This window comes from Bubalus bubalis, chromosome 10 (assembly GCF_019923935.1).
Source record: "Bubalus bubalis isolate 160015118507 breed Murrah chromosome 10, NDDB_SH_1, whole genome shotgun sequence".
Lineage (NCBI taxonomy): Eukaryota > Metazoa > Chordata > Mammalia > Artiodactyla > Bovidae > Bubalus > Bubalus bubalis.
In genome coordinates this window covers 8,775,846-8,836,793 of record NC_059166.1, presented here as the reverse complement: position 1 = coordinate 8,836,793, position 60,948 = coordinate 8,775,846, and the positions used below count along the sequence as shown (strand labels likewise).

General features: G+C 42.7%; 1 protein-coding gene and 1 long non-coding RNA gene across 4 annotated transcripts; one reads left to right on the top strand and one right to left on the bottom strand.

Moving 5' to 3' along the window:
* The first annotated feature begins 517 nt into the window (after positions 1-517).
* LOC123327632 lies at positions 518-1,397 on the top strand. Its single transcript, XR_006542258.2, has 2 exons — positions 518-782; positions 1,178-1,397. It is a non-coding gene; the product is annotated as an uncharacterized LOC123327632 (long non-coding RNA).
* Positions 1,398-1,537: 140 nt separating this feature from the next.
* On the bottom strand, positions 1,538-54,783 carry RSPH3 (radial spoke head 3). Of its 3 annotated transcripts, none has more exons than XR_006542257.2 (10): positions 54,116-54,783; positions 51,568-51,655; positions 48,756-48,897; positions 44,845-44,990; positions 43,596-43,799; positions 39,023-39,185; positions 38,233-38,319; positions 37,321-37,680; positions 3,829-3,926; positions 1,538-1,802 (listed from the first exon to the last, which is right to left on the bottom strand). XR_006542257.2 is itself a non-coding variant. In XM_025294326.3 (9 exons), the coding sequence occupies exons 1-8, from the start codon at positions 54,781-54,783 to the stop codon at positions 37,367-37,369; spliced, it is 1,812 nt and encodes a 603-aa protein (XP_025150111.3). In that variant the 3' UTR covers positions 12,415-12,595; positions 37,321-37,366. The 3 variants fall into 3 exon arrangements, 1 of the variants encoding a protein (XP_025150111.3); XR_006542256.2 differs by lacking the exons at positions 1,538-1,802; positions 3,829-3,926 and adding exons at positions 12,415-12,595; positions 13,677-13,801; XM_025294326.3 differs by lacking the exons at positions 1,538-1,802; positions 3,829-3,926 and adding an exon at positions 12,415-12,595.
* Between the last annotated feature and the right edge of the window lie 6,165 nt (positions 54,784-60,948).

The window sequence follows — 60,948 nt, the reverse complement described above, 5'->3', positions numbered from 1 at the left end:
GTGCGACCCCATAGACGGCAGTCCAGCAGGCTCCCCCATTCCTGGGGTTCTCCAGGCAAGAACACTGGAGTGGGTTGCCATTTCCTTCTCCAATGCATGTAAGTGAAAAGTGAAAGGGAAGTCACTCAGTCGTGTCCGACTCTTAGTGACCCCCATGCACTGCAGCCCACCAGGCTCCTCAGTCCATGGGATTCTTCAGGCACGGGTACTGGAGTGTGGTGCCATATAGAGAATCTTTCTCCTGTCGCCTTACTTATTTCTTTCAGAGTGTGTGAGTATTCTTGGAGAGGCAGAACACCAAGCCCACCTATGCCAAGGTCTGGTGAAGGCCTCCGGGGCCGAAACCAGATCGAGACACCTCCTCCCCTGTGGGGTTAGTACCTGCTTCCAGCCTCCCAAGACTTCCCTGGTGGCTCAGACAGTAAAGCGTCTGCCTACAATGCGGGAGACCCGGGTTCAATCCCTGGGTGGGGTAGATCCTCCGGAGAAGGAAATGTCAACCCACTCCAGTGTTCTTGCCTGGAAAAATCCCATGGACGGAGGAGCCTGGTAAGCTACAGTCCATGGGGTCGCAAAGAGTCGGACACGACTGAGCTACTTCACTTCACTTCACTTCACTTCCGGCCTCCCAGTGCTCAACTTCCTGGGAGGCCCGCCCTGCTTCTGCGCTCTGCCTTCCGTTTCCTTTTTAAGGCGGCCCTGGTTTTGAGCAGTTTCCTGTGTGAGAAGGTCGGCTGGCGCACGCGGCCTCGTGTGATTATGTAGGGCCAGGTGGAGGGCAGGTGGGTTCCGGAGGACACGGTGCCTGCCCCCCTGGTGTCATGATCTGAGAAGTGGTCACAGAGCAAAAACGGAATTGAGCAAAACGCACAGAACTTTGGTTCCTCCTATAGGGACTGAATTTGTGAATGTATGGGAGCCGTAGCCAAGGGGCAGTGACCCCGGCAGGGGGCCAGGAAACCTTTCCTCATGGAGACTGAACAGTTGATCCAGTTTATCTTTTCAGCGGGGACTTTTTTCAGGGGTTGGGTAGCGGGAGCTTGGGTTCTTGGTCATATTGTAGCTTTAATAAAGACGGTGCCTGGATTATAACTTGATGTATGCACTGGGTTCATCTCCACAGCGCTGGGCTTCTCAGAAAAGGTAATAACTGTCAGCACTTTTCTCCACTTACTAGAGCTGCAATTCTGCTGCCCCTTGGGAACTCGAGGAGGGAAGCCATGTGGACAGTCAACACTGCTAAAAAGAATTCAACATTCTTCTCTCACCTAATGATTGCATACGATTTCAGCAAGTTCAAGGGAACCACATTCATGGTTACTGTATAAACATGGCATATACAGGACTCAGTAGGATGCACCAGGCTCTTTTCTACACGTGTTTTGCCTGATGACTTACTTAATCCGCATTCCCTGGCTCAGACGGTAAGGAATCCACCTGCAGTGCAGAATCTGCCTGGATTGGGAAGATTCCCAGGCGAAGGGAATGGCAACCCACTCCAGGGTTCTTGCCTGGGAAATTCCATGCACAGGGAGCTTGGTGAACTACAGTCCATGGCGTTGTAAAAAGTTAGGCACGACTGAGCAACTAACACTAACGTGAATGCTCATAAAAACTGAGAGGAAGGCGCTGTCATGAAGCCCACACAGCTGCAGGGGACAGAGGCCCCTGGAGGCTCCTAGGGGCAAAGCTGGGCCGGGCGGGCAGCTGGTCCACCGGCTCCATCCATTGCTTTTCTTTGTAGAGCCCGTTTGCAGTCATTCCTTCACCAGAACCTTGTACTTTCAAAATCGGCAACCACCCTGAACCACAAAAAAAAATTGGGTTGGTTAGAGAGTAAAGGCTCTCACTTCAGACTCAGAGTGAACTTTCTCATTCTGAATGTATCCATTCATTCAATAAATATATAAGAAGGATCTATTAAGTGACAGGCACTGTTCTAGACATGTGAAATATATTGTATTCACAGAAAATACATGGACAATATGTAGAAGCTACTGAAAATGACAAAGATTCCTGCTCATGGAGGTTAGCTCTTGGGGGTAATTTACCTGAGAGCTGAAACGTGGAAGCACAGAGGAAATCCCTGAGACCAGCAGGTACTAGGCCTGAGCGGTTGAGGGGCCCCACCCAGGGCAGACCCCTGAGTAACTGCCATGGAGAAGATGCACTTCCCTTCCCCTGCCAAACTCTAATTTTTCACTAGATTCTAATTTTTCACTAGATTCTTTCCTGCTTCCCAAGGAGTCACAGCTGTCTTCCTGAGTTATCCCACCTCCTGGTCCTAGCACTGGATACTGTCCATCCACCCATCCATCCATCCATCCAGTGAACTCCGCCCATCACCCCCCAGTCACTTTTGCTGAGCTCCTATTTGATGCCAGGCGGTGCTCTGATTCTAGAGACGTACTGGTGAATGAGACAGCCCCTGGCCCTCAGTGGGTGGGGAGCAGGAACCCCAGAGGGTAACATGGTACGCATTTGAAGCAGTGAAGAGTGATGACATATTCTGTTTGTGGATTTAAAGATAGAAAAGAAACAAATGTTGAGAAACACTTTTTAAAAGAAATGTCCTTGCGGAATTGTTTCCAGGTCTCCAAGTCTCTTACCATCTGATTGCAGAATGTCAGACCAGGAAGGGAATTTGCAAGGTCATCCAGCTCACCCCTGGTTGTTTCACAGAAACTTGAAGATGGTCTCAGATTGATAACCTTTCCTTAGATGTCTGGAGGTACAATCTACATACCCAGACAGAGGGCTTGTTGTGGCCCAAACTGGCTTTCAGAATCAGTGGGCTGTATGGACCATTATCTCTGACCTGGCTCTTCTCCATCCGACCCCAGTCACTTTAATGTGGGTAAAACAGTAGGAGCCCTGACACATCTGCTTAGTCAGCCTTAAAATTCTTTCCCAATTAAATTCTTGGTCTGAAGAAAGAAACAGGGGCAGACATGATTCTGTGTGCCTTGACAGTCATTTGAAGTTCCTCCTCCTCCCTCTCTTCTCTCCCCCCTCTCTCTCCCCCTCCCCCAGAGCCGAGCGTGGCCAGGAGGGCTGGGCTGTGAGAATGGCCATTACTAAGAAGCTGTATTACTGCCCAGGGAAAGTAGACCTTCTGTGGTCTGTTCACCAGACTTCTGATAAGTAGACTCAGCTTATAGATCAGAGAGGTTAAAACAGATGGGGAGCCTGCCCTCTTGTAACTTTACTTTTCCATTAGGAAACATGTCAGCATGGTTGGCTGTGACTACTAGGGTAAGAATCAGTGCTGGAAATAGCCTTAGAGCTGTGAGGATTGCCCATTTATGGTGGTAGATCATTAAAGAGCTGGGTCAAAAAAAATTTTTTTTGAGTCGCTTAATCGTGTCTGACTCTTTGTGACTCCATGGACTATACAGTCCATGGGATTTTCCAGGCCAGAATACTGGAGAGGGTAGCCGTTCCTTTCTCCAGGGGATCTTCCCAACCCAGGGATCGAACCCAGGTCTCCCGCATTGCAGGCAGATTCTTTACCAGCTGAGCGACCAGGGAAACCCTCCATTAAAGAGCTGGGTCAAATTTCCTGTTTGAATTATGAACTGATCCTGGGTTCATTATGTATGGCTCAGTGATTATTGCATGATAGATCATATGAAACCAAGTAAGGGCATTTTCATGAGAATTGTGCCAGCTATTTCTTGGTAAGAATCTCATAAAGCAAGTTCTCCCATTTTTGTCACACACACACACACACACACACACACACACACATTCTTTTCTCTTCAGGATATCAAGATGTTTTAGAAGAAGCAACAGCTCGAATTCACAGAGGACCAGAAAATTGCACACCTGAGCCTGGGGATCAGTGATGAACACAAAGATGGCTCATCTCTTCTCAGAGAATGTTCTTCACTCGGGCAGCTTCAGGCTGCTTCTTGGGCCTGCTCCTGTGGAAGTAGAGAATCTGTAGGATCATGCTGCACTTGATATCAGTCCTAAGTATTGGCTCGTCTCCCACCCCACATCCCAGATGTGAGCATTCCCCTCACACCTTAGAGAAAATAAGCTAAATTCCAATCCCAACTGACTCGTTTAACAGGAATAATAAGCTCACATCTCAAGTAAGGCCCCGACAATGAGGCCACGTTCCCTTGGTTGGTGATTAGATGAATGAATTTGGATATAATGGAGAGGTACTTACTAATGAAGAGCGAGGACAATAGTATGATAGTCGTACCATTGTACATGCACTAACACGGTGAATCTCCAGATAAGAGTGTTGTGTAAAGGAAAGTCAGACCCCCCAAAGTATATATACTGTATGATTCAATTTTTAGAAAATTTTAGACAATGTAAACACATCTATGGTGATAGCAGGTCAGTGGCTGCCTGAGGATGGAGGTATGTGTGGATTCCCAAGGGCAGGAGAAAACTTTTGGATGATGAATGTGTTCATTACCTCAGCAGTGGTGATGATCACATGGGAATGTACATAGGTCCAGACTCATTCAATTGTATACATTAAATATGTGCTGTGTATCATATGTCAATATACTTCAATCCCTGGAGAAGGAAATGGCAACCCACTCGAGTGTTCTTGCCTGGAGAATTCCATGGACAGAGGAGTCTGGTGGGCTACGGGCCATGGGATCGAAAAGAGTTGGACACGACTAAGCAACTAAACTACCACCACCACCAATACACTTCAATAAAGATATATAAGCAGAAACAATCTATAATTTATAGTGATTTTTAATAATAGGAATTTAATATGAAACTCTTCTGTAACACATGGATGCTTGCTAGTTCTCAGAGAAAAGTCTTTAAAAAGAGTGGAAATTAAAGACGGAAAAGAATGGAAATTAAAGATGAGACATACTGTTTTCTTATGTAAAAAGACTGTTCCAAATTTGCAAATGCTTTCTGACATGGCAAGTTCCTGGTGGCTACTTTTGAAAATGAAAAAAAAAAAAATTGATAAGGATCAATGAATCAAAGCATACCTAAGAATTGTAAATGGGTATATGCCTAGTGAAAAAGTTTCAAAATACATGAAGCAAAAACATACAAAACCAAAGAAACAAATAAAAAATTGAGCTATAATTGGCAATGTCTAATACCCTTCTCTCAGTAATTGATAGAACAAATGGACGATCAGTATATTATAGAAGATTTGACCAACACTGTCAACCAGTTTGGATTCCCAGGTGTCTCAGTGGTAAAGAATCTGCTTGCTAATATAGGAGATACAGGAGACACAGGTTTGGTTCCTGGGTCAAGAAGATCCCCTAGAGAAGGAAATGGCAACCCACTCCAGTATTCTTGCTGGGAAAATCCCATGGACAGAGGAGCCTGGGGGGTTACAATCCACTGGGTCACAAAGACTCGGATACAACTTGGAACTTGTATGCAGCAACATCAACCAGCTCAACCTGATCCCTATGGAAACCTCTACTGCTGCAGAATCAAAGTTGTCAACATCAGTAACTGCAGAGCCAACAGAGAAGGTACACAATGATTGTCAAATCCAGCTTTTCTGATACTAACTACCCAAGCTGAAGTTTGGGCTTCATGCTAGACACATCAATTAGGATCACCATGGGGGTCATGTCATTAACAAGCAACCAGATGATTCTCACTATGGGGAAGCCTGGAAAGTGCTGGATTCCGTTTATTGAGGAGGGGACTACCAGTGGTTGTTTTGGAAAATAACAGAGGCAGTGTTTTCTCAGTGTGACAAATTTTAAAACATTCTCTTAAAACAAATGGCATATGCTTTATTTTTTTAATGTTTCAGAACTTGATGTGTCTGAATTAGGCAGAATACTCGATCTGGCACAAGTCTTATTTAGTAGGTAGAGATACAGTTAAGTGATAATCATTTAGCCATGATTTATAAAAATCCAATATTCTAAAATTAATACATTTTTGACAGAATGTTCTAATTCATGCTTCTTATCCAGTAAAGGTAGCTAGGCATTTTAATAGCGTGTAAACACTTTCTTTTGTTCGGAAATGGAGAGATGCACATGCATTCTGTCAAAAGTGGTGAGAATGTGGCGAAAAGGGAACACTTGCTGCCGGTGAGAATATAAATCCGTGCAGTCACTATGGAAAACAGTATGGACATTCCTCAAAATATTTTTTAAAACTACCAGAATATCCAACACTTTCACTTCTGGTAATTCATCTGAAGAAAACAGAAATACTGACTTGAGAAGGTACGTGTTTATGGCAGCATTATTTACAATAGCCAAAGGCATATGTCCATCAGTATTATTGCTGTTGTTCAGTTGCTAAGTCTTGTTTGACTCTTTGTGATCCCATGGACTGCAGCATGCCAGGCTCCTCTGTCCTTCACTATCTTCCAGAATTTGCTCAAATTCATGTCCATCAAGTCAGTGATGCTATCCAACCATCTCATCCTCTGTCATTCCCTTCTCCTCCTGCCTTCAATCTTTCCCAGCCCCAGGGGCTTTTCCAGTGAGTCAGTTCTTGGCATCAGGTGGCCAAAGTATTGGAGCTTCAGCTTCAGCATCAGTACTTCCAATGAATATTCAGCGTGGATTTCCTTTAGGATTGACCTCCTTGCAGTCCAAAGGACTCTCAAGAGTCTTCTCCAGCATCATAAGATGAATGGATTAAGAAAATTTGATACACACACATGCATATACACCATGGAATATTATCAATATTTAGCCATAAAAAATTTTTGCCATCTGAAACAACATGGATGGACCTAAGAATAATGCTAAGTGAAATAACTCAGATGAAGACAAATACCTTATGAGTTATATGTGGAGTCTAAAAACAAAACAAAAATAAAAACCAAGCTCATACATACAGACAAAAGGTTAGTGGTTTCTAGGTGCAGGTGGGAGGGAGGTGTTGGACAAAATGGATGAAGGGCATCAAAAGTTACAAACTTTCAGTTATGAAATAATTAATGGGGATGTAATAAACAATCTGGCCACTATAGTGAACAATATTATATTGCATAATTGAAGGTTGTAGAGTGTGCTGTGTGCTCAGTCGTGTCCAATTCTTTGCAACCCCATGGACTGTAGCCCGCCAGGTTCCTCTGTCCATGGAATTCTCCAGGCAAGAATACTGGAGTGGCTTGCCATTTCCTCCTCCAGGGGACCTTCCCGACGCAGGGAACAAACCCACATTTCTTGCGTCTCCTGCATTGGCAGGCAGATTCTTTACCACTCCACCATCTGAGAAGCCTGGCTGCCAAGAGAGTAGACCTTCAAAGTTATCAGTACAAGAAAAAAATTCTGTAAGTACGTTCAGTAAGACACTGACTAGATTTATTGTGATGATCAATCCTCAATATATACAATTATCAAGTTATGTTGTGCAGGTGAAACTAATAAAATGTCATGTGTCAATTATACCTCAATAAAAAAAGAAATTTAACACTGATACAGTTTCGTCTAAGGTACAAAAATCTATATTCAAATTTTCCTATTGATGTCCTTTGCTTGAATCTTTTATACTTTTCCCTTATCTCAGATCCATCCAGGGTCACATCTTGCATTTCATTGTTACATCTCTTTTCAGTTCAGTTCAGTTCAGTTCAGTCGCTCAGTCGTGTCCAACTCTTTACATCTCTTTTAGTTTTCATTATTTTGAAATGTTGCCTCCACTTTTGTTTTCATAACATTGACAAATTTTGACTAGCATGAGTCACTTGTACAGGTTTCTCAATTTGAGTTTGACTGTTTGATTAGAATAAGGTTACGTTTATTTGGCAGAAATACTGGAGGACTAACTGATGTTGTGTCCTTCTCAGGGCATCGCTAAGGAGGCACAAAATTTCAAAGTCACACTTTCAGTGATGTTTCTTTTGGTCACGTGGTTAGAGCAGAACTGGCCAGATTTCTCCTATGCTCTGGTTATTTTGGAATGAGTGCCAGACATTATGCATAAAAGTTTTGGTGAAAACTGGAGATACTGTATTGATGTTATTTCCCTACAGAGAAGATTTGCTTTTGCAAATCTTCTTCAAACCACAGAGTACATCACTGGATTCTTGTCAGAGCTTGAGAAGGCTTCCCACTTCTTTCACATCTTAGCTCTACAGGAACCCACTGCCTTGGGAGAGCTCCAATGACTTCAAATCTACTTTTATGTTTTGTTCAGGTTTTTTAATTGTCCTTGGTAGGAGTGCTGGTCCAAAAACAATCCAGTTTTGTTAAAAACGATTATCGATCTCACCTAAATTACACTGGCTGCCTGGGAAATCCAAGGTAAGTTCACGTTATGTAGAGAATGCACTTAAAAAGGTAATGGTGCATCAAACACAATGAAAAACCAGTGGACATATGAAAACTGAGCTTCTGAAACTTAAAATTTAAGTGAAATATTCTTCAGGGGAAGCAAATGCATTTTATTTGACCTTTTATATACCTTTATTAATTTATTTGACTGCCACTACCTAATTAATAAAGATACATAAATCAAGGATTTTGTCTGCACACTGGAATTGCATTTCATAAGTGTGGACTGTTCTTTTACTTTTCTCATGAAGCAGAAAACCCACAATTACTTTTTTTTTTAATCCAATGAGAGTATTTCTTGTTCTAAGCTTTAGCAGCATTAAATTAACTGTGAGTCAGGAGAGAGAAAAAAAAATAGCCCTCGTTTTCTTGTGTGTCCTGTTGAGAGCTCAGTACCTGTACAGTATAAAATTCATAAAAGTTTAGATTTTCCTGTATAGTAAAACCATTGGATTTTCCAGGAAAATCCCCTTTAAAAATACTGTGTCATATTGTCTGACCACCCAGTGGAGAATGCGATCACGGAAGGTACGTAATCTTTTTTTTTTTTTTTTGAGTTTTCCTCCATGTATTATAGCTGATTATAGTCAATAGCATTTTGCATTAACAATTCAGAAGGACAAAATGTGATTTTCCATTAGTATTCAGAGTCCTCCGCTGACATCACTGCCCAAGAATGTGCTCTGCCACTAATGACAGGAGAAGGACAGGCAGTTGGGAGTGTTCAAACCTCAAGTCTAAAGAATGGACTGAAAACCTCATTTATATTTCTGCACTTCACTTTTGGTTTCAGTTACGAATACAAGAGCAGCAACCTTCTTTACCAAAAGTCTATTGACTATTTTTATTCCATACCAGAAACAGCAAGAACTCAAACTTTTTTCTTTAATGGTACATTTATAAAATTCCTGTAAAACAAAGTCAAGGATTAGACTGTCTTATTGGTAGGTCAGTAAAGTTGATTCTATTATTTTTTAAATCTGGAGAGGCTCAAGTATTTATCAGAGCTTTATTGCATCATTTCAGAACCCTTGGTCCCAGGGATTCAATGCTGGCAGCACTAAGGCTCAGTTATCTGTGTTCCTTAAGCTGCACGCCCCGGGACCCTTTGTCTATCATCTTAAGTCCTTAGTCTATAATCTCTGTGACGAAGCGAGTCACTTACGCTAGTTCTTTTGTTAACCTTGCTCTGTACACGAAATTGAATTCAACTGAATAATCCATCTGAGGCTTCCTTCTCAGAATCTTGGAGGCTCTGCTAATGGGTTCAGGGTTGAACAGCTTATGGCGTCAGCCTAGCTGCTCTGCTTCCGGGCACTGTTGGGTCCACCGGAGGCAGTCTCTTGGGTCTGAAAGAGCTAATGTGTCGGTCTTAGCACCCTGTTCCCAGGGAGTGTTTGGTGCAGTCTTAAGTGACCATCAGAACATTTTAGCAGGCAGTTTATAGCATCTCTTAACACGGGTTCTTGAGTCAGTGAACCCACTGACACTGATGAAAGAACATGGGTGAAATATGATGTCTCCTCTCACTAAGCTCCAGGGAGTATCGGGTTGTGGGTAATGCCATCAACACCCACAATATTTCTAAACACCATAAAGAACGCTTTCCTACACCTGCTTATCTCCTAAACAGCACAGTGCCTCAAAGAACTAACCTCCTCTCCCTTTCTAAGTGCCATTAGTTTCAGCGATTTAAAGTGTAGTTTGGATTTTACAGAGTCTTTCCATTTGTTTGACCCCAGATGGACAATACTGCCAAATTAAAACTCTCTCCACTGTTACTTCATTTCTCCAGGCTAGACATTGGCTAAATCCCTGTCTGGACCCTGCTTCTGGTGTTGCTGGGCACGCTGGCATACTCTCTTCTGCAGGAAAACAAAACTGAAGTAGTCCAAGCTCGGGAAAGGAAGGGAGGGACCCTGTCTGTCTTGTTCATCCTTGTACCTCACAAACCCAGGAGGGTGATAAATGTCTGCTGAAGGAATGAATGAATGAGGAAGAGGTATTAGTGTTCTCTGACAAATCCTAACATATTCTAGAGGTTTTTATTGACTCATATTCTCCCCTTTGCTCACCCAGGCAGTAACTTAAACTGTAAACTCAGTTTTGCATCATTTGGAAGCTCTTGGAGTGTAGGGACTCTATTTTTATTAAAAAAAAATTTTCCCCCTGTTCTGTGGTTGCATGAAGCATGTGGGATCCTAGTTCCTCAACCAGAGATCAAACCCTTGCCCCTTGCAGTAGAAGTATGATGTCCCAACCACGTGTCAGCCAGGGAAGTCCCAAGATTCTATTTTTAAAAGTACTGTATGGGCTTCCCTCATTGCTCAGTTGGTAAAGAATGCGCCTGCAATGCAGGAGACCCCAGTTCGATCCCTGGGTCGGGAAGATCCGCTGGAGAAGGGATAGGCTACCCACTCCAGTATTCTTGGGCTTCCCTTGTAGCTCAGCTGGTAAAGAATCTGCCTGCAATGTGGGAGACCTGGATTTGACCCCTGGGTTTGGAAGATCCCCTGGAGAAGGGAAGGGTACCCACTCCAGTACTCTGGCCTGGAGAATTCCATGGACTGTATAGTCCATGGGGTCCCAAAGAGTTGGACTCAACTCTGCGACTTTCGCTTCACTTCACATGCTGCATGGAGTATGTCCCGGGGCTTATGGATCAGCTTTAAGAGAACATTTTAAGAGGTTTTCAGTCAATAAGTTACAAGTCAGGATTTTGAGGCCACACTATGCTTATTGTGAAGATTTCCCATCCTGCGAGGTTTATCACAGTTTATGGTATATCATCAACCTAAACCATAAGCCACTGTTAATTAAATTACATTGTCAACCAAAGCCAGTTACAGGACATGAAAGCACTGTAAGAATTATATGTGTGTGTGTGTGTGTGTGTGTGTGTGTGTGTGTGTGTAATCACACCAAGTAACTGATCAGTTAAAACAGATAACTCTGATTTAAACTTGAAACGTTACTACTTCATTGATTTTTATTATGTAATGCTATTTTAATATTGTAGTATTCACTCTGGCCAATAGTCCCTGAAAATAAATCCCTATGTTCTTTAAACCTAGATACCAGATACCTAGATACTGCCTGAATTTCTGAGTAAAAGGCAATAGATGGTTTTTACATAATTTTATAAGTTGCTTTTGCCACTCACCAAAGTAAGCAGGATACAATTTGGTTATGGTCATTTAATTATAAGACAGACAGATTTTTGGCATTTTCGCCCAGTGGGCCCGGACTCTCACCCACGCTTCTAACCGAACACTCTGTACCAGGTGGCTAAGGAGGGCGGCTGGGGTCAGTAATAACCGTATCCCCTCAGCACTGTGTTTATGGCCCACACCCCTCGCCCCCCTCAGCCTCTGTTCCTTGGGGGCTGAGAGGCTGGCCAGCATGGTGAGGGTCCACCCATGCCGTAATTCACTGATTCCAACTCTACTTTTTCTGGAACACTGGGAAGTATATTCTGGGTCAAACTAGACTAAAGAAACCACCGCTGAGGCAAGAGCCCAGGGAAGAAACAATGGTGAGAGGTTTTCAACTTTTCGGCGGTGCACGTGGCTGTACATCCCACTAACTTTGGGGAGCTTTAAAAAAAAACGATACCCAGGCCTCGCCCAGACCAGCTGAATCACAATGTACGTTCACTGAAGAAAGTGCAGTTTAAAAACGTGCTTTGAGGTGTATCTCAGAATGATCATAGTGGAATAATCATAGCGTTGCTGATAGAGGCGGGGGGCGGGGAGGCGGCGGGGGGACGGAATTTTATTTGTTTCCAGGAGATTCGAGAGTTGGGGTGGCCACTTTCTCTGATTGCTCACCATCGTGTTCCTCATCACAAAGAAAGAGCCTGATACACAGTAGGGACTGGATAAATATTTGCTGAATAAATAAATGACACAGTAGAAAGATTAACTCTGTTTTCTCCCCGTGGTACAGCCGTGCACTCTCAATTCTTCCTTCAAATGTGCAGCTGAATCCTCTCTGATCATTCTACAAATAAGGTGTCATCTGTCTGACAGGCCATACTTATGCCTTTTCTTATTGAATGCTATCTTTTTACGTTGGCTTTTTGTTTACAGGGGAAAGGAGTAGATAGTGGTTTCTGTTTTTTTTTCTGACTCACTAGAGAAAACAACAGTGTCAATAAAAGGGTTTTATGAATAATTTATATTGAAGAGATGAACCAACCACAAAATAGAAATGTTCATATTTTCATTTATCCCTTCTTCCTCGATCCAAAAAATGAAAACAGATGATTCAAAATGTTGTGGCCAAAATCTTCTTGATGCAAAGGATGAAGAGTGATCTTGGATAAAGATCTGTGAAATTACATACACATATTACATACAAACACATAAAAATCACACTTAATATAAGACAGTTCTCTCATTGAAAAAACCCAGAACCCTCATCCAACAATATGATTTTCCATGGGGCCCACTTTTCAGAAGGAAGCATGACCCAACTGACAGAGTCCAGAGGAGACTGTTAGCTGACACGGCCCCTGATAGAAAGCAACGCATGATGCTTTAAGAATTTACATGAACGTTATTAAAGGAATGACCAACACTTTATACGTGAATAATGCTGAAGCATCTGTAACACTGTAATCGCTAGATCTACTGAAATTATCTTATAATTTATGTAGCCATACCACCTAAACATATTTCACTTACTTTGACTTTGTTAGGAATCATTTTAGCATGCATACTACACAAGAAAGAAAAAGTATTAGAAAAGAACAGACTTGTGTATTTATGAGTCCTCTGTATAATCTGTTCTTAAGGTGCCTTAGACAGCTTTTGTTTGCCATTAAACTTTAAAAAATTTTCCTAAATAGAAGAAGTAAGATTTTTAAAAAATTGACTAGAAGTACGATGAGTCATTTCATTTCAGGGATATTTTGTTGTCCGTAGTAACTGAAGAGGGGGAGCCTGAACCTTAAAAAAAAAAAAAAATTAAACAATAACTTTTCATTAGAACTGGGGGCATGTTTGTTTACAAATATCTCTAGGGAAAAAACCCCATGCATAGCAACTTATTGGACACGCCAAAAAAAAAAAAGAAAAAAAGCAGCACATGCACACATTAACCACGCTGTTTCCTCCTGACTTCTCGGAAGACTACGCTATTTCAGCGTCACGTAAACTGTTACTCCATTGTCTTCGTTTACGTGGAACTAGCTCTGTCATTAAGTAAATCCTGTGTGTAATGTGAAGACAGTCACTTTTTTAAAGTGATGCAAACCTTTTGAGCTTCTATATGGCCAGAAAAGTAGCACTGGATGAAAATGCAGCTGCTAATATACCTTTTTTAAAAAGAGCAACAGCAAGTCTCTCTGGAGAGTCAGCACGTAAACTGAGTTTCTGGAGGTAGCTTCCTATTTGCTAACGCACTTACATGGTTAACTGTGGAGCTGGAACTGCCCAGCCTAGTGGAGGCGGTGTGGGGGAGGGGCCTCTGGAGCCAGCCGGCTGGGTGTGAGTCCGGGCCAAATCCCTCAGCGCCAGTGGTCTTACTTTCCCCTGGATCAAGGGAACAATGACAGGGCTCACTGGGTCTGGAGCGGCTGGGGGCTGCTGCTCCATGCTCAGCGTGGCTCTGAGTCTTACCCACCAGCTCTTAGTCTCCATGCTGACAAAGCCTCACATGCTCTTGGCTGTCTTTTTCTCGGAGCACTTGGTGCCCTTAAATGTCTGTTACAAATGTCTATGACTGCAGCAGCCAGGACTCGACTGTGAAGAAAGCTGAGTGCTTAAGAATTGATGCTTTTGAACTGTGGTGTTGGAGAAGGCTCTTGAGAGTTCCTTGGACTGCAAGGAGATCCAACCAGTCCATCCTAAAGGAGATCAGTCCTGAATATTCATTGGAAGGACTGATGCTGAAGCTGAAACTCCAATACTTTGGCCATCTCATGCGAAGAGCTGACTCATTGGACAAGACTCTGATGCTGGGAGGGATTGGGGACCGGAGGAGAAAGGGACGACAGAGGATGAGATGGCTGGATGGCATCACTGACTCAATGGATGTGAGCCTGAGTGAACTCCGGGAGTTGGTGATGGACAGGGAGGCCTGGCGTGCTGCGATTCATGGGGTCGCAAAGAGTCGGACACAACTGAGTGACTGAACTGAACTGAACTGATGCTGTGGCTGGAGCCCTGTTGCACGGTTTGTCCAAGCCCTGCAAAAAAGTCTCCTTGGAGAATGTTCAGGAGGCTCCAGGGAGATGACATTTGTACTGACTTTAAAAGTGGGCACTGGCAGGAGGATCGTGATGAAAGTGGTGGAGGATTTTTGAGACAGTTCTTTTCCATCCACCACTGCCCACGAGGAGTAAATGAGATGTGACGTAAGTAAGTGAGCATGATGCTGGCATTTCACAGTCACCAGCAATTCAGAAGAGGCTTTGACAGACCATCCAGCTGAAGCCCCTGGTGGACAGATGAAGAGAGTGAAATGAGAGACCCGGAGGGCTTTCCCCTTTCTCGGCCACCAAGCAGGGGCCAGGACAAGAGCCAGTGCTCCTGACGGGGCCTCGTACTGCTCGTTTATTCAACAGATACCTACTGAGCACCCACTCACTGCCTGCAAGGCTGTCTGGACAACTTGGGATGGCCCAGGGAGCAACCACTGACCTGGTGATTGCTGGCATCCAGCATTTTCTACATTATAATGGGTCAAGTTCTTCCATAGTGATTGAAGGTGGAAAAAGAAAAGGCATCCTATGAATCTGACAAAATGTGAAAAATAAAACAAGTGTCATAAGTGTACAAAATTCTCCTGGAGAGGACTTGATGGTGGCCAGCATTATGCCATCAATAACAGCAGGACAGCAGGCATGTCAATTATCAGTGCACTCCGGAGCACTGGTTTGTCTTGGCTTTTAGACAGTTTACTCAGGCCATCTCTGCAGTGTGAGGAATTTTGAAAATTTACTCATCTGACTTCTCTTCCACTAACGACATTTATTGTGTGTATTTGCTTCCTATTGCTGCTGTAACAGATAACCATGTAGCAACTCCAGAACAGCACACGTTTATTATCTCAGTTCTGAGGCATCCGCAGGGCTGGTTCCTACTGGAGGCTCCACAGAAGCAAATTATTTTTTTTCCAGCTTTTAGAGGCTGTCCACATTCCTTGGCTTGCGGCTGCTCATCACTACTTCTATTGTCACATCACTTCTCTGACTCTGCTCAATACTGCTAATTACTAGAGAAATGCAAATCAAAACTACAGTGAGGTACACCCTCACACCACTCAGGATGGCCATCACTAAAAAGTCTACAAACAACAAATGCTGGGGAGATTGTGGAGAAAAGGGAGCCCTCCTATCCTATTGGTGGGACTGTCAATCGGTAGATAACAGTATGCTGCTGCTGCTAAGTTGCTTCAGTCATGTCCGACTCTGTGCGACCCCATAGACAGCAGCCCACCAGGCTCCCCCATCCCTGGGATTCTCCAAGCAAGAAAGATAACAGTATGAAGTTGTTTCAAAAAACTAAAAATAGAATTGCCATATGATCTAACAATCCCACTCCTGGGCATATATTCAGACAAAACTATAATTTGAAAAGACATATGCACCTCTATTTTTGTACTAATTATGACAGCCAAGACATGGAGACAACCTAGATGTCCATCGACAGATGAGTGGATAGAGAAGAAGTGGTACATATACACAACGGAATATTACTCAGCCACAAAAACAACGAAAGAATGCCATTTGTGGCTACATGGATAGACCTAGAAATTATCATATAAGTGCAGTAAGTCAGAGAGAAACACAGGTATCATCTGATATCACTCATATGGAAATCTAAAATGTGGCACAAATGAACCTATCTATGAAACAGAAGCAGACTCATAGACAGAACAAACTTATGGTTGCCAAAGGAGATGGGGGAGAGATAAATTAAGAGTTTGGGATTAAAATATACACACTACTATATATGAAACAGATAACCAACAAGGACCTACTGTATAGAACAGGGAACTATACTCAATATCTTGCAATTACCTATAATGGAAGAGAACGTAATAAAAGAATATATGTACACATGCATAACTTAATCATTTTGTTGTACACCTAAAACTAACACAACATAGTAAATCAAGTATATTTCAAAATAAAAATTTAAAAACTCCATTTCAATTTTCTGATAGACTTAAAAAAAAAACACAGGTAACTGGATATATCTCTTTGAAGATAAATATCAAGAGCTCTCTCAAAAAAGTTAATTCAGTTCAGCATTGTGCAACATGGTATGGATTCTGTCATTACAAAAAACTTTTAAAAGAACTCTTCCTAAAGGAATCAGAATAAAAGATGTAAAAAAAAAAAAAAGAATAAAAGATGTGAAGTCACTACCTGATACCTTCTATGATTACAGTGGCTTCCCTTACAATTCAGGCACCTGCTGAAACCCTGCCGGCAGGGCAAACCCTTGGTACACTACCCGATTCACCAAGGCAAGACGGCAACCTGGTTTACGTCTGCTTAGAAACGCAATCCTCTATAAATGCATATGTTTGCATTCCCTTTGTGTGACGTTTAGAGAAAGAGAAATGATTGTGAAATGGAACAAAAGAATCTACACAGGGTGGCAGTGTCTGAGAAGCTGACCTTCATGGCAGGTAATGAATACCTTCTACTCCTACACAGTGTAAGCGGATTATTGAGCAAGCTGGTCTCAAGGCGGGGCAGGCAGAACACAAGCTCATTCTGCTTCCACTGGCTGGTTAACCCCACTCTGTGGACTCTTGTGTGAAAAGCTTCTTGGATGAAATCTTGGGCAGATTTTAGACCTTTTCTGGTCACTCTTAATATACTTAAACCTCCAGAATAATTAACAATTGGGACTTCCCAAGGGCTTCGCTGATAGCTCAGTTCTGGTTCAATTCCTGGGGCAGGAAGATGCTCTGGAGAAGGGATAGGCTACCCACTCCAGTATTCTTGGGCTTCCCCTGTGGCTCAGCTGGTGAAGAATCCATCTGCAATGTGGGAGACCTGGGTTTGATCCCTGGGTTGAGAAGATCCCCTGGAGAAGGGAAAGGCTACCCACTCTAGAATTCTGGCCTGGAGAATTCCATGGACTGTACAGGCCATGGGGTGGAAAAGAGTCCAACATGACTGAGTGACTTTCACTTTGGTGGTCCAGCGGTTAAGATTCCGAGCTCCCAATGCAGGGGGCCTGGGTTCAAACCCTGGTCAGGGGACTAAGATCCTACCCATCACAACTAAGTCCTGGTGCAGCAAAAAAAAAAAAAAAGAAGAAAGAAAAGTTTAAGAAAGTTTAATAATTGAGTCATGCTGTTGTTCAATCGCTAAGTTGTGTCCAACTTTCATCTGGGAGGAAGCTCTTTCCCTTCCGAGACTCAGCCAGCTTCAGGTTTGGTGGTCTGTGGTGGGGTGGCAGAGGGCTGGGGCTGGTGTGCCAGGCTCTTCCTCTCTTTTCCCAATTTCCCCAACTTGCCGTGAATGCCTGTTTCTGACCCCTCAGAGCTGGGTCAGGGCGAGGGTGGCCCCGCCAAGGCAGGCAGCTGTGGCCTTCCATAAGGGGGCCCCTTGGACCATGAGTGTAAGACCTTGGCTCCTTCTTTCAAAGAGAGCTTTTGGGAGTTCCTCAAAGACCCCGAGAGGGAGGTGGCTGCGGTTCCTGTGACCTGCACACTGATGAAACAGTGTGTGTGCTGACCTCAGCCACCAGGAAGGCTCTGAGGGATGGCAGGGAGGTGCCACCTGCAGCGGCGGCCGGCGCTTCGGCCTGCCGGATGCTCGGCGCCCGACGGCACTTCCGCCCGCCGGATGCTCAAGTTACCGGGCTGTTGGTCAGTAGGGCAGACGGGCACACGGGGCAGGTAGGTCCTGCCCTGAAATGTCCTGAAGGGACTCTGAATGCACCTGTCATTTCTGACAGGCTGTGTAAATCCATTCTTCACTTCTTTCAAGTTTGCTACAAACTCTTCAGCTCAGTTCAGTTGCTCAGTCATGTCCAGCTCTTTGCGACCCCATGGAGGGGTAGCATGCCAGGCTTCCCTGTCCGTCGCCAACTCCTGAAGCTTGCTGAAACTCATGTCCATCCAGTCGGTGATGTCATCCAACCATCTCATCTGCTGTCATTCCCTTCTCCTCCCACCTTCAGTCTTTCCCAGCATCAGGGACTTTTCCAGTGAGTCAGTTCTTCCCATCAGGTGGCCAGAGTATTGGAGCTTCAGCTTCAGCATCAGTCCTTCCAATGAATTATATTCAGGGTTGATTTCCTTTAGGATGGACTAGTTGGATCTCCTTGCAGTCCAAGGAACTCTCAAGAGTCTTCTCCAACACCACAGTTCATAAATGCTTCAAAGGCAATTAATTCCAACTCTGGGGATCACACGTCAAACTCCTACGTGGTTCCCTGGGAGTCTCTTTACTGCCTAGACACTGCACAGAGCACCTGTCACCCCCACAGGAGCCTCCCTCTGAGGTACTTGACTCCCTGAAACCCTGAAGGGCGGTGGCAGCCCCTCTGAGCCCTGCACTGGGTGCCTCTCCTCTCCAGGCACCTCCTGCCTCCTCCTCAGCGGCCTCAGCTGAACCCCTGAGAAAGGACCCTGTTCTCCATTCTGCGGGCTGATTGTATTAGAGAGAACACAGACACCCAACCACATGAATGATTCAGTTTGCCTTTAAAGCACTGAACCCCTTAGTTTTATCCAACAAGGTAACTAACAAAAATGACGTGCTTAATTAACTTAACCGCCAAAATTACTTCTGAAATGAGTTTTTGAGGTGATGTTAGTAACAGCAACTGAGATAGTACATTTTAATGATTCATCTTATTTTAAAAAGGGATCAGATATTAGAAATTTAGGGGGAAAAAACCAAAGTCATGGGAGGCATGAAAACTAGGTTGATAAAGAAATATCACTAGTTGGGAGTAAAAAAAAAAAAAATCACTAGCTATATGGAAAAGCGAACAGGCATGGGTTATTCGGGCAAGCGCTGTTTATACACTACAAGCATGATGGCTGCGTGGAGGTGAACCAACTACTGGCAAGCCAGGGGGATCAGAAAAACACAGAAAACAATGAAACGAATTGAGCTGGATGTAATAGCTTTGTTCAAGTTTAAGCCAGACGAATGCTGACTTGGTTTTGTTCATGCGGTGGACACTGGTTGATGCCCACAAGGTGGACAATGAAAATTCAAACACAAAGCACATCTCGGTCCTCGGGCAGCTCAGTCTGGTGGTAGAAACTGGCTGATGAACAGTGGTAATTGCTGTGTAACTGGGGCTAGGTCTGGGGTAGAACTACCACCAGCAACGGACCTCAGTTGCTGGGGCTGAGCAGGCCAGGCTCCATCTGCCAGGAAGACAGCGGTGCCATGGGGGAGAGCAATGCTGCTGACGTGGTGAGTCTGTCCTCACAGCATCGCTATGATTGCCGCTGGGGAAAGCGGCCACTGACCGACTGACCCCCAGGACCACACGTGGCATCGTCCAGACCGTCATTCTTCAGCCCCAGGGTGAGTGAGCTATCTTCCTGGGATGCTGGAATAGGTCGGTGGGAGCTTGGAGACACCACAATTTCTCAGGTGGCTTCATTCTTGACTGGGGGTAACTGAACCGACAATGATACCGGTCTGTCAGCTGTGTTTGGTCAAAGAGCCAGTGAGATTTCCCAAGGCACAAAGATTCAGCAGACTGGCTGCCTCCTTGGCCGGGGGGCTCTAGATAAGAGGACCATGCCTGACTTTCTGCTGGCTTGCCAGTACCTTGTGTTGTATGTGGTTCAACACAGATGGTGAGTTAGAAGCGTCAGTCTCTCATGTACAAGGATGAGAAGGATGGCTGTTTACAGTGATAGGCCTGGCTACATCAATTCGTGGGCTTGTGCAAAATAAAAATGTGGGGTCCTTGTTCAAAAATTATTAAAAATGTCAAGATAGTGACAAGAGAACATTAAACCAACCTTGAGCCCCATAAAAGCTGTAGGACACAGGGCCACATCTGTGATGTTGGCTCTCATCTTGTGACCTCTTCTCTTCCCTGGATCGGACCTGACGGCCGCTAGTCTGTTCTGCAATGCCCCTTCAGAGTCTGTCAAGGCCTGGCCTCTTGGTCCTCATGGGTGAAAAGTGAAAGTGAAAGTGAAGGTCGCTCAGTTGTGTCCGACTCTTTGAGACCCCATGGACTATACAGTTCATGGAATTTTCCAGGCCAGAATACTAGAGTGGGTAGCCTTTCCCTTCTCCAGGGGTATCTTCCTGACTCAGGGATTGAACCCAGGTCTCCCACATTGCAGGCAGATTCTTTACCAGCTGAGTCACAAGGGAAGCCCAAGAATACTGGAGTGGGTAGCCTATCCCTTCTCCAGCAGATCTTCCTGACCCAGGGATTGAACTGGGGTCTCCTGCATTGCAGACGGATTCTTTACCAACTGAGCTATGAGGGAAAGCCCCATGGGTGAAAGGGTATGAGATACTGATGGAACAGGGCTTCCCAGGTGGCTTAGCAGTAAAGAATCTTCTGCCAATGCAGGAAATGTGGGTCCGATTCCTGGGTTGGGAGGATCCCCTGAAGCAAGAAATGACAACCTACTCTAGTATTCTTGCCTGGAAAAATCCCATGGACAGAGGAGCCCAGCGGGCTACAGTCCCTGGAGTTGCAAAGAGTCAGACATGACTGAGCATGCACCCACTGCTTTCTTACTGCCTACTGATGGAACAAGGAATGGGACAGCCTATGGATGAAGGAAGGTGGACCGTGAAGTAGGGGTCTACCTGTCCAGGTCTCTTCCTCGGCAGCACTGGCGTTTCAGAGCTGGAGCTGCCTTTCCATGGAACAGGACCACTGCGGTCTTCCATCTGCTGTAAGGAAATGGATCATCGCCAAGTGCTTAAGGCTGTGTAGTCAGGCCTGATGGAATGCTGAGTGGCAGATCACAGCTGGAAATCATGGGTCCCCCATGTTACTCAGCTGCCATTACCACGCCTGGTTCCTAAACCCTGACCGTGCTAGAGGAGGGCTTGGGACTCACCCTGTTGTGCAGCTGATCATTGGCACATCAAGACACAGGGCCGAGGGTTCTCTCCTGGAGTCAAATTCTAGCTCTGCTCAGCCCCGGTCAGCGCCGCCCCCGCCCCCCACAACCCCACTGTGATGGAGAATGGGGAAGTGGCTCGTCCCTGCTCCTGTTTCTAAGGTTTCCTCCCATGAGTGCTATTCAGGCCTGGTACGTGCGCTACCACTGGCATCCCAAGGAAGGCCAAGTGGGAACACTTTAGCTGAGAACTGAAGGATGAGAAGTTCGCTAAACAGGCAAATGGTGTGTGTGTGTGTGTGTCTGTGTGTGTGTGTGTCCGTGTGTGTGTCTGTGTGTGTGTGGTGCAGTTGTTGGAGGAGGTTCATAGGCAAGATGAACAACAGGTGCAAAAGCAGAGAAGCCAACCAGAGGAAATAAAAATCAGGAAACCGTTAGTAATTCGGTTTGGTGAGAACAAAGGGTACGTGTACGAGAGTCACAGGAAACATGCCTGGATAGTCAGGGGCCAGATCACAGAGAGCTTAAGGAGTCTGGACTTTATACTTTGTACACAGTGGTAAGACAATGAAGGATTTTCAGGAGGAAAGTGATACAATCAGATCTAAAGTTCTGATGGACTGCCAGAGTAAACGTGAGAGGACGGTAAGACTGGAGGCAGGTGGTTGCAAAGGTCTAGAAGACGACGACAGATGAGGGAACCTTGCTGAATCGAAGGATTTCACGTATGATTAAGCCAAGGAGACCCTGCAGCCACAGGATCACGGGGCCACAAGACAGGAACGGCCTGGATATTTTTTTTTTTTTGCTAGGGAGCTTCTCAGTAGAGTCACCATCCCAGGAACATCTGAACCGGGTTTTACATGAGAGTAACACAAAGTTTTGTTGTGCTTAAGCCATCAAGATTTTTGCATTTTTTTTTACAAGTACTTTTTCAGCTTTAAGCCCATATTGACGCACGGAAGTCAGGAAATCAATGGTGGGTAGCACTATTAATTCAATATAGTGAAGACAGAAAGGAAACAGTTCAGAAAATGATGATGGATTTGTTTAATGATGTCTCGAATTTGAGACGCCGGTGTGATAGCAAAATGAAACTTGAAACAACTCTCCAAGGGTTTCTGCCCATCTTGAACTGCCCTTTGTCTCATACTTTCTTTTCAGGGATGTTTGTATAGCAAACAATCTTTGAAGAAAACCTGAATAATCTCTGAAGAAAAAGACAGTGTCTCCCTCTGGAGCCAAGAGCAGGCACGCTTGCTGCCCACTATGAAAGACTGGAGCTCTCTGAGCTCCGGGTTCCTCTCCCCTACGGTCACTCGCCACATGGGCTCGGGGCCCCTCTCCCCTACGGCCACTCGCCGCATGGGCTCGGGGGCCCTCTCCCCTAGGGCCACTTGCCGCATGGGCTCGGAGCCCCTCTCCCCTATGGCCACTCGCCGCATGGGCTCGGGGTCCCTCTCCCCTACGGCCACTCGCCGCATGGGCTCAGGGCTCCTCTCCCCTACGGCCGCTCACCGCATGGGCAAGTTCCGTCTGGTCTTCTCTTTGCCTTGAGGCAACGAGGGCTCCAGAACCAGCACAAAAATGCTGATATTCCGGGTACTGCTACCGCTGTGAGTTACACATAACCCCATGTCTCTGACTCAGGAGTCTTACGTCAAAATTTACCAGCACTCCTGAATCTCTGGAGGCTAACTTGATAACTTGGAAGTAGATAAAATCTGAGGCTCTTCATAGTTCTGGATAGAGAGGTCCAGAGATGGTTAGAGATAACAGATTCAGAGCCCAGGGCTGAGTCTCACCAGAGTGTGGGGGCGTTGAGTAGTGGGCAATGATGAGATTACCTAGGGTTGGGGGGGCAGTTTCCGAGCCCTAAGTGAGAGACAAGAGAGATGATAAAGAAGAGAACCTAACTACTTACGGAGAACACTGACAAGAGAAAGGAAGGAAGGAAGGAAGGGCACACGGAGCAGACCAAGACACAGACAGCCTTGGACAAACAGCTTCAGCTTCACCCAGGAGGGGTGAGGAATGTTAATTACTGCGAACGTCAGAGATAAGCAGGTCTGGATCTGAAACTTGAGAAGTCACTGGAGACTTTCGAATGACCAGCTTCAGGGGAGTGATGAAGACAAAATCCAGACTACCAAGCAAGGGTTTGAAAACAGTAGGAGGTTTAAGAATGGAAGGACAATGCAGTCCATGTTTCAAGAAGCAGGTGTGAAGGGGACTTCTCTGGTGGCTCAGGGTTGTAAAGCATCTGACTGCCAATGCAGGAGACGGGTTCGATCCCTGATCTGGGAAGGTCCCTATGCTGGGAGTGACTTTAAGTCTGTGCCCCACAACTCCTGAGCCTGTGCTCTGGAGCCTGGGGGCTGAAACTACCGCAGCCCATGTACCCTGGAGCCTGTGTTCCCCGAGAAAAGCGACAGCGATGAGAAGCCTGAGCACCGCAACTAGAGAGTAGCCCCCACTCGCCGCAGCTAGAGAAAAGCCTCTGCAGCAATGAAGACCCACCACGGCCAAACATAAATACATAGAATTATTATTTAAAAAAAAGTCATGCCCACCACCTAGATAGCCACATCCCATTAAAAAAAAGAGAAGTGTGAAGGAAAGAGGATTATACGAGTGAGGTGTCTAAGGTTTTAAAAAATGCCTCTGATATGATTTTATACATACATATAATACACACACACACGACTATACCTTAATCCTGGTAAATCTAAGCTTTTCCATCCTTTTAAAGTGTACAAATCAGTGCAACAATCACCACTACTTAAATTTTAGAACATTTTCATTACTTAATACCCATTAGCAGGTATTTCAGTTATACCCTCTTCAGCCTCTGGCAACTGGACATTTCATATAAATAAACGGATATAATGTGATTTATGACTGGGTTCTTTCCATAGTATAATTTATTCTCAAGGTTCATCCGTGTCATAGCACATAAATAGCACTTCATTCTTTTTATTGCCAAATAATATTGCATTGTTAAGACAGACTAGTTTTTTATTTATTCTTTGATGGGTATTTAGATTCTTCCTATTTTTTGGCTTTTATGAATAATGTTGCTATGAACATTCATGCACACATTTCTGTATGGATGTGTTTTTATTTCCCCCCGGGTGGAGAAATGGAATACCTAGGAGTGGAACTGCGGGATAAACATGTAATTGTATTCTTGCTGGGAGACTCCCATGGACAGAGGAGCCTGGTGGGCTAGTCCATAGCGTCTCACAGAGTTGGACATGACTGAAGTGACTTATGTAACTGTATGTTTAACATTTTAAGAAACTGACAAACTGTTTTCCAAAGTGGCTGTACCATCTTACGATCTGATCAGTAGTGGATGAGATTTCTCTTTCCAACTTCTCTTTATCCTCATCATCTTTTGCTACTGACTTTGATTTTAACCATCTTAGTAGTGGGTATGAAGTAGTGTAATAATGTGACTTTGATTTGTATTTCCTTGTTGACTAATGATGTGGAATACATTTCATGTGCTCATTGGCCATTTGTTTAAAAAAATATCTATTCAAATCCTTTGCTGATTTTAAAATTGGATTGTTGTTTTATTGTTGCTTGGGAAAAACCTGAATGAACTTTTTGGCCAACTCAGTATTTAAGCCTTTAATTTCTTTCATCAGTTTTGTTGTTTTCATTATGTAAGTTTTGCACCTCTTTGATTAAATTAGTACTTAAGTATTTTATCCAACCAGTCCATCCTAAAAGGAGATTAGTCCTGGGTGTTCATTGGAAGGACTGATGCTGAGGCTGAAATTCCAATACTTTGGCCACCTGATTCGAAGAGCTGACTCATTTGAAAAGACCCTGATGCTGGGAAAGATTGAGGGCAGGAGAAGGGGACGACAGAAGATGAGATGGTTGGATGGCATCACTGACTCAATGGACATGGGTTTGGGTGGACTCCGGGAGCTGGTGATGGATAGGGAGGCCTGGCGTGCTGCAGTTCATGGGGTCGCAAAGAGTCAGACACGACTGAGCGACTGAACTGAACTAAGTATTTTATCCCTTTTGGTGCTATTATAAATAAAATTACTTTAATTTCCTTTCAGACTGTTAACTGTCAATATGTAGAAATATAATTGACTTTTGCATACTATTGATTTTATAGGCTGAAAACTTGTTGAACTCTGTTAATTCTAGTATTCTTTTTGTCAATTTTTAAAGTTTCTATACACAAGGCTTCCCCTGTGGCACCATGGTAAAGAATCTACCTGCCAAGACATGTGGGAGATCCAGGTTTGATCCCTGGGTCAGGAAGATCCCCTGGAAGAGGAAATGCCAATCCACTCCGGTAGTCATGCCTGGGAAATCCCATGGACAGAGGAGCCTGGTAGGCTACAGTCTGTGAGGTCTCAAAGAGTCAGACACGACTGAGGACGCATGAATGAATACACAAGGCATTGTCTTCTGCAGTTAAGAGTTTTACTTTTCCTTTCCAATCCGGATGTTAGATGCATTTATTTTTCCTGCCAAACTGCCATTGCCAGAACTTCCAGTACAATGCTGAATACAAGTGGCAACAATAGATATTTTTGTTCCTGATCTTAGGGGGGAAAAGCATTCAGTCTTTCACATTAGGTTATGATGTTAGCTGTGGGGTTTTCCTAAATGCCTCTTATAGGGCTGAGGGAGGTCTCTGCTATTCCCGGTGTGGTTGGCTTGTTGCTGCTGTTCAGTTGCTCAGGCACATCCGACTCTTTGAGACCCCATGAACTACAGTACGCCATGCTTCCCTGTCCATCACCACCTTCCGGTGCTTGCTCAAACTCATGTCCATCAAGTCGGTGATGCCATCCAACCATCTTATCCTGTGTCATCCCCTTTTCCTCCTGCCTTCAATCTTTCCCAGCATCAGGGTCTTTTCCAATGAGTTGGCTCTTCACATCAGGTGGCCAAAGTATTGGAGTTTCAGCTTCAGCATCTGTCCTTCCAATGAATATTCAGGACTGATTTCCTTTAGGATGGACTGGTTTGATCTCCTTGCTGTCCAAGGGACTCTCAAGAGTCTTCTCCAGTACCACTGTTCAAAAGCATCAGTTCTTGGTGCTCAGCCTTCTTTATGGTCCAATCCTCACATAATGCCCACTGTGTTTTGACCCTTCAATACTGTATTGGCTCTTCTGGGTCTTTTGCCTCTCCACATCATCAGTTTGTTGATATCTGTAAGCTCATTAGCTGGGATTTTGACTGGGATTGCATTGAATCTATAGATCAAGTTGGGAGGAACTGACATTTTGACAATCTTGAGTCACCCTATTCATCAACATGAAATGTTTCTCCACTTAGTTTGATTTCATTCATCAGTTTTGTAGTTTTCCTCATATAAATCTTATACACATTTTGTTAGACTTATAACTAAGTATTTCATTTTGGGGAGGTTCTAATGTTAGTGATTTTAATTTTAAATTCCTTTGTCAATTGCTGGTATGTAGGAAAGCGATAAATGTTTATATTAATCTTCCATTTTGCCACCTTACTACTAGTTTCAGGAATCTTTTTGGTGATTCTTTGGGATTTTCTACATCAACAATCATGTCATCTGCAAACAAATAGTTTTATTTCTTCATTGTCAATCTATATACTTGTTATTTCCTTGTTTTACTGCATTACCTGGGACTCAGTATATTGAAAAGGAATGGTCAGAGAGGACATCCTTGCGCTATAACTGATCCTAGTGGGAAAGATTCTAGTTTGTCACCATGGTGTTAGCCCTAACGTGTCTTTTTTTTTTTTTTTTTTTTGGTAGCTATTCCTTATAAAATTACCCTCATTTCTACTTACTGAGGGATTTTTCTTTTTCCAAATCATGAATGGGTGTTGAATTTTGTCAAATGCTATTGCTGCATCTATTGATATGATCATGTGGTGTTTCTTTTTAAGCCTGTTTCTGTGACAGATTACATTAACTGAATTTGAAATGTTAAACCAATCTGGCATTCCTGGGATAAATCTACTAAGTCATGGTTTATAATTTCTATTATACATTGTTGAATTGAATATCCTAGTATTTTGCTGCAGATTTTTCCAACTAGGTTCATGAGAGATATTGGTCTGTAATTTTCTTGCAATGTCTAATTTTGGTATTTAATGTTGGTCTTATAGAGTAGGTTAGGAAGTATTCCTTCTATTTTTATCATATGAAAGAAACTGTAGAGAACGGGTATAATTTGTTAAATGGTGTTTGGTAGAATCCCCCAGAGAACTCATGTGGACCTGGTGTTTTCTGTTTTGTAAGGTTGTTAATTCAATATATTTAATAAAGACTGCAGATGGTGATTGCAGCCATGAAATTAAAAGATGCTTACTCCTTGGAAGGAAAGTTATGACCAACCTAGATAGCATATTCAAAAGCAGAGACATTACTTTGCCAACAAAGGTCCGTCTAGTCAAGGCTATGGTTTTTCCAGTGGTCATGTATGGATGTGAGAGTTGGACTGTGAAGAAAGCTGAGCACTGAAGAATTGATGCTTTTGAACTGTGGTGTTGGAGAAGACTCTTGAGAGTCCCTTGGACTGCAAGGAGATTCAACCAGTCCATCCTAAAGGAGATCAGTCCTGGGTGTTCATTAAGAACTGATGCTGAGGCTGAAACTCCGATACCTTGGCCACCTCATGTGAAGAATTGACTCATTGGAAAAGACTCTGATGCTGGGAGGTACTGGGGGCAGGAGGAGAAGGGGACGACAGAGGATGAGATGGCTGGATGGCATCATCGACTCAATGGACATGAGTTTGAGTGAACTCTGGGAGTTGGTGATGGACAGGGAGGCCTGGCGTGCTGCAATTCATGGGGTCGCAAAGAGTTGGACATGACTGAGCGACTGAACTGAACTGAACTGAAGTGAATAGATATAGGCTTATTCAGATTGCCTACTTCCTCCTGCATTTTTAAGAACAGTTTTGTTGGATATAAAATTCCTGAATGGCATCTTTTTTCTTTTAGCACTCTTGAGTATATAATTTCATTGTCTTCTGATCTCTATGGTGTCTGAATAAAAATAAGTTGCTAATATTGAGGAGTCTTTGTATATGATGAGCTATTTTTGTCTTGCTGCTGTTGACACCCAAGGCATGCTGTACCCAAATATGCCTCAGGGCATATTGATGGTTTTGAATTAAAGTTACTTGAGAAACAGTCAGTGAAAAAAAAAAAAAAAGCATATAAAAAACCCACTGTGCCCCCAACTCCTTACTTCTTAAGAGTGGGAAATAAATCTCCCATGTGAAGAAGGTATCCTCCCTACACCAGGAGGGTAGAAAGCATCCTTAACAACACAGTTAGGGATTCAAGGCTAAGAAAGCTCTGTGAAGAAATACTGTTACTTCATTTCTTTGCTGCTCTAAGCACAAGCCCCTTTGTTTTGTTGACATTTACAAATAATTGTTTTGTTGTCTAAAAATGATATTCAAACAATTTGTTTTGGTGACTTTGGGGGTCCTATTTCTATGATACCTCTGTGCATACAAATGCAATTGATTTTTTTTTTTCCTCCTGTTAATCTGTCCTGTGGCAATTTAATGATTAGACATTAGACCAGCCAGAAGAACTCAAGATGGGTGGGGTGGAATATCCCCCTCCCCAACACTGTTTGAGAACTGTCTTTGTCTCTCGGCAGTTGTGGATCTCTTTGAGTTTATTATACATGAAATTCACTGAACTTCTTGGGTGTAAATATTAACTTTTTTTTTTTTTTTGCATCCCATTGATGTTTTCAGCCATGGTTTCTTCAAATGTTCTTTTTGCTCCTTTCTTTCCCCCACTTCTGGGATTTGTACTGTGTACCTGTTGGTATTCTTACAGTGTCTCAGTATAGGGCATGTTTAGTCCCTCCAGTGGCTGAGGTCTCTGAGGCTCTTTTCATTTTTTTTCATTTCAGAGTAGATAATACCAGTTTGATTTAACATCATGGCTTCTTTCTTCTAACAGTTCACATCTGAGACCCTCTGGTTAACTGTTCATTTCAGTTATATTTTTCAACACCAGAATTTCTATTTGGTTCCTTTTTATGATTTCTATCTCTTGATATCCACTTTTTGGTGAGAATCATTCTCATACTTTATTTATACATGGTTTCCTTTAGTTTTTTGTACATATTTACAATTGCTGATTAATGTCTGTCAAGTAGGTTCAAAATTTGAACTTTCTCAGGGACAGTTTCTATCAACTGTTTTTTTTTTTTTTTGCTTCTGCACTGGCCATACTTTATTTTTTGCATGTCTTGTATTTTTTTGGTTGAAATACAAACATTTCAGAGAGTCAAAATGTGGTAACTCTGGATATCAGATTCTTGCTCTACCTCTTCAACTTGGGTTTTTTGTTGGTGTTTGTCTGTTTGATGGCCTTCATGAACAAATTCTGTAAAGCCTGTATTCTTTGTGCTGCCCCTGAAGTCTGCTCAGCTAGCTTAGTGGGTAGCTAATGATTAAAGAGATTTCTTAAATGTCCTGAATCAGTAAGTCTTACACTTTGCGCTGAGGGTTCTCTGTGTGTTAAGACATGGCTCCAATATTTTAGCAGTTTACAACTCTGACTTTGCTCTCAGCTTCTACTGTGTAGATCCTCGATGTCAGCCTGAGATGAGAGATGAGGGCCTTCCCAGGTCTTTCCTGAGCTGTAAGCAGCCCTACAAAGTACCCTATACTTACAGATTCCTGGGAATATGTTGAAACTTTTCAAAACCCCCTACAGACCTCTCATTCCTCAGATTTCCTTTTCAAGTATTCTGGTCAGCCTCTGTTTGCTCCAACTCCCATTTCCACCCTGGGTAGCTGTGATGTTAGACTATTGCTGCTGATTGCTGATTTTCTATTTTTAAACAAATGCCCCGCTGCTGGGACTTTCCTCACCGAGCAAGCTCTGAGTCAGGTCAAATAAAGATAAGCTCTTAAAAGAACTTATCCAGGGAGCTGCCAGACAGGTCACATACTGACAGATTTCTGGGGATGTGGCTTTTCTGGGGAGCTCTCGGCATGTTTAGTCCCTCCAGTGGCTGACAGGCTTCTGGTTTTCTCAGTTACCATGGTTTTGAGTCTGTTGGTTTTCAAGGTTATTGTGGAGCTGGGAAGAATGGGATGGGAATAGGGCAAATTAAAATGCCACAAAGCTGACTCTTTGGAGATTCAGCCACTTTGCTTGAATAAGTGCTCTTCACCGTTACAAGTCTTTGGTTAATTTCCAGAATTTAAAAAATGTTATTTTTTGACAAAAATTTTTTTTTTTGGGCCTGTGTTCTTGTTGCTTTTATGGAGGAGCTGATTTTCAGAGGTCCCTACTCTACCAATTCCAGAGTCCCTCTTCCATAAACACAAATTTCTGTCCTGTGTTGTAAAGTAATCATGTATTCAAGACCTGCTGAGGGATATTCAACTTTGGCCCCAGACTGCTATGCCTTTTGAGCTATCTATTTTCCCCTGCTTTTCCATGTACCTTTTTCCCTAATAAGTTTTAGCCTACAGTCTTCCCATAGTGGTCCCCATCTCCTTGTTAATATGCTACTTCTAATATGCTGTGGGGCTAAAAAACAGCCAAATTGGGTAGCAATGTTGAAATAGCTTTGGATGGTCCACATGGCAAAATGGCAACTCAGAAGTCACTTTGGCCTTCCCTCTCTTACGCTCTAAAAATGAGGTTTCTAGACATCTGAATTTAGAGGAAGTGAGTTGGTAATATCCAAATCAGGGGAGACAACGTTTCACAATACTCCTTGCTAAGTTTGATTATCATGTATGGATGTGAGAGTTGGACTGTGAAGAAGGCTGAGTGCCGAAGAATTGATGCTTTTGAACTGTGGTGTTGGAAAAGACTCTTGAGAGTCCCTTGGACTGCCAAGGAGATCCAACCAGTCCATTCTGAAGGAGATCAGCCCTGGGATTTCTTTGGAAGGAATGATGCTAAAGCTGAAACTCCAGTACTTTGGCCACCTCATGTGAAGAGTTGACTCATTGGAAATAAGACTCTGATGCTGGGAGGGATTAGGGGCAAGAGGAGAAGGGGACGACAGAAGATGAGATGGCTGGATGGCATCACTGACTCAATGGACCTGAGTGTCAGTGACCTCCAGGAGTTGGTGATGGACAGGGAGGCCTGGTGTGCGGCGATTCATGGGGTCGCAGAGTCGGACACGACTGAGCGACTGATCTGATCTGATCTGATAGTAGTATACCTAATTCTGGGAAACATGTTTTAAGATGACTTTGACCAAACAGAAATTTCAAAGTAATAGTAACCAGGATGGAGAGTGGGAAAGTTCTGAAACTATTCTCTATGAGGAATAATTGGGATGAGTGGTGGTACTTCATTGGGAGAAAGAAAAATCTGGAAAAAAAAAAAAAAAAAAAACCAAAAAACTATTGGAGTATAGGATAGGGCTGGTATGTAAATAAAATTATTCTGTCTCTCTCCACCATAATCATGCCAGTTGATTATAAGTTATAAACCAAAAGGCATAGGTTATAATGGGACAGGGGCTTCCCAGGTGGCACTTCCCAGGTGGCAGGAGGTAAAGAACCCTCCTGCCAGTGCAGGGGACATAAGAGATGTGGGTTTGATCCCTGGGTTGGGAAGATCCCCTGGAGGAGGGAGGGCATGGCGATCCACTCTAGTATTCTTGCCCGGAGGATCCTATGAACAGAGGAGCCTGGTGGGCTACAGTCCGTCAGGTTGCAAACAGTCGGATATGATTGAGGCAACTTAGCACGCATAACGGGACAGATTTTGACTCAGTGTAAAAGAAATTTCTAATCATGAGAATTGTGCAACAATGTACTTGAATAAGTATTTACCATGTCTTGAGCCTGGGGAGACAAAACTATGTAAGAATTGCTGTTCTAGAGCAGCTTAAAAAGGGAAAGCCCCATCCTCAGTGACTAAACAAAGACCAAGTGACCACCTGTTAAGGATACTGTATTGGATAGGAGGCTGGATTATACGACAGCTAAAGTCTATTCTGACACTACCATTTTAAGGGTCTGAGATATAGGGTGGAGTCCACTGCCACCTCTATAGAGCTGGCAGATAACCTGGGGGCAAGATAAAATACTCAGTGTGAGTCTAGCTTCTCCAAGGAGTACAATATATTTTTGAACTCTTTTCTCTACCAAGGTCTCTTTATGGTCATTAAATTATGTTTGAAGTTGGAAGCAGGTTAATTTTGCTTTAGGGATTTACTGACACCTAGTGGTAAAAAATAGGTATCAATATAATCCAAAATGCCGCAGCTGCTGCTGCTGCTAAGTCGCTTCAGTCGTGTCCGACTCTGTGCGACCCCACAGATGGCAGCCCACCAGGATCCCCCGTCCCTGGGATTCTCCAGGCAAGAACACTGGAGTGGGTTGCCATTTCCTTCTCCAATGCATGAAAGTGAAAAGTCAAAGTGAAGTCGCTCAGTCGTGTCCGACTCTTAGCAACCCCATGGACTGCAGCCCACCAGGCTCCTCTGTCCATGGGATTTTCCAGGCAAGAGCACTGGAGTGGGGTGTCATTGCCTTCTCCGAATCCAAAATGTTAGAAGACCATCATATATAATCATTATCAAAAATAAAAAATATATAATAAAATACATAATTTATGTTATAAATGCATATGGTAATAAAAATGTATTAGTATTTCAAATTTTATTTTCAAAAACAATTTAAAATCCTTTAAATGTTATATTTTTATACTGAAATTTCAAACTTCAGTATCTTGACTGATTTTATTTATAAGCAAACCTTTAACCATTACTGTATCTTTTGTGTGTGTGCCTGTGCGCTCAGTTGTATCTGCCTCTCTGCAGCCTCATAGACTGTAGCCTGGCAGGCTCTTCTCTCCATGGAATTTTCTAGGCAAGAATACTGGAGCAGGTGGCCATCTCCTCCTCCGGGGATCTTCCAGACCCAGGGATCGAATCCACATCTCTTGTGTCTCCTGATTGGCAGGTGGATTCTTTACCACTAGCCTCCACCTGGGAAGCCAGTAATACCATATCTTTTAAGTCATATATTTCATTAATTATATTTTCAAGATTTAAGAAAAACAAAAAGTATCATCTAAACTATCAGTTTATTAAATTTTAATTTGTAAGTTGAAAGCACTAAAACAAAAAGGTAAATATGTTCCAATTCAAAGGGAGAATTATAGACATCAATCCCACAGCATTAACAGTAGTTTTTCATGATAGTGACACCTGATCTGTAACGTTTTTGTTTGGGTCTCTGACTGTGAACAAACTTGGAAAAGGTTGGTTCTGGTTAGATCTTGGAGCTATGGCAAAAAAAACAATAGGTACTAATTGGTCTATGGGGAAATTAAATGCATATTTGGGCTTTTTCAGAATGCCTTTATTTTTAAAATTTTATTTTTTTGGCCACATTGTGTGGCATATGGGATCTTAGTTCTCCAACCAGGGGTGAAACCTATGGCCCTGCACTGGGAGCTTGGAGTCTTAACCACTGGACTGCAAGGGAAGCCCCCGGAATGCTTTTATGCTAAATAAACTGAGATAAATGGCTATGGCTTTTGAGCTCTAGAATATATTAAAAATTATACAAATTTATAGCAATTTATAAAAATTGCTGTGATTCACCTACAAACAAAAGAGAAAAGCAGAATGTATCAGATTTTGCATAGTAAATAAAGCATATGAAAGCTAAATCTAAAAGTTGTAGATTAAAAACTTAGCTGATATGATTGATACATTTTAACAACATTGACAAGTAAATGAAAGTTTTAAGGTGAGAAGAAATGAGCATGATTAACCTTCTGATGATTATACCATAGCGTTTTGCTATGCTATGCCACTTCTCCCACGCCCATTACGAGTTTTAGAGGAATTATCATCTCCAAATAAGACTTCTTTCTGCAAGACCTCCACTCTCCCATCTGCTTTCAAAATAAACCAGTTCTTTCCCCTAACTAAAGGGGCAACCTCCTTGCATGTGGTGAACTCAAGACTAGCTGGTCTGGCTCTGGTGTCTGCTGTTGACCATGCTGTACTGCTGAGTGACTTCCCAGGCCACACCAGCATTCCTCAGCTCTTAGTGTTAGCTGAAAACAGAAAGGACCAGAACTCCTAAGAAGAACATGAGCAAATGTGAGCACAGATAATTCAGTTTCCACTCAACATTTTTCTTTTTCTACAGATAATGTATCACCAGCTTCTCCACGTTTTTTTCACAGGGACAGTGTCCTAACCTCTTGATTATTTCTGTTTCTCTCTAGGATGGAATAGGCAGTTAAGCTTAACTAGCTTCAGTATGGTGGTCTACAGACTTAGGTTTCTTTAATAAACTGAATTAACTTATGGAATTATGGAACTCAGAATGAGAAGTTTAGCAAAGTATCTGCAAAGTGTTACTGAGAAGGAGGATTAGAATTGTAGAAGATAATCAACCTTCACTCCATTTTGAAAGCATTCTTAAAATTAAAAAAAAAAAAAGAATTCCTGGTCTTATCACCAAAATTAGTATCTTGTAAATCTTAGGATGATCACTGAGGCTTCCCTGGTGGCTCAGTGGTAAAGAATCCACCTGCCAATGCAGGAGATGGGGATTGGATCCCTGGACTGGGAAGATCCCCTGGAGGAGGGCATGGCAACTCACTCTAGTATTTCTTGCCTGGGAAATCCCATGGACAGAGAAGCCTGGCGTGCTCCAGTCCAAAGAGCTGGACACGACTGAGCAACTAAACAACAGCAGCAACAAATTTTACGATAATCACAGACTGTTTAAGAAGATGGAACTAACTCAGCAATGAAAGGGGACAGATTGCATTGTTTTAAATGCTGTTAATTCAATAATTTATTTATTCTTTGTACCTCACAAAAGTGCAAGGTTGTTGAGAAGAAAAGGATAGTAGATTGCAAGGAAGGGCATCTGGGCTCCAGCTTTCATCCCATCACTTGCTAGGCTGGTCACTTTACCGAAAACCCCTTAGAATCCCTGAGCTGTGGTTTCCTCTCTCAGCCCTGCTTCGCTCAGCTCCACTGGGAGGCTGTAACAGCAGGTTCCGTGTGGTGCTCAGCACACAGCAGGCACTCAGTTAACACTTGCTGACTGAACAGACCAATGACTGATTGAAAACGAAAATAAAAACATCGTCACATCTACCTCAGAAGGGCTGCTCTGCCGTTAAAATGATGTAGGGATATAAAATGTGGGCAATTAGTTTGAGAATCATGAGAAGTGCTACCGAGACATACAGCGCAGTTCTTTTTACAAATGGAGAAAGATGTTCTTATGTATTTTTAATGCCACGTTTAAAAAGAAACTAAGGTAAATGTGATAATAACTGCAAGCTATTTCAAACCAATACAGCTTATATTTTCACAAATATTCTGAGAAAAATAGACTGTATCTGAAGCCTCAGAAGACATCACTGATTAGAGATTAATATAACTTTCAGTTCAGTTCAGTCGCTCAGTTGTGTCTGACTCTTTGCAACCCCACGGACTGCAGCATGCCAGGCCTCCCTGTCCATCACCACCTCCCAGAGCTTGCTCAAACACATGTCCTTTGAGTTGGTGATGCCATCCTCTGTCGTTCCCCTTACTCCTCCTGCCTTCAATCTTTCCCAGCATCAGGGTCTTTTCAATGAGGCATTTCTTTGCATCAGGTGGCCAAAGTATTGGAGCTTCAGCATCAGTCCTTCCAATGAATATTCAGGACTGATTTCCTTTAGGATTGACTAGTTGGATCTCCTTGCAGTCCAAGGGACTCTCAGGAGTGTTCTCCAGCACCACAGTTCAAAAGTATCAATTCTTCGGCGCTCAGCTTTCTTTATGGTCCAACTCTCACATCCATATGTGACTAATGGAAAAACCAGAGCTTTGACTAGATGGACCTTTGTTGGCAAAGTAATATCTCTGCTTTTTAATACACTATCTAGGTTGGTCATAGCTTTTCTTCCAAGGAGCAAGTGTCTTTTAATTTCATGGCTGCAGTCACCATCTGCAGTGATTTTGGGGCCCAAGATAATTAAGTCTGTCACCGTTTCCATTGTTTCCCCATCTATTTGCCATGAAGTGATAGGATCGGATGCCATGATCTTAGTTTTTTGAACGTTGAGTTTTAAGCCAGAGTTTTATATCTCTAATATAACTTTAGAGGTAAAAAATATCTGATTTTCACATCACCAAATAAGTTCAGATTAAAAAGTCAAATGGCAATTACCTATAATACAGTTGTATCTGACCACATTCAAAAAAAAGTATTTATATGTACTGATGTTGAAAAGTCTAAGATAGACTGTTAGGTGAAAATGCAAGTACTATAACCCATATATTGCCAGATGTTCAAATCTTTATCTCCAGAAATATCTTATAAAAGGCCTGGAGGGTACATAGAATGGTTTGATGGATGACACAGGCTATCTGAGGAGGGACCTTTAGCTTCATTGGTATTGCCTGAAATTTTTTAATAGCAGGAATGTGAACAAATAGATGAGAGCTTTACTTGAATACTGAAGATGGAACAGGTAAGTGTTTAACTTTATACAGACAAGGGTATATTTCTTGCTATTTGCAAGGAGAGAACACTGGGGCTTTCAGGAACCCAACCTTGAGGGATTCCTGCCTGGGGTAAATTAAACAGTTTTTCTACAGAGAAGAAAAGCTCAGTGGCTAACAGAACTGGTATCTAACATTAAATATCATACTTACTAAAAAAAGAGAAAGAAACTACAAAACTAAAGAAAAATGTATTAGTGATATGTAGTGGTCATGGGACAAATAAGGAAAAATATATTGGTTATATAGTGGTGATGGAAGGAGTAAGGAAACAAATATTAGTTATATATACTGGTAATAGGAAGCTTGAAATTAGACATAATTCTCATTAGAGTTACAGTATGGCTCCTAAAGAGTCTACTATTAAATAAATAAGGTTTCATTTAAAAAATTAGTTTTATTATTTCAACATATTTGATTTGCCCAGTCCATGAGACAAAAAGACACGCTGACTAAACACAACATAATTTCCATGAGCTGAGGGGACTCACGCATCGTTACCTGATTGGCTGCAGTGCTGACTGGCTCCATGGCGCTGGGGCTCCCTCTATTGCAACAGCTCCTCCCTCTTGGAAGATTTCCTCATTTCTGTCAGTTCGTCATTTTCTTCCGCGAGCTGCCTCTCCCGGGACGACACTCTCTCCGTGTACCTTGCGTCGTAAGGCGTTCTCTGTAGGGAGTCTCTGTCTGGAAGGGGTCTCTGGGCCTGGGATGCACCCTGATCCTGGGATTCAAAACCCACCAGGGGCTCTCTTGTTCCTCCGGGACTACCGAGTCCATACTCAGGCCTCACAGGGGCGTGCCTGCCCTCCTTCTGCTCATAGAGATTCAGTCGTCTCTCAACCACCTCACGAATCAACACTGAAAATTGTACGTACAGAAATCACTATGACTTTTCATATTTTAGTAGTTATAACGCTCGCTTATAGATGAGTCTAAAATATTCACCAGGCCTTGTCCCTTCCCTGTATCATGACCTTTTATACCAAGTCAGCAATATGTACCTTCTGTGCCACTTAAAGGAATTCTATTCAATGCCTGTTTTAACAGAATATGATTTATAAAGTAATGACAGAAGATGTTAATTCTGATCAAATTATAAAAGAACCAAAAATAATACTGAAGGTAAAAATAGGTACCTTTGTTAAATGGTAACCCACTCCAGTACCCTTGCCTGGAAAATCCCATGGATGGAGGAGCCTGGTATGCTACAGTCCATGGGGTCGCAAAGAGTCAGACACGACTGAGCAACTTCACTTCACTTTGTTAATAGAATTGATATACTGAAAATTTAAGAACCAAAACTGTAAAATTAACATCCTTTTTCTGTATGTTCTTTTTACTGAAAAATTTCAGAGATGACTTTTCAATAACATAAAAGAACTTACTGTCAAAAAAAAAAAAAGAACTTACTGTCAAGCACTGTTCTTCCCACCATGCTGGACTCCACGGTTTTGTCAACTTCATTCATTAGCCATGGGAGGAATCCTATCTCAATATCTGTAATTTAAAAAGTTAATTTCATTAAGTGATTTTTATGAATCATTACAAACTGGAAGAATCTGTGCTTTTCCCCTAATGTTACAGATATATTAGCCTTGTTTTCTTATTATAAAAATGTCAAACAGACTTGTATAGTATCACTTTTGCTGTATAGTATTCTCTCTATGTGGTCTGGTCCATTACGTTTCTATGAAGTATAAATGGTATTTGCAAAATTATGAGGCCTTCCCTGGAGTCAAAGCCTTCAGAACTGACTTTATAGGCACTGCGTGAGATGAAAGGAGCTGGGGTTATGGGGGATATCCATATGGGGGATATCCGGTCCATATTTTTCTATTCTCCAATGGTGTTTCTCAGTAAACATTCTAAAATCTTTGTAACACACCTCTTATTAGAAACGGTACTTTCTTAAAACAACTATAATTGATTTTAAAATTTGGCCCAGAGATAGAAAGATTCCCTGATAGCTCAGTTGGGAAAGAATCTGCCTGCGAAGCAGGAGATCCTAGTTTGATTCCTGGGTAGGGAAGTTCCGCTGGAGAAGGGATAGGCTACCCACTCCAGTATTCTTGGGCTTCCTGTGTGGCTCAGCTGGTAAAGAAAGATTCCAATTCAAAATAAAAATGGGCACAACATGAACTCAAACCATTAGCAGGACGCTTATTGTAACAGTTAATCTAACAAAAGACCTCCAACAAACCTCTTTCAATGGGATCATAAAAGTAGCCACCATCCCGAAGGCTGTCAAAAACTGACGGGAGGAGGTCGGCCAGGTAACGCTGTGCAAACGCTCGGGCCGCGATCTTCTGCGAAGTCTCGTTATGCTTGTGAACCACCTGCCATTGCTGCTGCTTCCGACGTTCCTGCCCGAGGAAAACACCATCACAGGTGGCTATGCAGCTATTATGTCTTCCCCAGATCCCGATTCTCATGAGCAGGAGAATTTGTACTTATACTTGTATCCAAAAATGGACAGCAAGGTGTCTATGATCAGTTCATATTTTTCACTAAGATTTTAATGAATTTCAACAGCTAAGTAGGTACTGAATTTAGAGGAGATGATGCTTAAGGTAAAATTCATTTCCTGATCCATTTTCAAGTAAAGTAATTTCAGGATATACATGTCTGACTGAAATCAAAGAATAATAATAGTTATCTGTATTTTTAATTAGTATTATAAAGTATTGCTGATATGAAAATTATAGTTGCTTAGACATCTTTGATTAAAAAACTCGGGCCAATAAATTGTCTCATTTATAATGATTCTTTGAATTTGTAAAGTTCTGAAAATTATAAAACCTTTTTGTTGCTGTTGCTATTTATAGATCATATGAAATCTGTGAAGCTAATGAACTACCTTCTCTACTTCCATGCAGAAATGGGAACATTAACATATTTTCTAATTAGTCTACTTTCAAAGTTGAAGTAAATATAAATCTAGATGACTTGTATTCTTGGTTTTTTCATATTTCCTAATCAGATCAGATCAGATCAGTTGCTCAGTCGTGTCTGACTCTTTGCGACCCCATGAATCGCAGCACGCCAGGCCTCCCTGTCCATCACCAACTCCCGGAGTTCACTCAGACTCACGTCCATAGTTCACTCAGACTCACGTCCATCGAGTCAGTGATGCCATCCAGCCATCTCATCCTCTGTTGTCCCCTTCTCCTCCTGCCCCCAATCCCTCCCAGCATCAGAGTCTTTTCCAATGAGTCAACTCCGCATGAGGTGGCCAAAGTACTGGAGTTTTCAGCTTTAGCATCATTCCTTCCAAAGAAATCCCAGGGCTGATCTCCTTCACAACGGACTGGTTGGATCTCCTTGCAGTCCAAGGGACTCTCAAGAGTCTTCTCCAACACCACAGTTCAAAAGCATCAATTCTTCGGCACTCAGCTTTCTTCACAGTCCAACTCTCACATCGATATATGACCACAGGAAAAACCATAGCCTTGACTAGACAAACCTTTGTTGGCAAAGTAATGTCTCTGCTTTTGAATATGCTATCTAGGTTGGTCATAACTTTCCTTCCAAGGAATAAGCGTCTTTGAATTTCATGGCTGCAGTCACCATCTGCAGTGATTTTAGAACCCCCCAAAATAAAGTCTGACACTGTTTCCACTGTTTCCCCATCTATTTCCCATTAAGGGGTGTGACAGGATGCCATGATCATCGTTTTCTGAATGTTGAGCTTTAGGCCAACTTTTTCACTCTCCACTTTCACTTTCATCAAGAGGCTTTTGAGTTCCTCTTCACTTTCTGCCATAAGGGTGGTGTCATCTGCATATCTGAGGTTATTTATATTTCTCCCTGCAATCTTGATTCCAACTTGTGTTTCTCCCAGTCCAGAGTTTCTCATGATGTACTCTGCATATAAGTTAAATAAACAGGGTGACAATATACAGCCTTGACGAACTCCTTTTCCTATTTGGAACCAGTCTGTTGTTCCATGTCCAGTTCTAACTGTTGCTTCCTGACCTACATACAAATTTCTCAAGAGGCAGATCAGGTGGTCTGGTATTCCCATGTCTTTCAGAATTTTCCACAGTTTATTGTGATCCACACAGTCAAAGGCTTTGGCATTGTCGATAAAGCAGAAATAGATGTTTTTCTGGAACTCTCTTGCTTTTTCCATGATCCAGCGGATGTTGGCAATTTGATCTCTGGTTCCTCTGCCTTTTCTAAAACCAGCTTGAACATCAGGAAGGTCACGGTTCATGTATTGCTGAAGCCTGGCTTGGAGAATTTTGAGCATTACTTTACTAGCGTGTGAGATGAGTGCAATTGTGCGGTAGTTTGAGCATTCTTTGGCATTGCCTTTCTTTGGGGTTGGAATGAAAACTGACCTTTTCCAGTCCTGTGGCCACTGCTTAGTTTTCCAAATTTGCTGGCATATTGAGTGCAGCACTTCCACAGCATCATCTTTCAGGATTTGGAATAGCTCAACTGGAATTCCATCACCTCCACTAGCTTTGTTCGTAGTGATGCTTTCTAAGGCCCACTTGACTTCACATTCCAGGATGTCTGGCTCTAGGTTAGTGATCACACCATCGTGATTATCTGGGTCGGGAAGATCTTTTTTGTACAGTTCTTCTGTGCATTCTTGCCATCTCTTCTTAATATTTTCTGCTTCTGCTAGGTCCATACCATTTCTGTCCTTTATCGAGCTCATCTTTGCATGAAATGTTCCTTTGGTATCTCTGATTTTCTTGAAGAGATCCCTAGTCTTTCCCATTCTGTTGTTTTCCTCTATTTCTTTGCATTGATCACTGAAGAAGGCTTTCTTATCTCTTCTTGCTATTCTTTGGAACTCTGCATTCAGATGCTTATATCTTTCCTTTTCTCCTTTGCTTTTTGCTTCTCTTCTTTTCACAGCTATTTGTAAGTAAGACGGTAGGTGTTGCAAGAGGGAATCAGAGGGCAAACACACTGAAACCATACTCACAGAAAACTAGTCAATCTAATCACACTAGGACCACAGCCTTGTCTAACTCAATGAAACTAAGCCATGCCCGTGGGGCAACCCAAGACGGGCGGGTCATGGTGGAGAGATTTGACAGAATGTGGTCCATTGGAGAAGGGAATGGCAAACCACTTCAGTATTCTTGCCTTGAGAACCCCATGAACAGTATGAAAAGGCAAAATATTTCCTAATAGTAAATAATATATATTATAAAAAATGAAGAATACAAGTCATTCAGATTTATATTTGCTTAAACTTTGAAAATATTTCCTAATAGTAAGTAAGGGCTTCCCAGGTGGCTCAGTGGTAAAGAATCTAACTGATCGGCAGGAGACATGGGTTCAATTCCTGGGTCAGGAAGGTCCCCTGGAGGAGGAAATGGCAACCCACTCCAGTACTCTTGCCTGAGATATTCCATGGACAAAGGACCCTGACAGGCTGCAGTCCGAGTCAGACACGACTGAGCATGCACACACCACCAAACAGTAAATAAACAAATTTAACTATTCTTTGATAAAAACTTCACCAATTATTTCAACAAAGCTGATTTTGTTAGGATTCACCTTATACTTGTGAGCATACAATCGTGCATTTGCACAATCCTTATCAACAGACCCATGCTCTTTACAAAGTTACTCATTTTGGAGGAAAACTGAAAGTCCATCTGACTAGGTTTGGAGTAGAATGTTCTGACAACTCAGCTATTCGTGTGGGAAGGTAGACTCTGAGCCCTTTCAGGTGTTTGGCAACCCTTTATCATTTATCCACAGACTTGCCTGGTGGCTCAGATAGCGTCTGTCTACAATGCGGGAGACCTGGGTTTGATCCCTGGGTTGGGAAGATCCCCTAGAGAAGCAAACAGCAACCCACTCCAGTACTCTTGCCTGGAAAATCCCATGGATGGAGGATCCTGGTAGGCTACCGTCCATGGGGTCGCAAAGAGCCGGACAGGACTGAGCGACTTCACTTTCACTTTATCATTTATCCATCCAGTGTTTAACACAGGGTGAGTTATTGCCATCCCCAGACAGATTCTTATTAAACTGTACTGAGCCTAGTGCTTCCTAACCAGAGGTTTGTGGTGTATTTAATGATTGGATTCTACAACTTTTCTTATTAAAGGTTCTAAAAACCTTATAATCTGAAGAAATATTCTGTAAAGACTCAGATAGTAGGTGTATTTGTAAGGGTGTGGAGCAGAGCTAGCCACTGAGAAAAAGACCCAGAATTCTTTCCAGATCCTCTTTCTTACTCCCCATCTACCCAAATACACTCCACTTTTTCCTGCCACCTTTTCTGCCACTGATTTTTGGCAAACTGATGTTATTTCTTCTCCAGGACTCTTGATATTTAAGAGTGCCTTTCATTGGGACATATGTAATTTAAATTGTGACCTGTAGGAATTTTGGGGAACTCTATTTAGGTTGTTGGTGTTATTTAGTCCGACTCTTTGCAACCCCATAGACTGTAGCCTGCCAGGCCTCCTCTCTCCATGGGATTTCCCAGGGAAGAATATTGGAGCGGGCTGCCATTTCCTTCTCTAGGAGTAGAACCTCGGTTGCCTGCACTGGCAGGCAGATTCTTTACTGTTGAGCCACCTGGGAAGTCCATCTCTATTTAGATACATCTATGTAAACTGGAATTTTAAAAATGTAATTGTTCATGAAAGATCGGTGATCTATAGGAGAGACCTGAACAACAAACATGTCTTTTCTAACATGTTTGCCAAGACCTGTTAGCTCTACATGTGATTTTGAACATAATCTGTTAAGTAACCGAAATCTGTCTGAGAGGGAAAACGAAAATTCTCTACTTTTTCCTCCCGGTGTCGCCTCTCCTGCTCTTCAAGTCGCTGGACTTCAGCAAGCTCGACGTTGCGAAGCTCTTCATATGCGTACTGACTGGCCCGCAGGTTCGCCAACTCTTCTTCTTCCATCACTTCCAGAAGAGACTGCTCGATGGTCTTTCCCACCAAAACTTCTAACATTGGTTTAACTTCAAGATCAAAGTCAAAAAGCTTAAACATACAAAACAAATTTAAAATTTTAATCATGGACCAAAGGCTCAGTGAAAAAAATATCCATAAGAGCAGCAATAAATAACAGGATACTACTTGTTGAGGGTCTTCTGTGTGCCAGACAACGAGCTGGTACTTTACCGTTTCTAACCTTCTAAACAGCCCAAAAGGCACAGGGGCTCTTTACAGGCAAAAACTGATAAGAGTCAAAGTTATAAAAAGATCTATTCAATCATCAGAATGAACCTTCATTCTCAATGATTTTCCAATAAAACTCTAAACCCAAGGGAAATATCTTTGTCTTGTTCTCCATCTTTTCTGCTTGATTTTTATTGGTTGTTTTGATAACAGTTTGAAGAACAAAGGAACAAGAATAATGGATACTTTGGTGATTCATCTCTAGGATTTAGAGACAAATATAGTTTTCTGTATAGATTATGAAGACTAATTTTATTTCCTAATTCAATGACAATACTTTCAAATTCCTTTGCATTTTAAATCTCACTTAAGTCATTATGCACACTGCCTTCTCTTCTTCAGTTTCATAAACTGGCCTGTATTCATGTATTCCACACTGATATAAAAATTAATTATTTTAGGACTTTTTTCCTAACACAGAGAATTATCTTCATAAAACTTATATAATCAACAAGCAACTAGCAGTGGAACCTTTCATATCAGAGATACTATTTTTCCTCATTTGGTACAAATCTACCTTATGTTCATCCATTAAGCAAGTATGCAAACACACAAAAATTAAATATATAAATATTCTAAACACATTTCTAAAATTTTTTATTTCTGATCAGCAAAGAGGGAAAATCAGATCATGGCATTTAATTTTTTTTTTAAAGACTAAAAAGTAAAAGATCATGATATTTAAAAACATTTCTGGGTAGCTCAGGATAAAACCATATACCATTTGGAAGGAAATGCAGTAAGTATTTAGAATCTTCCTGACTGTGAAGTGGTTTGCACTTATGTTAAGGTTTTAATTAAACCTCACTGTTTATAAAGAAGACAGAAGTCTAATAATGTACTATACCTCTCCTTCTAGAATTTCGGTGGCCACATCTTTGCCAGTTTTGGCAGGAATAAAGAGTGGTGTTGGTGGTTTGTCCAAAAATGCATCTGTTTGGCACTCCATATCAACTTCTATTATGCGGTCAGCAATTTCTTCAAGGTATAATTCTAAGAGAACACCATATACATTGAGTTTGAAATTCTGGTCTTTTTCAAGAATTTGAAACTACAGCCCCTTCAAAACAGAAATGAATGGATCAGAACAGAAGTCTTGAAATAAAGGTGCTCAAATGTGGGGTTCAATCCACATAGTGTACTAAGCATTTTTATATATTTGGAAGACCACAGAGTCAGTCAGGCTAGAACATTTACTAAATGTTGAGAGATCACCGAGCTTTGTATTTGAAATGGGCTTCCCTTGTAGCTCAGCTGGTGAAGAACCTGCCTGCAATGCGGGAGACCTGGGCTCGATCCCTGGGTTGGAAAGATCCCCTGGAGAAGGGAAAGGCTACCCACTCCAGTATTCTGGCCTGGAAAATTCCATGGACAGCCCATGGGGTCGCAAAGAGTCAGACATGACTGAGCGACTTTAACTTTGTATTTGAAAACAGAACTAAAGAACGTGAACCTATAGATGTATATACGACACAAAACATAACATGGGATGGAAAGTTAACGAGCCAGCCATGTAACAAGTCTTAAGATAATCAATGTTCAAAGGTTTGAAAATTCCTGGACATGTAAAAAAACTACGTGCCGGGAGCCGGCATATTGCACATTGAGTGCATATTGCATATTGAGTGCAGCACTTTCCACAGCATCATCTTTCAGGATCTGGAATAGCTCAACTGGAATTCTATCACTGCTGGGAGCCAGTGTGAGGAGCTCCACCCATGACAAAGGTCATGAGGAAGGAGGCTCGGCATACGCAAAGGCGGGATCGAGCCTCAGGAGTCCCCCTGGAAATTCTCGAGCATCTACCCCCCAAACCAGAGTCTGCCTACTTTCTGCTTTGTCCTTTCACCTACACCTCTGACTTTACAGGGGGCTGTCCCCCACTACCTCTCTCTGAAAAAAAGAGTTAGCTTACAGCTCCAGTTAATAATTCCTGGGTGTGACAGTGTTTCAACCTACAAACTCCTTTGGAAATCCTCTAGCCTGCCTGAATGGGTTTTTCCGGCCACATGTGATTGTTCAGAGCCTCCCAACTGTGAGAGGCAGGAGATGTTCTAAACTGCCTAAACACAGATTCCTTTGAGTAGTTAAAAGATTGATTAGAAATTGTATTGGTGAAGGGTTTTTCACTTGTTGGGCCAATGTTTGCTGCTAAGTCTCCATACTCCTTACCTACTGTGTCCTTGGCAGTGTATTGATTGATATAATGGGTGTATAGAAATGTAAAATGCAGCTTTGTCCAATGCTTTTTGGAAGGCTGGTGCCTGACTTTGGAATAATCACCTTTAGAGAAAAATAAGTTTCTTAAAATGTTAACAGGCCTCCGGGCCAGAAGATGATGTCAATCACCTGAACTTTTGCATATGATAAGTTTGAAAGCCTGGCTTAGATTAGAACCAGGAACTGCTGTCCTTGCATGACTCCACCCCTTCCCCCATTATCCTCTATGCATAACTTAAGGTATAAAAACTACTTTGGAAAATAAAGTGCGGGCCTTGTTCACTGAAACTTGGTCTCCCCATGTAACCCTCTCTCCCAAATTCTAGCTGAGTCTCCATCTGGAGCGCGGAACCCACCATGCTTGCTAATTATGCCTGGGCTTCTAAGATCCGACCGGGGAGGCCTCAGTGTCTCCTCTCCTTCGGGAGAACGGAAGGACGCCTGCGGCCTACGTAAGTGGTGCAAACTTCTTGTCTTGAAGTTTTATTGGTCTCCCGCGTAAACCAAGCTGCTCAGCCTCTTTTCTCCACTGAATTTTCCTACTGAGCTATCCTCATTCTATTACTCTTTGTATCCTTAATTAACGTGTAATTAAGCAGTTGTTTCCTGACCCTCGCCTATGCCGTCTCTCCTTCGAATACCCTGGATCAGCTGGGGCTGGACCCTGGCAACTACGCATCACATCATTGTGTTATGGACGTTCTCTCTAGCCTACATATCATAAACAGATATAGGAAAACAAATTTCACCTTGGGAATAATTTACATGAGGCAAGGGCAGTATGGCATCATGCAAAGAACATGAGAACTGGAGTCAGCTGTTGAACATAGGACCTAGCGATTACATCCTCTTTGGGTCTTGGTTTCTTTATCTGCAAAAGGGATCATGGTTATCAGTCACCTACAGTCTGCATAATAATAAAGGAGACACAGGTAAAGGACCTGGTAACGTCTCTGAGACACAGGAAGTACTCAACAAAAAGTGGCTGCTATTCTATCACTTCATATTCTGACGGTATAAGTAAAGACTAAAATTTAGCTCTTACAGAATTACAACTATATTGGCTAATCACAGACATGTACTTATTCTAGACTTGGTCTCAAGGTAGGAAAAAGCTTGGAATGGTCCTCAACCTTTTGTCCTTACTATCCAGAAATATCTCTGGTGAATCCACTCACCATCTTGGCAGGGTGAATCTTAGGTAGTTACATTTTATGTCCAAGGAAAACATCAAGTATTGCTTGACGACCAAGAGTCTGTCAACAACACAGCTGGACCTTATGGGTCCAGGTAAACCCCCACAGCTGACAACAGTCAGATAAGTAGGAAAAGCCTGGCACTAGCCTAGGAACGGAGAAGGCAATGGCACCCCACTCCAGTACTTTTGCCTAGAAAATCCCATGGACGGAGGAGCCTGGGAGGCTGCAGTCCATGGGGTCGCTAAAGTCGGACATGACTGAGCGACTTCACTTTCACTTTTCATTTTCATGCATTGGAGAAGGAAATGGCAACCCATTCCAGTGTTCTTGCCTGGAGAATCCCAGGGACGGGGGAGCCTGGTGGGCGCTGTCTATGTGGGCGCTGTCTATGTGGGCGCACAGAGTCGGACACAACTGAAGTGACTTAGCAGCAGCAGCAGCAGCCTAGGAGAGCCTATGTGGCCCTGGGGAGGATGCAAGGGAATGGAGAACAAAAGGAGCTAGAAGAAGAGGCCATGGTGAGAGAGGTGGGGGACTCAGATCTAAACAGGTTTGTGCTGTGCTGTGCTTAGTCACTCAGTCGTGTCCGACTCTTTGCGACCCATGGACTGTAGCCTGCCAGGCTCCTCTGTCCATGGGAATTCTCCAGGCAGGAATACTGGAGTGGGTTGCCATGCCCTCCTCCAGGGGATCTTCCCAACCCAGGTATCAAACACAGGTCTCCTGCATTGCAGGTGGATTCTTTACAAACTGAGCCACCAGTGAAGCCCAAGAATACTGGAATGGGTAGCCTATCCCTTCTCCAGGGGAACTTCCGGATCCAGGAATCGAAGTGGAGTCTCCTGCTTTGCAGGCGGATTCTTTACCAGCTGAGCTACCCAGGAAGCCCCGGGATTAGTAAAGCTTGGACTAATAACCCACATTTTCAGATATGCAGTTTTCAGATATTCAGTAAATGGGTTTACTTCTCTCGAAAGACAGAATACCAAAATAAAACTATACTGCTCTCCACCTTCCACGAGTCCAAGAGTGATTCATCTTGGGCTATGAAAAGCAGGAAATACTCCCAGTTGGAGAACAGCATTTGTGAAAAGGGCTGAGAGAATTAATTTGGTCCTTATATTCTTTTTTAAAAAAATCGCCATGTCACATTTTCAGCCATACGCAATATAATAACAATATTCAGTCAATGAGTTTGTTTACTAAACGGACTTCTTCTACCACATGACAGGGAAATACTAGATGGCATAACAGATACATTAATATGAAAGTCAAACAAAATGAACTGACTCAGAAAACCATACACTCTCAGGAGCCACCAAGCCGTGGGCCCACATACCTGTCTGCACGTCCACATGTTTCCTGCCTTCCACGGGTTCGGGTGTACGTGGTCTGAGCTGTTCTTGGGCTCGTTTTCTGGCAAAAGCCCTCCTCCTAGCCTGCTGCTGTCTCTGAATCTCTACAGGATCAGGCTGCCCAGGCTGAATGACAGAAAAGGCTTATAAAATTTAGAAAATATTTCTCAAAGTGTATAGGAGTGCTGCTCCAAAGCAATTCCTGGGTGGCATAAAAGCATCTGTCATAGAATACTTCCTGCTTATCAGTGACTTGGTGATTAAAAATTTATCTGAAATTTGTCAGGCAATTACAAAGGTATCTGGTAAAACACATAAAAGTAACTTCAAAGTATGACTGTTAACCAGAATAAAATGGGTGCAGAATCCCAAATAATAAACTGTTTTTCCTCATTCAAGGATTTTTTTTACCATGAACTCCTCTGATGCCTAGTAAACTGAGGTAACCATTCAGTCACAATAGATTTTAATGTGTAGTTAAGAAATTGAAAACCACTTGAATTTTTTTTAGCCTAATTTCATGACAGAATTTCCATAAAAAATACATTAGCTCACAAAGAAAACAACTTTAGTCCGAACAAAGCCTGTTCAAGTACACAAACAACAGATGACTAAGGGATTAAAGGAGGCAAAGGGCAAAGGAGAAAAGGAAAGATATACCCATTGGAATGCAGAGTTCCAAAGAATAGCAAGGAGAGGTAAGAAAGCCTTCCTCGGTGATCAATGCAAAGAAATAGAGGAAAACAATAGAATGGGAAAGGCAGAGATCTCTTCAAGAAATTAGAGATACCAACAGAACATTTCATGCAAAGATGGGCACAATAAAGGACAGAAAAGGTATGGACCTAACAGAAGCAGAAGATATTCAGAAGAGGTGACAAGAATACACAGAAGAACTGTACAAAAAAGATTTTCATGACCCAGATAACCACAATGGTGTGATCACTCACCTAGAGCCAGACATCCTGGAATGCGAAGTCAAGTGGACCTTAGGAAGCATCACTACAATCAAAGCTAGTAGAGGTGATGGAATTCCAGTTGAGCTAATTCAAATCCTAAAAGATGATGGTGTGAAAGTGCTGCACTCAATATGCCAGGAAATTTGGAAAACTCAGCAGTGGCCACAGGACTGGAAAAGGTCAGTTTTCATTCCAATCCCAAAGAAAGGCAATGCCAAAGAATGTTCAAACTACTGCACAATTACACTCATCTCATGTTAGCAAATGCTCAAAACTCTCCAAGCCAGGCTTCAAAAGTACATGAACTGTGAACTTTCAGATGTTCAAGTTGGATTCAGAAAAGGCAGAGGAACCAGAGATCAAATTGCCAACATCCACTAGATCATCAAAAAAGCAAGAGAGTTCCAGAAAAACATCTACTTCTGCTTTATTGACTATGCCAAAGCCTTTGACTGTGTGGTTCACAACAAACTGTGGAAAATTGTGAAAGAGATGGGAATACCAGACCACCTGACCTGACTCCTGAGAAATCTGTATGCAGGTCAAGAAGCAACAGTTAGAACTGGACATGGAACAACAGACTGGTTCCAAAGTGGGAAAGGAGTTCATCAAAGTGGTATATTGTCACCCTGCTAATTTAATTTATATGCAAAGTACATCATGCGAAATGCCAGGCTGGATGAAGCACAAGCTGGAATCAAGATTGCCAGGAGAAATATCAACAACCTCGGATATGCAGATGACACCACCCTTATGGTAGAAAGTAAAGATGAACTAAAGAGCCTTTTGATGAAAGTGAAAGAGGAGAGTGAAAAAGTTTGCTTAAAACTCAACATTCAGAAAACTAAGATCATGGCATCCAGTCCCATCACTTCATGGCAAATAGATGGGGAAACAATGTAAACAGTGACAGACTTTACCTTTTTGGGCTCCAAAATCACTGCAGATGGTGACTGCAGCCATGAAATTAGAAGACACTTGCTCCTTGGAAGAAAAGGTATGACCAACCTAGACGGTATATTAAAAAGCAGAGACATTACTTTGCCAACAAAGGTCCATTTAGTCAAAGCTGTGGTTTTTCCAGTAGTCATGTGTATGGATGTGAGAGTTGGACTATAAAGAAAGCTGAGCGAAAAGAATTGATGCTTTTGAACTGTGGTGCTGGAGAAGACTCTTGAGAGTCCCAAGGAGATCCAACCAGTCAATCCTAAAGGAAATCAGTCCCTAATATTCACTGGAAGGGCTGATGCTGAAGCTCCAATACTTTGGCCACCTGATGCAAAGAACTGACTTATTGGAAAAGACCCTGATCATGGGAAAGATTGAAGGCGGGAGGAGAAGGGGACGACAGAGGATGAGATGGTTGGATGGCATCACCAACTGGATGGACATGAGCTTCAGCAAGTTCCAGCAGTTGGTGATGAAGAGGGAAGCCTGGCGTGGTGCAGTCCATGGGATTGCAATGAGTTGGACACGACTGAGTGACTGAACTGAACCAAACCATTTTTCAGTGCACAGTTCAGGGGCATTAAGTACATTCACGTTGTACAACCACTACCACCGTTCATCTCCAGAACTTTTTCATTCTGTGAAACTGAAACTCCGTACTCATTAAATAACACTTCTCTATTCCTCCATTCCCTGCCAACCACTATCTGGCTTATATTTTGCATACATTTTTTTCCCCTTTCATTTTTCTAGCAATCCATCCTTATTTTATTTCATAAATGTTTTAGTCTGTTTAACAGATTAGAAATTTAAAGACAGAAACAAAAATTGCTCCTTCCCCAAAGGTAGTCTGGAGTACTCTGTGTCAGACAATTCAAACTGTATTTACCAGTGGTACTGACTGCAGGGCGTACGTGTTGCCTCGGATCACCCTTCTGTCATACATTATGTTTCCGTAATGCACAGGTTCTTCAGGTCTGTAAAAAAGTAAACTCTAAATTATGAGTGTAATGGAGCATTGGTATCTAAAAGTCAACTTTTCATTTTCAAAAATTAAAGTATATTTGATTTACAATATGAGTTAGTTTCAGGTATACAGCAAAGGGTATCAATTATACATATATAATATATATTTTCAGATTCTTTTCCACTATAAGTTATTACAAGATACTGAAAATATCTGTGCTATATAGTAGGTCCTTGCTATCTATTTTATATATAGAAGTGTGTATCTGTTAACCTCAGATTTCTACTTTATTCCTCATCCCCTTTCTTCTTTGGTAACCATAAGTTACTATGTCTGTGAATCTATTTCCATTTTGTAAATAAATTCTATTACTTTTGTAGATTCCACATGGAAGTGATATCATATGATATTTGTCTTTGGGGCCAACTCATTTTTAATAGGATTTAGACTAAGGTGAAACTATTTTAAGAAAATAGATTTTTTTTTAGCACCGTTGATAAAGTAGGGAAGTTCCACAATTAGGTGAGAGAAGGAAGATGTTGAGAATTATGTATGCTACATTGTTATGAAGAAGACAAAGGCCGTGTAGATGTGTATCTGTATGTATATATTTGTATTCATACATGTGTACATAAACATGGGTGTATGGAGAAAAGTACCAAAGTATTCATTCAAAGTCATTAATGTGGTTTGGAGGCAGGAGAGGGACAGCAGGTTTGCAAGAGAAGGGGCTAGAGAATAAGGCTGTACTAAGAATACCCACAGGCATGAATGAGTACATATATTTAAAAATTAGATCTGTGTGTGCATGTATACAGAAAGAAATTTGGGGAAAAAAGGAATTAGAGTTTATAAAAAAGTGGAGGAGAAAAAAAGTAGAGGGAGCCAAGTACAGATTAATATGGAGAAGGAAATGGCAACCCACTCCAGTGTTCTTGCCTGGAGAATCCCAGGGACGGGGGAGCCTGGTGGGCTGCCGTCTATGGGGTCGCACAGAGTCGGACACGACTGAAGCGACTCAGCAGCAGCAGTAGCAGCAGTATGATTCCATTTCAGAAACAAAACCTTCCATATACACGTACATATGCTCCTCTTTGTGTGCACAAGCAAGAAGCTGTGGAAGAATAAGACTTAAGTTTGCTTACAACAGAGAAGCAGGAGTAGAGATGGGTGAGAGATAATTAACTTTGCCTTTATTACTCCTTATTTGTAATTTCCATTTGCTTCACAAGAATGTATTACTTTTATAAATTTGTAAACTGAAAAATCTAATAGACACATCTAAAAGAACTCCTCTCAAAGGCTTGATTCAGATTGCTTCAATATACCAATCAACTAATTCTCTAAAAAGAGAAATTGTTTCCAAGGAACCACCAATGATTCTTATTTCATCTCTTGGTCTGATTTAATAGGAAGGATTTGTAAGCAACCACTTCAAGGCACTAGGAACTATTTCTCCAAGGAGTCCCTTTTAAAACTGAATTTAAAACTTTTATAATTTAAATGTTCTTATTTTGGTTTTCTTAAAGTGATAGACATTTCTTATTAACAAATGTCTTTATTGTCAGAATAAGATAATTATGATTTTAGACTCTGCTTGAAATAAGCACCAAGAACTCATGTTCAGCCTTTAATTCAACAATCTGTGTTGAGTGCTAACTATCTGTCAGGTACATCTTTAGTGAATAAAAGTCATAAAGGGTCTTGCTTCCATGGAGCCTGCATTCTTGGAAAGTTCTGCTGATTCCAAAATTTGAAGCATACAGAAAGAACTTTAAGAGAACCATAATATTTAACACCCTTTCCAAATATGGATACCTGAATATTTGCAATACTGATGAAGTAAAAGTACAATTTGCAGTCCAACATGGAAGGAGAACCTGATTCCTGTGAAGAGATTTACGTGGCTCCTGTTATGGACACGCTATTGTGAGGTACACCTTTGTATCCCAGTTTCTTGTTATGCATAATACATATTATAAAACTAACTTCACAGCACTGGAGACTAGGTAAGAAAATGTATGTTGGTGCTCCTAGAAGGTGCCTGCTTGGCACACAGTCGGCCAATAACCACCTGTTGACTCAATAATAAGTCGTTTCCCTGCACATGTTATCAATCATGCCAGCATCATGATCACTAAAAAGTTAACTAATTCCCTTTATTGCTTCAGTCCTCCACAACACAGTAGAGTTTCTTGTGCCGCTGCTAAGTCGCTTCAGTTGTGTCCGACTCTGTGCAACCCCCTAGACGGCAGCCCACCAGCCTCCTCTGTCCTTGTGATCCTCCAGGCAGGAATACTGGAGTGGGTTGCCATTTCCTTCTCCAGTCGAGTTCCTTAGGGAGGGAATTTATTTCTCAGAGAGCAGGGAAGGGAAAGCAGCATAGGCAGGTTCTGCCAGGGCGAAAGGACCAAGATCCCGCGGCCCCAGGATGAGGAGAGACCCCACAGAGGCCGGTTTGCTCACTCACTGCTGCATCAGGTCGTCCCGGTAACGGCGGCGCTGGCAGGGCAGGGCCCGGGGCCGGCTGGTGTAGGTGTAGGTGGCCATGGCCGGGGAGGCGCGCTCAGCCAACGTGGAGGTCGCGCTCGGGGTCGGCCCGCTTCCCTTATGATGAAGCTTGGCTTCGAAGCAGGTGGGCACTAGAGTGTCGTGGGAGCCGGAGAGATGCACGTAGTGCCAAGGGCAGGGATTCCGTGATGCGAGGAGGGGCGGCAAGAAGGGAGGCGGGCGGGCCGGGAGATTGCCAGGGCAGGAAGTAGGAGCTACACAGGAACGGCTCTGGGCACCACCGAACCCTCCCGCGCCGGTTGCCCAGCAACCCAGCGTTCCGTCGAGGGGCGGAGCCTCGGGGCTGTCCCGGCTGGCGGGCTTCCGGGGAAGGTTGCCAGTGCGCCCGGGCACTTCCGGTTCTTGACTCGGCCCACCTGCGTCTTCCTGGTCAACGAGCCTGCGCATGAAGGAGGCGTGCCCGGCGGCCCCAGCAGAGGCCTGAGGAGGGCGGCGACGGTCCCCGGCCCCACTCTCGAGGGGCGCTCGGCGGGGCCTGGGTTGGCGCCGTTCACGCAGAGCCCACTCCTCAGGGACCGCCCTTGGCCGTTTCTCCCGCGCCTGCCGCCGCGCCTCTGATCGGGCCATCCACCTACGACCGCACACGCATGGCGCCCAGCCTCCTATCTCTTGTTACGTGCCAGGGCCGGGCCGGGGGACTTCCCCGTTGTCTCCGAGCACCGCCACCTCTCCCGCCCCAGGGTCCGCCTGCGTAGCTGGTCTGCCTTTTTCTGCTTTCCTTCCCTGCTTACCGCTCTGCTGCTAGTCCTTGGGCGTGGAGGGCCTCCCCACAGACATCTCCTTTTTGGTAAAGGGCCACTCCAGTACTCTTGCCTGGAAAATCCCATGGACAGAGGAGCCTGGTAGGCTGCAGTCCATGGGGTCGCTAAGAGTCGGGCACGACTGAGCGACTTCCCTTTCACTTTTCACCTTCATGTATTGGAGAAGGAAATGGCAACCCACTCCAGTGTTGTTGCCTGGAGAATCCCAGGGACAGAGGAGCCTAGTGGGCTGCCGTCTATGGGGTCACACAGAGTCGGACACGACTGAAGCGACTTAGCAGCAGCAGGGCGTCTTCTTGAGTCTTCTAGGGCCTCCTCTTGCCCTAAAAATGAAGCGTTAAGGGACGGGTCTGTCCTTAGAAACAGCAAATGCACTGGTTTTAGTGTTGGCGATGTGAAAGTACTGGGTTTGTGTAAGTGAAGCTTATGCTTCCCTGAGTGAACTGTGCTGTTGGAGAAGACTCTTGAGAGTCCCTTGGATTGCAGGGAGATCCAGCCAGTCCATCCTAAAGGAAATCAGTCCTGAATATTCATTGGAAGGACTGATGCTGAAGCTGAAACTCCAATACTTTGGCCACCTGATGCAAAGAACTGACTTATTTGAAAAGACCCTGATGCTGGGAAAGATTGAAGACAGGAGGAGAAGGGGAATGACAGAGGATGGGTTGGTCGGATGGCATCACCAATGCAACAATGGACATGAGTTTGAGTGAACTCTGGGAGTTGGTGATGTACAGGGAGGCCTGGCGTGCTGCAGTCCATGGGTCGCAAAGAGTCGGACATGACTGAGCGACTGAACTGAACTGAGTGATAACAGTTGTTTGCCTTTGCGTTTGCATTCAGTTAAGTAGTGTGTGGATTTAAATCTGAATTCTGCACTGTACTAGCCCCATAGCTTCTGGCGAAGTAATGTTTTTATGTTTCATATTGCAGATCTGCAAAAACAATCATTTAATGTCATTTCCTGAGATGCAGCCGATTGGGTGGAAGTTCTTGTGGGCATTTTTCATTCTGAAACGCTTGGAGTATCAAATGGACGTGTCACACTGCCGGTTTAGACGTGTGTCTGGAGTTCGGTGGAAAGGTTGGAGCTAGAGATAAGAATTTGGTACTGGTGAGACTTCAGAGGGTTTTAGAGACATTAAAAGTAAAAAGGAAAGAGTGTGGTCTTGGTGAAACCAAAAGTTTCAGGAGCAGTGGAGTCACCCTGGTTATTATGTAAGAAGTTATGTAAGATGAGAACTGAGAAGTAACCGTTGGGTTTGCCAGCATGGAAGTTGTCTGTGAACTTCACAAAAATAGCAGTTTCTGTGAAGTGGTGGGAACTGAGCCCAAGTGGAACAAAGGGAGGACAGTTTTAGTTGTGAGATGCAGAGTCTGTAACCACAGATTATTCTTTCCAGATGTTTTGCTATTGTCTTAACTACTTAGTGAAGTGCATGAAGCCTTTGGACGGTAGCAGCTCATGAATTAATACGTTTTTGCCACAAGGTGTCACTAATTCTTCATTAGCTTTTTCTGGCAAATAGAATAGTTGGAGCACAAGCATACCTGTATTAAGGAAATACTATTTTTTAAAATCACATTTTAAAAATAGACCTACTAGAAGGTAATTGTTTACATTGTATAAAGTTTTCTGTTTAAGTTCTCTCTAGAATATTTGAATAACTGACTTACTGGAAAAGACCCTCGTGCTGGGAAAGATTGAAGGCAGGAGGAGAAGTGGACGACAGAGAATGAGATGGCTGGATGGCATCACAGACTGGATGAACATGAGTTTGAATGAGCGAGCTTTGGGAGTTGGTGATGGACAGGGAAGCCTGGTGTGCTGCAGTCCATGGGGTCCAAAGAGTTGGACACGACTGAGCAACTAACTGAACCAAGAATATTTGACATCTGTGCACAGGCCTAAAAGGACATACTGAACGCAAGGCTGGGAATCAGCAGGCTAGTGTTCTGGATTTAGAGCTCTGGATTGGGAGTTAAAAGACTGGGGTTCAACTCCAGTTTTACACTCACTAGCTGTGTGACCTCAGGCAAAATTTAAATGATTCTTCATCTTACTGATGTTTTAAAATCTTTCATTATTATTTTAAAGTAACAGTAAATGCCACTTTACTCATCTCACTCAATTATTTTTACATGTCAAAACAGATGTGTATAACAGAGATGTTTAGAAAATGGTGAAGTGTGATGTAAATACAAGATTTAAAACAACTTTTATAAAAATCACCTATGCCCAAGTTTGTAGCAGTATAGGTATAATATTAAGCAGTTGTATTAGTGAAGATTATCATTTGCAATGGTAAGAATCCAGGTTCTTGCTTGGCTAGAAGGGCATGTTTTGAAGTTTATAAGGGGAGTTCAGGTGACTTCAGGAATGGCAGTGCTACAGGATGGAAGGGCTATGATTCAAATTTGATTAAAATCCCTGGAATCAGGGATTTGGATGACAGCAAAGTGGGCACCCCTACTTCCCTCTGTTCTTCCATCTGATCTTTATCTCTTTGGTTCCAGCTTGCTTTCTCCACCTAATAGGGAACATTGTAATGTTATGAAGGTTGTAGGACATCCACAGTACAGCATCCTGTAGCTTGAGGTGAGAAGATGGAGCTGAAGGAGAAGATGCTATGAATTATCTTGATTTTGGTGAGCAGAATATGAATTTCAAATTGATGAAAGCCATTGTCAACTAATACTGACTTTCAAATTAAAGAAAAAATAAAAAGCAAATGTTCTGGATGTCCATCAGCAGATGAATGGATAAGAAAGCTCTGGTACATATACACAATGGAGTATTACTCAGCCATTAAAAAGAATACATTTGAATCAGTTCTAATGAGGTGGATGAAACTGGAGCCTATTGTACAGAGTGAAGTAAGCCAGAAAGAAAAACACCAATACAGTATACACTAACGCATATATATGGAATTTAGAAAGATGGTAACGATAACCCTGTATGTGAGACAGCGAAAGAGACACAGATGTATAGAACAGTCTTTTGGACTCTGTGGGAGATGGAGAGGGTGGGATGATTTGGGAGAATGGCACTGAAACATGTATAATATCATATAAGAAACAAATTGCCAGTCCAGGTTCGATGCAGAATACAGGATGCTTGGGGCTGGTGCACTGGGATGACCCAGAGGGATGGTATGGGGGTGGGGTGGGTGGGAGTGGGATTCAGGATGGTGAACACATGTACAGCTGTGGTGGATTCATGTCGATGTATGGCAAAACCAATACAATATTATAAAAAAAAAAAAATTTGTGGGTAGTAACCATGACAAACCACTCTACTTTGCATAAATGTAGCAATGCCTCAAATACTACTCTTTCTCAGAGAACAACATGGTATGCAGGAGGGACTTCTTGCCCCGACCCCAGTCAGAGTATATGCATGGTGCCAAAATTAACCACTTGGTAGGTAATTTTGCTAATAAACTGATACCATAAAAAAGAAAAAAAAAAAAAACAAATGTTCTGGAACAGTCTAACCTTTGGATCTGCCTGCCTTTATTAAAAAAAATTAGTCTTGCATTATTTTGTCTTCAGTAAGTTCACATTTTAAAGAGTTAAGATAGTGGGATCAATGTACCTAATTTAAAGAAATGAAAAAAGAATTTTTTTAATTACCAAAAAAAGAGATGGGTATAATTTTTAAAAAGAAATCTTCATTTTAAACATTTCAGAATGGTATTCTTTAAAAAGGCATTCTGATCTGGAATCAAATTAAAAGGATGCTTACTCCTTGGAAGGAAAGTTATGACCAATCTAGATAGCATATTAAAAAGCAGAGACACTACTTTCCTGACAAAGGTCCGTATAGTCAAGGCTATGGTTTTTCCAGTGGTCGTGTATGGATGTGAGAGTTGGACTATAAATAAAGCAGAGCGCTGAAGAATTGATGCTTTGAATTGTGGTGTTGGAGAATGCCGGGAGCCAGCATGAGGCGCTCCGCCCATGGCAAAGGTCATGAGGAAGGAGGCTCGGCATACGCAAAGGCGGGATCGAGCCTCAGGAGTCCCCCTGGATATTCTCGAGCATCTACCCCCAAAACCAGAGCCTGCCTACTACTTTGTGCTCTCACCTACACCTCTGACTTTACAGGGGGCTGTCCCCCACCACCTCTTTCGGAGAAGGTGTTAACTTAGAGCTCCAGTTAATAATAATTCCTGGGCGTGACAGGAGTGTTTCAATCTACAAACTCCTCTGAAGGTTCTCTAGCCTGCCTGACAGGCTTGTCCAGCCACATGTGATTGTTCACAGCCTCCCAACCATGAGAGGCACGAGATGCTTTAAACCTTCTAAAAACAGGTTCTTTAGAGAAGTTAGAAAGCTATTAGTATAGTATAGTGGGCTGATGAGAAGTTGTTTTGGTGAAGGGTTTTTCATTTGTTGAGCCAATGTTTACTGCTACATCTCCATATCCCTTGCCCCTTATACACATTAATGAATATAACTAACATAAGAGAAACAAGTATTAACCTTTGATATTAATCATGTTAGACCTTAGGCTAAGTAAATTCTTTCCTTAATTAAAACCCACTACACCCTCACCCTATAGGAATGTAACTTTATCTGGTACCTTCGGAAGGTGGCGTCTGTTTTAAGAATAATCACCCCTGGAGAAATAAGTGTTCTGGTTGACTGACTGCTGTCACAAGGAGAGGGTCATAAATTGTCAGCAGGCCCCCTGGCCAGAAGATGATGTAACACCCCTAAGACCTCTGTATACATCTGTATGAAGCACCTGACTTTAATAAACGTCAGGACTGCTGACCCCACATGACTTTTGTATAACATCTCAGTGTATAAAAACAGACCCTGGAAAAATAAAAAATGGGATCAGTTCCTCGAAAGACTGGTCTCATGTCATTCTTTCTCTCAACCTCTGGCTGAGTTTACATATGGAACGCGGAGGCCCGCCAAGCTTACTAATTTTGCCTGGGCTTCTAAGATACCACCAGGGAGGCCTCAGTGTCTCCTCTCCTTCGGGAGAACAGAAGGACACCTGCGGCCTACGTAAGTGGTGCAAACTTCTTGGCTTGAAGTTTTATTGGTTTTTCGCGTAAACCAAGCTACTCAGCCTCTTTTCTCCACTGAATTTTCCTGCTGAGCTATCCTCATTCTATTACTCTTTATATCTGTAATTAATATCTAATTAAAGCCAGTGTATTTGCCAATGCCGTCTCTCCTTCGAATTTCCCTGGATCCACTGGGGCTGGACCCTGGCAGGAGAAGACTCTTGAGAGTCCCTTGGACTGCAAGGAGATCCAACCAGTCCATCCTAAAGGAGATCAGTCCTGGGTGTTTGTTGGAGGGTCTGATGTTGAAGCTGAAACCCCAATACTTTGGCCACCTCATACGAAGAGCTGACTCATTTGAAAAGACCCTGATGTTGGGAAAGATTGAGGGCAGGAGGAGGAGGGGACAACAGAGGATGAGATGGTTGGATGGCATCACCAACTCAATGGACATGAGTTTGGGTGGGCTCCAGGAGTTGGTGTTGGACAGGGAGGCCTGGCATGCTGCAATTCATGGGGTCGAAAAGAGTAGGACATGACTTAGAAACTGAACTGAACTGAACTGATCTGGAATATATATTAATTAAAACCTAGTTTTACTTAACTCTTCAGGAACATATGTATCAATATTATGAAATGCATTTGCTAGTCATACAATATTTAATTTCTTTTAACCCCCCCAAAATAAGTGAATTGTTTTTAACCAAAAAATCTTGAATAGAATCATTAATGAATTTTTCCTTGCACATGTATTCATTATCAGAAGTCTCTTTAATTATCTGTGAGATTTGATCTGAAAAAAATTATCCTGACCTGAATTCTCTTAGAACCAGAAGCAAGTTTTATAAACTTTCTATATAAAATGGATGGAATTATATATATAATCTTTATATTTAATCTGTTTAGAAGAGCACAGTAGATGTCAGTGAGGGGAGTGGGGTGAA

What these genes read in the sequence shown, in the direction of transcription:
- RSPH3 (XM_025294326.3), bottom strand. Translation starts at nt 54,783, where the DNA reads ATGGCCCGATCAGAGGCGCGGCGGCAGGCGCGGGAGAAACGGCCAAGG. An exon ending in ACATGTGGACGTGCAGACAG is followed by an intron (nt 44,991 to 48,755) that starts GTATGTGGGCCC and finishes GTGTTCTCTTAG; the next exon opens with AATTATACCTTGAAGAAATT. An exon ending in GGGAAGAACAGTGCTTGACA is followed by an intron (nt 37,681 to 38,232) that starts GTAAGTTCTTTT and finishes TACAATTTTCAG; the next exon opens with TGTTGATTCGTGAGGTGGTT.